This window comes from Gorilla gorilla, chromosome 21 (assembly GCF_029281585.2).
Source record: "Gorilla gorilla gorilla isolate KB3781 chromosome 21, NHGRI_mGorGor1-v2.1_pri, whole genome shotgun sequence".
Taxonomy (NCBI): Eukaryota; Metazoa; Chordata; class Mammalia; order Primates; family Hominidae; genus Gorilla; species Gorilla gorilla.
Genome location: NC_073245.2, coordinates 26,797,310 through 26,869,398, shown reverse-complemented (window position 1 = coordinate 26,869,398; position 72,089 = coordinate 26,797,310).

The window sequence follows — 72,089 nt, the reverse complement described above, 5'->3', positions numbered from 1 at the left end:
TGAGGCACAGATAGATAGTCTAGGTGGGGAAAGGCAAATTTGCTGTTTCTCCCTTAAAGCTATGACACTCGTTTTCTCCCGCCCTTAGGCATCAGGACTCCGGGTCCAGAACTTCAGACTCTAAGACTTGTGCCAGAAGCTCCTCCAGGACTGAGAATCATACTGTTGTCTCCCCTGGTTCTCAAGCCTTCAGACTCAGACTGAGCCACACTACGAGTTTCCCTGGTTCTCCAGCTTGCAGACAGCCTATCGTGAAACTTCTAAGCCTCCATAATCACATGAGCCAAGTTCCATATGAAATCCTCTCTCTCTCTCTTGCTGTCACTCTTTCTCTCTCTATCTCTATCTCCTATTGCTTGTGTCTCTCTGAAGAACCCTGACTAATAAAATTGTCCATTTCAATAATATTTACACATCTATCTGCATGGAGTTATATGAAGTTTTTAAAAAAGCATTTTCAAAATGTTCATATTTCTTATTTTGTGGTTATTTTATAGACTGAAATGTTTGTATTGAATTTATAATAAAAATAACATTTCAGATCAGTGGAGAAAGGAAAGTGGGCTCAGAAAGTAATAACATCTATTTATGAAGGAAAGCAAGTATTTTGAATATAAGGTGAGTATTTACATATTATAATAGAAAAGTATAACATTTTTAATCTGATAAATTTTATTTATTTTCCTTGAGGTCTTTTCTTAAATTTTTAGTTTTGGTAAGTACATAGTAGGTGTATGTATTTATGGGTAATATGAGATATTTTGATAGAGGCATGCAATGAGTAATAATTACATCAAGATAAATGGGTATCCATCACCTCAAGCATTTATCCTTTGTGTTACAAACAATCCAATTATACTCTTTTAGTTATTTTTAGATGTAAAATTAAATTATTTTTTACTATATTCACCTTGTTGTGCTAGCAAATAATAGGTCTTATTCATTCTTTATAACTAGTTTTTGTACCCATTAGCCATCCCCACTTCCTCCCAACCCCATACTACCCTGTCCAGCCTCTGATAACCATCCTTCTACTGTCTGTCTCCATGAGTGTAATTGTTTCCATTTTTAGCTCCAACAAATAAGTGAGAACATGTGAAGTTTGTCTTTCCATACCTGGCTTATTTCACTTAACATAACAACCTCCAGTTTCATCTGGGTTGTTGCAAATGAAGGGATCTCATTCTTATTATGGCTGACCGGTACTCCATTGTGATTATGTACCACATTTTCTTTATCCATTCAACTGTTGATGGACACTGGGGTTGCTTCCAAATCTTGGCTATAGTGAATAGTGCTGCAATAAACATGGAACTCCAGATATCTCTTTGATATGCTGATTTCCTTTCTTTTGGGTATATATACCTCGGAGTACATACCCAAAATTTGTAGGAGTGGGATTGCTGGATCATATGGTAGCTCTATTTTTAGTTCTGTGAGGAACCTCCAAACTGTTCTCCATAGTGGTTGTACCAACTTACATCCCCACTAACAGTATACAAGGGTTCCCTTTTCTCCACATCCCTGCCAGCATTTATTAGTCTCTGTCTTTTGGATAAAAGCCATATTAACTGGGGTAAGATGATATCTCATTGTAGCTTCAATTTGCATTTCTCTGATAATCAATTATGTTGAGCACTTTTTCATATACCTGTTTGCCATTTGTATGTCTTCTTTTGAGAAATGTCTATTCAAATCTTTTGCCAATTTTTAAATCAGATTATTAGATTTTTTCCTATAGAGTTGTTAGGGCTCCTTAAATATTCTGGTTATTAATCCCCAGTCAGATGGGTATTTTGCAAATATTTCTTTCCCATTCTATGGATTGCCTCTTAACTTCATTGTATCCTTTGCTGTGCAGAAGTTTTTTGACTTGATGTGATTCCATTTGTCTATTTTTGCTTAGATCGCCCGTGCTTGTGGGTATTACTCAAAAAATCTTTGCCTAGACCAATGTCTTGGAGAGTTTCCCCAGTGTTTTCTTTTAGTAGTTTTATAGTTTGAGATCTTAGATTTAAGTTTTTAATCCATTTAGATTTTATTTTTGTATACGGCAAGAGACATGGGTCTAGTTTCATTCTTCTGCATATGGATATCCAGTTTTTGCAGGACCACTTATTGAAGGGACTGTCCTTTCCCTAATGTATGTTCTTGGCACCACTGTCAAAAATGAGTTTACTATACATATGTGAATTTATTTCTGGGTTCTCAATCCTGCTCCACTGGTCTATGTATCTGTCTTTATGCTAGTACCAAGCCATTTTGGTTACTAGAACTCTGTGATTCCTACAGTTGTTTTTGCTTAGGATAACTGACTATTCTGGGTCTTTTGTGGTTTCGCATAAATTTTATGATTTTTTTCTATTTCTGTGAAGAATGTCATTGGCATTTTGATAGGAATTGCATTTTATCTGTAGATTGCTTTGGGTAATATGGACATTTTTATGAGATTGATTCTTCCAATCCATAAACATGAAATATTTTTACATTTTTTGGTATCCACTTCAATTTCTTGCATCAATGTTTTATAGTTTTCATTGTAAAGATCTTTCGCTTCTTTATTTAATTCTTAGATATTTTTTATTTGTGCCTATTGTAAATGAATTTCCTTCTTGATTTATTTTTCAGATTGTTCACTGTTGGTATATAAAAATGACGCTAATTTTTGTATGTTGATTTTTTACCTTGCAACTTTACTCAATTTGTTTATCAGTTTTCATAGGTTTTTTGTGGACTCTTTTTTTTTTAATATAAGATTATGTCATCTGGAAACAAGGGTAATTTGACTTCTTGTTTTCCAATTCAGATGCCCAAACAATTAAAAAAAAACCCAAAAAACAATTTTTTGTTTCATTGATCTTTTGTGTTGTTTCCTTCATTTCCATTTCATTTATTTATGCTCTGATCTCCATTATTTCTTTTCTTCTACTAATTTTGGGTTTGGTTTGCTCTTGCTTTTCTAGTTCTTTAAGATGCATTTTTAGGTTGTTTATTTGAAGTTTTTCTTCTTTTTTGATGTAGGCACTTCTAGCTATAAATTTCCCTCTTAGTACTGCTTTTGCTGTAGCCCATATGTTTTGGTTTGTCATGTTTCTATTATCATTTGTTTCAATAAATTTTTCAATTTTCTTCTTAATTTCTTCATTTGACCCCTGGTCTTTCAGGAACATGTTGTTTAATTTCAAGTGTTTGTATAGTCTTCAAAACTACTGTTGGTATTGATTTCTAGTTTTATTCCATTGTGATCAGAGAAGATGCCTGATCATATTAAATTTTTTTTAATGTTTTATGACTTGTTTTGTGACCTAACAGAGAGTCTATCCTCGAAAATGATCCATTTGCTAAGGAGAAGAATGTGTATTCTGAAGATGTTTGGCAAAATGTTATATAAATATCTATTACGTCCATTTGGTCTATATTGCAGATTAACTCTGATGTTTCTTTGTTGATATTCTGTCTGGAAGATCTGTCCAATGCTGAAAGTTGGGTGTTGAAGTCTCAGCAATTATTGTATAGGGGTCTATCTCTCTCTTTAGCTCTGATAATATTTGCTTTATATATCTGGATGTTCCTGCATTGGGTACATATATATTTATAATTGTTACATCCTCTGGCTGAATCAATCCCTTTATAATTATATAATATCTTCTTCATCTCTTCTTATAGTTTTTGTCTTGAAATCTATTTTGTTTCATATTAGTGTAGCCACTCCTGTTCTTTTTTGGTTTTTATTGGCATGGAATATTTTTTCCATCCCTTTATTTTCAGTGTATTTGTGTCTTTATAGGTGAAGGGTGTTTCTTGCAGGCAACAGATAACTGGGTCTTGTTCTTTGTCCATTTGGCCTCTCTACATCTTTTGATTGGGGAGTCTAGTCCTTTTACTCTAAATTTTATTATTGATAAACTCAATATTATTGTTAATAAGTAAGGACTTACTCCTGCCATTTGGAGCCTTTTATTCAGCCATGTTGCTCTGCCCCCCAACTCAATCTGTTAGATTAGATATCATAAGCTTTGTAAACTTACATACATCAAGTTATAAACAACATTTTAAAATAAGCAACAAGCTGGTGAAATATATACACATACATTTTTTGCAAAGGAATAGCATTCTTAATATATAAATAATTTGTTCAGATAAATATTAAAAAATACTGTAGCACAGTTGCTAGAAAAAAGAACAATGGATATGAATAGGTAATTCATAACAAGAGCAACTCTGATGACCAATAAATATATTTTAACTGTTCAGCATTACTATACCTCAGAAAAATGTGACAAAATGAGATCTTATTTTCTATCTGGCAGAGATTTTTTAAAATAGTAATATCCTGGCTTATGAAGAAACAAGCATTCTCATACACTGCTGGTGAATATGTAAATTGGTACAACTTTCTGTGGGAAAAATTGGCAATATGCATCAAAAGCTTTTGACTCAGCACTTCAGTGTCACAATTTATTCTTGGGAAATAGCTATGTTTGCAGAGATTAATGCACATGGATGTTTCAGATATTGTTTTCAAGAGTACATAATAAAAAATGGAACAAGCTAAGTACCAAACAATAGAAAAGTGGTTAAATGAATTGTGACACATCCCTGTGGCTGCAGCCATAAAAAATCACAGTGTGGAAGCATCTATACTGATGCTGGAAATGAGTACTCTTCTCAGGCCCTATTCCTGTTTTTCGGACTCATTCTCCTAGATAAACCATCTGTTCAAAAGCCCTTGACTCAGGATCTCCTTCAGGGAGGTCACCCAAGCTGAAACAATTGTGTGTCCTTTCCATTTCAGAATGTTGAGCTCAATAGTTCTCCAAAAATTCTGTTGTCATCTTCCAAAAGTCCCAAGTTAAAGAACTTCCATTAAGTGGTTCTGCATATAAAATCTTGGTATGTGCAAAGTCAAGATGCTGGAGCCCAGTGGTAAAAAACAGGTAAGGAGCCTTATTTCAGGACACTGCCCTTATTTTGGGTAAGAGACTTATTTCTGAGTGAGTATTCATACAGCACTGGGCCATGTTGTCTTCTTGGCTACAAATTTCCTCCTCATTATTCCACACGACATCTGATACTTTCTTAATTACATAGATATTCAATAACCACTCTGTCTAACTGGGCCCATTATCTAGAGCCAGCAGCTGAAATATCAGGGAAAGCCTTTTAGATCTTGTGTAAGTGGGAAATTGCCTTTCAGGAAAGTAATCTATTGTGGCCTATAAGATGAGGCAGCAGGAACTTGTCAGATTACAGCATCAATGTCCATTCTCTCATTCACAGAGGAAACACAGAGAAGCCCTGAAGGCATTAGAAGTCTCTCATAATGGATCCACTTTGTGAGCCAAGTACAGGGTGTCCGGGGCAGGGTACAGTCTTCCTCCCTTCTCAGGAGACTGCATTTGCTGATCTGATGTTAGCAGAGCACAAGCTTGAGTTTATTTTCACTCTCATGGTGATAGGTTATTCCCTCTCTTGACAGTCACCCTTATTATCAAGAGCACAAATCACATTTGAGAGAGAGAGTAAGGCCTTGAACTCAGAATGATGGCCATGGACTCAACATAAATTCGCTTAATGAGAAGTCTCCTTGAGTGCTGAATCACTCCTTTGTCTGCCCAACTGAACTACTTGGGATGTTCTTCCATTTCTCTCCAACCCTTGGCTGTCCCGACATTGACTGGTAAATTCTCTGGCCCTGGAGGTGCCACCGACTTAACACATACTTCTTTAACCACCACTTATATAGTGAGTCTACATTCCAGGCACTGTTCTAAGCCCTTTTATAGTTATTAGCTCATATGGCCCTAACAACTCCTCTATAAAGTAAGTACTGTTATTATCTCTATTTTATTAGTCCCACCTACCAGGGATTAGAGGTAGTCCATGATTTTTATTTCTTGTCCAAAGAACATAGCAAACTCCAGTTTTGTCTCCCTGTAGCTAGTCCCTCCATTTTATCCATTCTTCATTCTGCTTCTAGAATGCCGTTTCTGCCCTAAAACACTGGGCAGACTCCCACTTGCCTACAAGGCAAAGGTGAAGTTGTATCTCCTTAGCCTGGTTTAGAAAACCTTCTTTCTCCCTTCACACCACTTTATGGCCATATGTTTGTCTTTCTACACTCAACAATACAGCATCCCACAGAAAAAGCAAGCCCTTTACCTAATACATGCTTTTGCTTTCTCTCTTAGGTTGGATTTCCCAAGAAACAGACTCTGAGAGGAAGATTTTCAGGCAGGAAGTTCATTGGAGAGTTTTGTTGAGGACAACAGTTGTAAGGGAATATATTAGCTACCTATTGTGATGTGAAAAATTACCTCAAAACTCTGCAGCTTGCAGCAATAAGCATTCATTATCTCCACCGTTTCTGGGGGTCAGGAATCCAGGAGCAGCTTAGCTGTCTGGTTCTGGCTCCAGGTTCCTCATGAGGATGCAATCACACTGTCAGGCAAGGGACAATCCACTCCTGAACTCAGGGCATGGTGTTGGCAGCACTCAGTTCTTCACCACACTGGCCGCTTAACAGTGTTCACGTGACCTGGCAGCTGGCTCTCCCCAGAATGAGTGACAAGACAGAGCGAGGGAGGGAGTACACCAAGACCGAAGCCACTAGGAAGTGACATCTTGCAATGCCTGCCGTAATCTATTCACTAAAATGAGTCACTAAGTTCAGCCCACACACAAGAGGAGAGAAATGAAACTGCATCTCTACTGGGAAGGAGCACAAAAGAATGTACGGACAGATCTTAAAGCCACCAGAGAGTAAGGGAAGCAGGGATGGGCAGAGGGAGAAGTTAAATACCGATTCAGTCTTCACGGTGCTCGGCTGACCCCAGGGGAGTCCTGGAGCTTGGATGGTGCCTTTAGAAAGGTCCCAAAATGAGGTAAGGGGCCAGCCTTTTAATGCCTGCTTCTCCTAGTTATGGAAGTAAATTTTCTAGAGGAAAATATGCAGGATGCAGGTTAGTGCTAAGCAGGTGATATTGTCTCCCTCCTCTATTACCTATTCTACCTCCCAACTGTGTCCACTCTCTTCCCACCATCAGTTAGCATCACTGATGGTCTAGGTGGTTTACCTGGTGGCGTGCCCTAGACTCTCGTCCTTGAAGGGTATGAGTCCTTCTGAGGTCAGTGTCGTACTCAGCCATTCACAGTCACAAATAGGCAGAGTACACCAAGAGACACTCCATAGGATTGAGGCAGCATAAGGAAGAGACTAGGTCCTGGCACGCAGATGCCATGGTAACCTAGGTCCTGATGGGCTTTACATGTTCAGGCATATTTCCTCCCCTACCTTTTTACCTCCCTTAACAAGCTGACCCAAGTCACATAGCAGGAAGGGAGCCCCTCCTAATTTAGCTGACCAGGCCTAATTCCTAAGCAAAAAAGGAAGAACCTAACCATTTATATCTTTGAGTAATGGCTTCTAAGGTCACTGAAGCAAGACTCTGGCATTCCTGATAAAAACCTGACCAGATCCAGCTGCCTGAAGGCAAAGTAGACTCCAGCGAAGACCTTTCACTGACTTTTTCCTCATTATAATTTCATTATAATACTAAAATATCTGCCCAGGGTGGGGCTTACCCATCATTTTCTGGTCATGCGATATATGTTAGAGCATGACGTCCCACTACACAAGTGTGGGAAAGACCACCACCTTAACATTCCTTTTCCTGCCTCAACTTCCTTAAAATGATAAGAGCTGAGCCCCTCAGTGAGCTGGTACCAGGATCCCTTCCCTATGCACTGTTCCCCTGTGTGCTGGAGGCACAAGCCTATTAAACCTTGCCTAAGACAAATCTCCATTAGGCCTGGTGTTAATTTCTGCTTACACAAGAGCCAAAGAACTCAGGGTCTAGGGCGCAATAACAGGATCACCTGAATTCCAAATATATTTTTCCCATTGTGTCACAGCAGCCCTACCTCCTGTGATAATCAAACCCATTTATTCCTGCCAAGGTGGGGACTCATTTTTTTGCCTGCTGTTTGACACGAGGAGCCAGAAGTGACCATATGACAGCAGCAGCTGAAAATTTAATGATACTCTGACTATCTCCTGGTAGAAGTATTATCACAGAAACTGCAGAAATGAGGGTTGGGACAAAAAACATGAATCTACCAAATGGCTCATCCAGAGTAATGGCAAAGTGGGGCCACTCCTATATCCTCCTCTTATTTTCCAACCCATGTGTTCTGCCCATGAGGAACACAGCACCATCAAATGATTATTGATTGAGGCTATGTATCGCATCTTGGAAGATGATGCCCCATGCTTGGGGGCCATCATTTCTAAGCTCACTCTTCAGCTATATCTTCAGATGCCTGTAGGAGGCTGGTAGCCTCTGGGTGAAGTGATACGTGATAGGACACGTGGATCTCAAGGGCATGGACTCACTACTGCAGCTCTTTGCTGTACAATGGGCACCTTCCAATGAGCTGCCATGTGGGACTCCATGCTGTTGAGTCCATCCTTGGCTACTCTGTTCACATGTTCACCATGCTGACAGTGGAGTGGCCAAAGTCAGAGGCTGGCTGACTTACACTGATTGAGTCATTCTGTTCACTTGGTTGTTTTGTGCCTCTTCCATAGAGAACACTCTCTATCCAAAACAAAAAGTTTCATACTTTGTGCCTACTTTATCTGTCTATTAACATGCATTTACCCGGACCTTCTTGTCCTTGGTCTTCCAATCCTCCTCCTCGCAGATTCCACAGCAAGCAGAAAATCCATTCCCATAGTAGATGAATTATGTGTATCACACAATTGTATGTATGTAACAGAAGATTCATATTATGTTGGGGCACTTCTCTTTCCACAGAAAGTAGACAACAAGGTCACTGCCCAAATTTGTGGTCACTGGGAGGATTTCACTCTCATAGCTGTCATTCAGGGCCACCAGCCCTACCATTTTCCTCCTCTGTCCACTGGTCGGGTCATATGTGAGTCACATGCATACACACCCAGCCATGGGTGTGAGCTGCCGGAGAGGAACTGGTGCAATAGTGCTGAATGGCATGAGTCCCTTTCTCATCCAGCTTACTTAAGCTTCTGTCAATGCTTATACCCGATCTTGTTGTGTGGCTTCCATCTTAACGTGGATTGCTGCTGGGCTCACACAACCTGATAACTTGGTAGATTTGACAGAAAGGGACAGAGATGACCTAACGGTTAGGTACTATTCCCTACCAATTATACACATCTTCCATGTGTATAATTCTCCGCTGAAGATGGCATAGCCTTGCCCTAGAACCCTAGGTCTAAAGTGATTATTCTTATTAGGGCTTACCAAGGTCCAGATAGTGTCTTTTGCCCTCATAAGTTCCTCAAATGCCTTAGGGTCTGATGGAGCATGTGGGCTAAGCAGCAGGGTTATTTACACCACAATCTAGATCAATAGTCCTTTCCCACTGGAACACACTTGAAACTGACAGCATTCCATGTCACCTAGTAAATGGGTCAGAGAAGTATGCAAAGTGTTGGATAACTGCCTCTGGAATCTAAAGAGTCCTACCAGGAATGAAACTTCCTTCCTAGTGGTCAAAGGTGGGAGGCACAATACTTGGAGTGAAATATCTAGCATGCCCAAACTACTGGACCTCCCCCAAAATTTTACTTATGTAGGAATCTTTGTAGAGTTTACTCCCATTCTCTGGAACATATGTCTCTTACCAAGACCTCTAGTGCACCTGTTAATTCTTGTTAATTTAGCCCAACCAGCATGACATCATCAATATGGTAGACCAGTAGCTGAAGGATCTCAAGATGACTAATAATTTGACCACCTTCTCTGAAGCTCTGCTACCTTCTTAATTACATCGTAGGCCTGGTTCTCATATTTTTGTCATCTTCCAGCTGCAGGATATGAGAGTTACTTTACACAATGGTAAGGAGGTCCTCTGATTTTCATATTTTGCCTAAAATTGATGATTAATCATTCTTGACCTTTCACTGAATTTCTCCTATGCATCATTTGTACTTAGCAAGTGGCATTCAATTCCATAGTTATAATTACTACTTCCTCTGTGCTTTTCAGATGCCTGACATCTTGCACCTACTTGAGTATTTTGTTCAAGAATCACATTCCAGGTCACTAATAATAAAATGTTGACAATTGTACCACTGCAGCATGTCGTGCTGGGGACTTTCAGTGCTCTGCCCATCTCCAGCAATAGAGTCCTCATTGCCAAGCAGGGAGTGGATGACTCGCCCCACTAATAAATGGACTAATCAATGAATTGTACTCATAAAATATGGTGGGGTGCAATAAATAATAAAAGATAAAATAATATAAATAGCCAGATGGGGCCAATAGATGATTTATTTTATTTTTCTTTATAATTTTGAAATAAATTCAGACTTACAGCACAGTTGCAAAAATAATACAAATGTTTACATCTTATATAACCACAGTATAATAATCAAAACCATAAAATTAACACCGATAGAGTATTGTTAACTAATCCAAGTCTTATTCAGATTTCTCTATTTTTCCCACTGATGTCTTTTTTCTGTTTCAGGATCCAATCCAAGAGCTCACATTGCATTCAGTCATCATGTCACATTGGTCTACTTTACTATGGAATAGTCCCTCAGTCTTTCCTGACCTTGACGTTTAGAAAAGCTATTCTGTACATCAGGGCCATCCTGTAGAACTTTCTGCAATGACAGAAATGCTGTGTATCTGTGCTGACCAATATGACAGCCATTCATCACATGGAAGTGCATTTGAAATGTGGCTAGTGGGGCTTAGGAATTTAATTTAATTAATTAATTAATTTATTTATTTATTTATTTATTTATTTATTCATAGAGATTGAGTCTCGGTATGTTGCCCAGGCTGGACTTGAACTCTTGGGCTCCAGCAATCCTCCTGCCTCCGCCTCCTGAGTTGCTGGGATTAGAGGTGTGGACTGCTGTACCCAGTTTAAATTTTATTTAATATTTTTTTATTATAAATTGACAATCTTGACAATTTATAATTTTATAAATTTATGGAATGCAAAGTAATGTAATGATTTATAAATACAACGTAGAATAATTAAGTCAAGCTAATTAATACACCCATCATCTCAAATACTTAACACTTTTCACAGTGAAAACATTTAAAATTTATTAGCAATTTTGAAATGCGCAATACTCCATTATTAATTATATTTACTATGTTGTGCAATAGAACTGCAAAAAAATTCTTCCTGTCTACCTGAAATTTTTTTACCCTTGGAACTGAATTTTAAATTGTATTTAATTTTAATTAAAATAGCTACATGCAGCTAGTAGCTATGGTATTGGACAAGACAGCTGTCAAATGTCTCTCATTTGGGTTTTGTTTAATGTTTCTTAATGATTAGTTTAAGAGTATACGCTTTTAATAAGAATTCTACAGGCAAAATGTTGTATATTTCTTTGTCCAAATTTTTAAAGGCTGTTGACAAGTGACCATCTAGCCCAGGAAGTCGATTGTTTTAATGCCCTTCGAGGTCCAGCAAAGACAAGGATGACAACCATATTTGCAAGCCAGTCCCCACACTACCAATGTTCTTTCTGCAAGAAGTAGGTAGGAAGTCACTGGAGTCGAGGTAGGTAGCAGGTAGGATTAATTCTTGAATTCAATGTTCACTCCCTCTTGCCCCTCTGCCATATTAGAATACAGACATAAAAGGGGAGAGATTTTGTGACTTCTCCCCACTGCAGTCTAGCACTTAGAACAAGGCCTGACATTTAGTATGCCCTCAACAAACATGTGCTAATCTCTGAGTAACTTCACTCACTCCTAGCATTACACATTCCTGCTGCTATTCATCCAGTTTATGCTATTCTGCCTTTCTGGAATATTCGTTCTTAGCCACTAAGATGCAGCTAACAGCTAAATCAATCTCTCACACACACACGCACACTCACTCTCTCTCTCTCCCCTTTCCCATTTTTCTAGTACTTCTTGTCATTCTAAGTACTTTCTTCTTTCTTTTGCTAGCCAGTATTTACTTCCACCCCGCTATGACAAGCAAATCCTACATGAGATCACTCTCCAGTGTTTTCTCATAGGATACTTTATTCTTACCTTGATTTCTCTCAACATCAGACACCAACACGGGACTGGTTACAGAAAATCTATGTGAGGTGGGGATAACTTCAGAAGCACAAGTGAGGGCGAGGGGGAGAGTGAAACAGGAGAGGAAAGCCAAGAAAGAGTGTGTTAGTAAATGGGTTACTTTGTGAGAAACTGAGGCTTCACACTGCTGGGGACTTTCTGAGATACTGTGTGGAACCAACTGGATTGAGGATAGGGAGGCTGGAGTGTTATCCATCAACTTCTGTACCCTGTTGTCTGAAAGTTGCCCCTGAAGGCATTCACCCTCTCACTTTTCAGGAATCCCCTGTACAATAAGGATGAAGAAAACCCTCAAGCAGGAGAAAAAGAAAAGAAGACAATCAAAGAGAGAAGTTCTCAGCTTGATGGGAGATATGGGCTGCAGCTGCAGTTAACTCAGTGGGTGTAGAAGATATGGAGTGGGGAACAACAGTGTTTGCTGCTCTGGTCCTTCAAGTTTTTATTGAGTGTTTTGAAGTAGGGATTGTATAATGGGTGCCCATCTGTCTCCACAGTGCCCAGCAGAGTTCTAGAAGGTAGAGACGTCTGTTGTGTTTGCTTTTTCTTCACCTTTTGGTGGTTCTTCACTAATCTATGCATGAATTCAATTTGAAACCTATATCCCATTTTCCTTCTGGGAAGTCATTTTCTCTCCCCCTCTTAGCTCATGAATTCCCAGTGAAATTGAATCCACTGTGAATTCCGTGGAATTGCCTCCAGAGGTGGGCAGGGAAATCAGGTCCAGTCAGTTAGAGTATTTTATTCTCTGACTACAGTAATCAGTTCAGAAAGAGTAAGTGATAAAATCATAGCTAATGAAATGCAGGGAGACTTTATGAAGATTGCTGGAAAATTGTCTTCATTTTTCTCCTAGCATTAAACCTGGAAGTTATCTTGAAACACTATATTTGATAGTTGCCCATCAACAAAGCCAGCACTTAGCAAATTGACATAAGAAAAAATAGACAACTAAGTGAAGAGCATTACTTGACTTGGATCAAATGAGTCCTCTGGAACCACACATTCCTATTTGGTATTAGCATATTTGACAGGTTTTGTTGTCACATGCAGTAAAAAAGTTGTGATATGTATATGCCATTTTCTCTAGAAAGGACACTGGCTTCACAGAACAGGCACTAACTCAATTCAACTTGAGTTTTATTAAGTGGAAGAAAAGGAAATCTCATGAACTCCTAGGGACAAGGAATAAAGTTTGAAAAGACAGCATGGGTAAGACTCTGGAAAGTGACTCAGGAAACTGTGTAGTTTTACATGCTTCATGCTTCTCTAGTAGATGGTCATTGAAATAATTACTAAAGGATAAACTCCAGGAAAAAGAGAAGTGGATCAGAAGAAAGAAATGAAATGCAAGAATAAATAGGGAGAAAAAAAGTTGCTGAACATGAAGATAAATCTAAGAAAGTGTTACAGAACATGAGGGGATATCTGTGAAAGCATTAGTTTATAAAATGAGAAGAACAATGGCTAAATTTGAGGGTTAAAAGAGGTTGGAACTAAATTACAAAGCACAACATCATTATGTCATGAGGGTGGGATCACAAGGAAGCCTTTGCAAGTACTCGCTTGTTCAGGAGAGGGAAGGAGATATAGATCACTTAGGCATAAGTCTATTTTTTGGTTAAGAGTCATCACTAAAATATTAGAAACAAAATATATCAGTATTGTTTATAGTTGTAAAACATTGGAAACAACTTAATGTCCATCTACAGGGGAAAAAATACAAATAATTTCGTGTACATTTAAACAAGGCAATATTATAGCAGTTAGTAAAGAATATGAATGAAAAAATCTCCAGAGAAATTGATAGCATAAATAAAAAACAATCACGACCTCTGGAAATGAAAGACACACTTAGAGAAATATGAAATATACTGGAAAGTCTCAATAATAGAATTGAATAAGTAGAAGAAAGAGCTTCAGAGCTTGAAGACAAGGCTTTTGAATTAACCCAATCTGACAAAGACGAAGAAAAAAGAATCAAAGAAAATGAAGCCTCCAACAAGTTTGGGATTATGTTAAATACCAAACCTAAGAATAATTAGTGTTCCCTAGGAGGAAGAGAAATCTAAAAGTTTGGAAAACTTATTTGAGGGAATAAATGAAGAAAACTTCTCTGGCCTTGATAGAGATCTAGACATCCAAATAAAAGAAGCTCAAAGAACACCTGGGAAATTTATCACAAAAAGATCATCACACAGCCACATAGTCATTAGGTTATCTAAAGTCAAGACAAAGGAAAGAATCTTAAAATCTGTGAGGCAAAAGCATCAGGTAACCTATAAAGAAAAATCTGTCAGATTAACAGCAGTTTTCTCAGCAGAAACCTGCAAGCTAGAAGGGATGGGGGTTCTATCTTTGGCCTCCTTAAACAAAACAATTAGCTAAAAATTTTGTATCCAGTGAAACTGAGCTTCATAAATGAAGGAAAGATACAGTCTTTTTCAGACAAACAAATGCTGAGAGAATTCATCACTACCAAGCCAGCACTACAACAACTGCTAAAAGGAATTCTAAATCTTGAAACAAAACATTGAAATACACCAAAATAGAATCTCCTTAAAGCATGAATCTCACAGGGCCTGTAATAAAATAACATAATGAAAAAACAAAACAAAACCAAACAAGGTATTCAGGCAACAAATAGCATAATGGGTAGAATAGTACCACATATCTCAATACTAATGTTGAATGTAAATGGCCTAAATGCTCCCTCCAGTTAAAAGATACAGAATAGCAGAATGGATGAGAATTCACCAACCAAGTTCCTGCTGTCTTCAGGAGACTCGCCTAACACATGACAACTCACATAAACTTAAGGTAAAGGAGTGGAAAAAGATAGTCCATGCAAATGGACACCAAAAGCAAGCAGGAATAGCTATTTCTTATTTCAGACAAAACAATATTTAAAGCAACAGCAGTTAAAAGAGACAAGGGGGGACATTATATAATGATAAACAGACTAATCCAACAGGAAAATATCACAATTCTAAATATATATGCACCTAACACTGGAGCTCCCAAATTTATAAAACAAGTACTGCTAGACCTAAAAAAATGAGACAGATGACAACACAATAATAGTGGGGGACGTTAATACTCCACTGACAGTGCTAGACAGGTCATCCAGACAGAAAGTCAACAAAGAAACAATGGACTTAAACTATACCCTACAACAAATGGGCATAACAGGTATTTACAGAACATTCTACCCAACCACTGAAGAATATACATTCTATTCATCAGCACATGGAACATTCTCCAAGATAGACCATATGATAGGCCACAAAACAAGTCTCAGTAAATTTTTAAAAATCTAAATTATATCAAAGTACTCTCTCAGACCACAGTGGAATATAATTGGAAATCAACTACAAAAGGAGCCCTCAAAACTGTGCAAATACATGGAAATTAAATAATCTGCTCCTCAATGATTGTTGGGTCAACAATGAAATCAAGATGGAAATTTAAAAATTCTTCGAACTGAACTATAATAGTGACACAATCTATCAAAACCTCTGGGATACAGCAAAAGTGGTGCTAAGAGAAAAGCTCATAGTGTGAAATGCCTACATCAAAAAGTCTGGAAGAGCACAAATAGACAATCTAAGGTCACACCTCAAAAAACTAAAGGAACAAGAACAAGCCAAACCCAAACCCAGCAGAAGAAAAACAAACAAACAAACAAACAAAGATCAGGGCAGAACTAAATGAAATTGAAACAAAAAAATGCAAAAGATAAATGAAACAAAAAGCAGGTCCTTTGAAAAGATAAATAAAATTGATAGACCATTAGCAAGAGTAATCAAGAAGAAAGAAGACTCAAGTAAGCTCGATTAGAAACAAAATGGGAGATATTACAACCAATATCACAGAAATGCAAAAGAATATTCAAAGCTATTATGAACACCTTTACATGCACAAACTAGAAAACCTAAAGGAGATGGATAAGTTCCTGGAAATATACAGCCCTCCTAGATTAAACCAAGAGGATACAGAAACTCTAAACCGACCAATAACAAGCAGTGAGATTGAAATGGTAATTTAAAAATTGCTAAAAAAAAAAAAGTCCAGGACCTCATAGCTGAATTCTACCAGACATTCAAAGAAGAATTGGTGCCAATCCTATTGAAACTATTCCAAAAGAGAAAAAGAGAATCCTCCTTAAATCATTCTATGAAACCAGTATCATTCTAATACCAAACCAGAAAAGGATAAAATAAAAAAAGGAAACTACAGACCAATATCCCTTATAAGCATAGACACAAAAATCCTCAACAAAATACTAGCTAACCAAATCCAACAGCATATCAAAAAAAAATCCACTATAATCTAGTCTGTTTTATACCAGGGATGCAGAGATGATCTAACATACACAAGTCAATAAATGTAATACACCACATAAACAGAATTAAAAACAAAAGTTACATTATTATCTCAAGAGATGCAGAAAAAGCATTTGACAAAATCTAGCATCCCTTTATGATAAAAACCCCCAGCAAAATTAGCATAGAAGGGACATACCTTAAGGTAACAAAAGCCATCTATGACAAACCCATGGCCAACTTTATACTGAATGGGGAAATGTTGAAAGCATCCCCCCTGAGAAGTGGAAGGAGACAAGGATGCCCACTTTCACCACTTCTATTCAACACAGTACTGGAAGCCCTAGCCAGGGCAATCAGACAAGAGAAAGAAATAAAAGATATCCAGATTGGTAAAGAGGAAGTCAAACTGTTGCTGTTCACCCATGATATGATCATATACCTAGAAAACCCTAAAAACTCACCCAAAATGTTCCTAGATGTGATAAATGAATTTGATAAAGTTTCAGGATATAAAATCAATGTACACAAATTAGTAGCACTTTTATACACCAACAACCACCAAGCTGAGAATCAAATCAAGAACTCAACTCTTTTGACAATAGCTGCAAACAAATAAAATACTTAGGAATATACCTAATCAAGAAAGTGAAAGAAAGAAAACTACAAAACACTGCTGAAAGAAATCATAGATGACACAAACAAATGGAAACACATCTTATACCCACAGATGGGTAGAATCAACATTGTCTAAATGACCATACTGACATATTGCCAAAAGCAATCTATAAATTCAATGCAATTTCCATCAAAATACTGTCATCATTCTTCATTCTTCACAGAACTAGAAAAACACCCTAAAATATATACAGAATCAAAGAGGAGCCCACATACCCAAAGCAAGACTAAGAAAAAGATACCTGACTTCAAACTACAGTATAAGGCTAAAGTCACCAAAACAGCATGGTACTGGCATAAAAATAGGCACATAGACCAAGGGAACTGAATAGAGAACCCAGAAGTAAACCCAAATACTTACAGCCAACTGATCTTCAACAAAGCAAACAAAAACAGAGAGTGGGGAAAGGGCACCCTATTCAACAAATGATGCTAAGATAATTGGCAAGCCATATGTAGAAGAATGAAACTGGATCCTCCACTCCCACCATACACAAAAATCAACTAAAGATGGATTGAAGACTTAATCCTAAGACCTGAAACCATAACAATTCTAGAAGATAACATTGGAAAAACCCTTCTAGACATTGGCTTGGGCAAAGACTTCATGACCAAGAACCCAAAAGCAAATTCAACAAAAGCAAAGCTAAATAGATGGAACTTAATTAAACTACTAGCTCCTGGTCAGTAAAATAAATAAACAGCAGAGTAAATAGACAACCCACAGAGTGGTAAAAAGTCCTCACAATCTATGCATCCAACAGCGGACTAATATCCAAAATCTACAAGGAACTCAAACAAATCAGCAAGAAAAAAAACCAAATAATCCCATCAAAAAGTGGGCTAAGGACATGAATAGACAATTTTCAAAAGAAGATACGCAAATAACCAACAAACATATGAAAAAATGCTTAACATCAGTAATTGTCAGGGAAATGCAAATCAAAACCACAATGCAATACCACCTTACTCCTACAAGAATGGCCATAATTTAAAAATAATAGATGTTGGTGTATATGTGGCAAAAAGGGAACACTTCCACACTGCTGATGGGAATGTAAACTAGTACAACCACTATAGAAAACAGTATGGAGATTCTTTAAAGAACAAAAGTAGATCTACTATTTGATCCAGCACTCCCACTACTGGGTATCTATCCAGAGGAAAATAAGTCATTATATGAAAAAGACACTTGCACACACATGTTTATAGCAACACAATTCACAATTGACAAATATGGACCCAGCCCAAAATGTGGTGTATATATATATATGTGTGTGTGTGTGTATATATATATACACACACATATACCATGGAATACTACTCAGCCATAAAAGGGAATAAAATAATGGCATTCGCAGCAACCTGGATGGAGTTGGAGATCATTATTCTAAGTGAAGTAACTCAGAAATGGAAAACCCAATATCATATGTTCTCACTTACAAGTGAGAGCAAAGCTATGAGGATGCAAAGGGATAAGAATAATACAATGGACTCTGGGGACTCGGGGGGAGGATGGCAGGGGGGGTAAAGGATAAAAGACTACACACTGGGTACAATGTACACTGCTCAGGTGATGTATGCACCAAAATCTCAAAAATCACCACTAAAGAACTTTTCCGGGTAACCAAAAAACACCTGTTCCCCAAAAACCTATGGAAATAAATAAATAAATAAATAAAGTTGAGCATTATTTTAAAAAAGAAAAAACCTAGTACTAAGGAAATAAGAATGAAGGAATTGAATTAATAAAATTAAAATAAACAAATTAATTCAAAAATATAACACATAAATAAGTAAATTTTAAAAGCAAATTTTCTTTTGGAGGAGAACATAATAAAATAGATAAACTATTAGCTAACCCTATCCAGAATGAAAATGAGAACGTACAAATATTCAAAATAACAAGAGTAGGTAAATAGTACAAATTAAAGGAAATATAAAGAATCATAAGTGATTACTTTGTTCAGTCCCAAAACGTATATGAAACTGATGCATCTCTAAAAAATATGAATTGTCAAAAGTGACCCTAGAAGAGTAAAAAATGTAACCAGACTAAGCACTATAGAAACAATTGAGAAAGATGTCAAAGAATTATGTTCCCCCCAAAAAGTTCAAGGCTCTGGTCTATTCACAGAAGAATTCTACCAAACCATTCAAGAGTAGATAGCTCGACGTGTATGTAAACTATTTCAAGTCACTGAAAAAGCAGAGAACATTCTAAATTCTTACAAAGAACAGTGCCAAAACCCAATGCATAAATCCTAATATAATATTACCAAACTGAAACTGGCAGCACATTTAAATAGCAACACCACAAGGATAAGCAGTGTTTACTCTAGGAATTCAAGGTTGTTTCAATATTAGGAGATTTATGATTAAGTTCCAACATATTAATAGAAATGACTAGAAAATATGACTGTCTCTGACAGTGAAAAGCATTTAATAAAGTTCAATATTTATTCTTATTAACAAGCAAACAGCCTCCTAATTAAATAAGATTAGAAGACTACCTTCTTAATATGATTATCTATCTCATACAAACATAGAAACTTCCTGATTGATGGGAAAGTAAGAAATGTGTGACAAGGCAAGGATGTCCACAACCACTGCTGTTATTTAACCCTGTTTTGGGGGGCCTAGCTATTGCATTTAGGCAAGAGGAATAAATAAATATTTTTAAATTGGAGAGAAGGTGGTGAAATTATTATGGATTGTATATGATATGATCTGTATACTTGGAAAACCCAAGAGAATAAACTGGAAAACTATTAGAACCAGAATTAAGAAACTGCCTAGGGACAAAATATGCAAAAATGCTCTACTCCTACATAAATAACACCAAAACAGAAGTTATGAGGAAGAAATGATCCCAGTTAAAGCAGTAATATATGTTGAGTATAGAAGAAATAGTGGATAGAAATAAACAACAAACGTACAACATGTGTATGAAGAGAATATTAAAATGTTACTTAAGAATATGAAAAAAATGCACACCTTCTTTTGAGGTAGAAAGGATAAGTAACATTTTTTAATTCATTAAAATAGGAATACTAATACTAAGGAAATATGAAGGAATTGAATGAATAAAGTTAAAATAAATTAATTCAAAAATATAAGAAATAAATTTTCAAAGCAAATTTTATATATAATAGAATTTCTTTAACAGAATGATTCTTAATTATTTAAAACTTATTCTAAATTTTATGAAAAAATAAACAAGCAAAAATAACTAGCATATGAATGAAGAACTGTTTAAACCAGGTATTACAAGATATTTTGTAGGTATAATAAAAGCCCTCAAATACAGAAACCCAGTGAAACAGAAAAAAAGAGTTACAAAGTAAACCCAAATTTTACTGGCAGCTGGTATATGACAAAGACAATTCTGCATATCAGCGGGGGAGATGAATTATCCATTGAGTGATGCAGAAACAACTAAGTGGCTTCTGGAGAAAGATATATATCTGCGTCTCTGCCTGTGCTAAATAAATTTTGGAAAAATAAAAAATATAAATGTAGAAACAAAGCCCCAAAAGCACTAAACTGAGACATGATTTTTCATAATCTTGAAATGAAGGAAGTCTTTTTAAGCACAAAGACATAAAGAAAAGAAGGAATGGAGAGAGGAAGAGAGTGTTAGGATAAGAAGGGAAGGATAGAGGCAGGAAAAAGAGAGAAGGAAGATAAAAGATTACAAAACAATCATAATTTCAGCAACACAAAAATATTCTTTAAAAAGTCCCAATGAGGCTGGGCTGAGAGGTCATGCCTGTAATCCCAGCACTTAGGGAGGCCAAGGGAGATGGATAGCTTGAGTCCTGGAGTCTGAGACAAGCTTGGGCAACGTGGCAAAACCCCATCTCTACAAAAAACAAAACAAAAACAAAAATTAGCCAGGCATGGTGGTGTGCACCTGTAGTCCCAGCTACTTAGGAGGTCGAGGTGGTAGCATCACTTGAGCCCAGGAGTTGAGGCTGCTGTGAGCCAAGATGGTGCCATCACACTCCAGCCTGGGTAACAGAGTGAGACCCTATTTCAAAAAAGAAAAAAAAAAAAGAGAAAAAAAAAGTCAAAATGCAAATTATCATCTATGAATAAAATGGCAGCACATATTACAGATAGAACTCATTTTCTCAATTACTACATATCAAGTTGATAAAGGAGTAAGAACATATAAAAATGGAGAAAGAATGTGAGCAAAAAGGGTAGGAAATCTTAAGCATACGAATAATGTTCAATCTCATTCTCAATAACAAAAAAAATTAACCTACAATGAAATTCATTTTTTTTCATTTATCAGATTGGTAAAGTCAGTAAGTTTGATAACAAGTTTGCGGGAGGTATGTAGAAACAGGTCTGCTAATGGACATGCAAAGGAGTACAATACCTAGTGAGGGTGTGTCAGCTCTGTCTATTAAAACTAAAAAGGTACATGCCATTGACTCAGAAATAAATGATAAAATGCATCTTTAAATATTTTATAGATATGCAAAATGACATGTGTGCAAGGCTATGAATTGCAGCATTACTTGTAATTGTAAAACAACATAAATGTTTATCAGTAAAGATACATCCAATAAATGAGAATTTATCTGCATGATAAAAGATTGCACCAGCATTGCAAAGATAAACCAGGTCTGCATATAAAGATGTAATAGGCTCTCCAACTCTTCTTGTTAATTGACAAGAAGCAAGATGCATGATGGTGTGTGCCATCTGGGTAAAATATGTACTCTATGCATATGTGTGTATATTTAAAATTTAGCTGAAAGACTATATAAGAATTCACTAATAGTGGTTATCTCGGGGGAAAGAAACTAGATTGATAGAAGACAGGGTGGAAAATAGTTTTCCCATTCCCTGTGTAGTATCTTTCACTTTTTGTGTTTGTTCCATGCACATATGTTACCTACTAAGAACATTTTTTAATTAAAAAAGTCAACAGAAAAGCAAATTAAATTCAAACTGTTTGACTATGTGCTTTTCTTCTAGGTAAGAATGTGGCTGATGGTGTCAAGTAGAAGGTGGAGGGTGAGAATATGTTAATACTGCTGTTCTCCTCCAGGCTAGACAAATGTTTTAAAAAGACAACACATTTCAAGCTGAGAAGACCCTTTTGTTTACTTGCTTCTGAATTGAAAATGATGCCTTCAATTATCACTCTAACTGTAAACACCATCAGCTGCTCTAAAAATATTTTCTGAGTAAATGCCACTTGTACCTTCTGGCATTTACTCAAAGCATTTTTTAAAGCAGCTGGGAACCTTGTTAGCAAAGCTCTGGATTAGGAAGTGATAGAATAAAACAGCAAAATAAGTAGAGGTGCAAATTCTGGAAATAGCACAAAGGAGAGAAATCAGCTAACAAAAAAAAGGCAGTAATAAATTATTCTCCTATAACCAAAAAATTCTTATTGAGCATCAAACATGGGCAAGGCAGTTACCACATTTCAGCAGGTTCATGAGTATTCTTGCCTTCAAGGAAAATGGGGGGTAAAATAAGAACAGAAGTAACTAGAATATTAGATAGAGCAAGAGAAAATTACATCACAATTCTAAATATTACCAAAAAAAAACCTTTTGAAGGGAAAGGAAAAATAGATGAGACAAATGGTAGCCCTGAAGTCATACCAATCAAATTAAACATTATGCTGTGACAATTTTGTGCACCAGGAAAGTGATGATGCTGTTTTAAAAAAAAAAATGGGAAGTCAGGCCGGGCGCGGTGGCTCATGCCTGTAATCCCAGCACTTTGGGAGGCCAAGGCAGGTGGATCACCTGAGGTCAGGAGCTCGAGACCAGCCTGACCAACATGATGAAACCCTGCCTTTACTAAAAATACAAAATTAGCCAGGCATGGTGATGCATGCCTGTAATCCCAGCTACTTAGGAGGCTGAAGTGGAAGAATCGCTTGAACCCAGGAGGCGAAGGTTGCAGTGAGCTGAGATTGCGCCATTGCACTCCAGCCTGGGCAAGAAGAGTGAGATTCTGTCTCAAAAAAAAAAAAAAAAAAAGGAAGTCAGCCTAGTCAGCTTAGGATTAACCAGAATGTATACAGAAGACAAACAGGTGAACTGCTGACATTCTCAGGCTTCCTTTTCAACTTCTAAGTTATGAATCCCTTATACACACCTTAAATTATAAACACACACCTTATACACACACCACTAAATTATCAATTCCCCTCCACCTTAAAAATCAGTATCTCCAAATTCCCACAGTGTTAGATACAGGAGTCAGCTTAAGGATGAGCTTGTCACTAACACCTTTTCCACCATCCCAACCCAAGCTGATTCATTCTTCTTCTGTACTCTGCATGCATGAGCACCCAATCAGATTCTACTTTTTGTATTAATTATCACCCCTTTGGGGTTATAAGACATTCAATGGAAGAGATGGTCTTGTTCTTCATTTTAACAGAATACTTAAAAAATAATTAAATTCAACTCTAATTTATTAAGGACCTTATGAAAATCTAACATCTGAAGGTAGCTAAGATGTGTATGAGATTTAAGAATTCTTGATGAATTGCTCCTGATGAATTCAACCATCTACAGCTCCTATACATTTCAGTTGGGTTATTTTCATCTTAAAGATAAGATACCTATTTAGATTACCTTGAGCACTTTGAGTATGTGGCACTCAGCTAGCTGCTTTCTACGCTTTAGGTCATTTCATTTTCAACATACCCTTGAAATGTAGGTGCTATTAGTAGTTCCACTTTATGAGTAAACTGAAGCGTGCGGAGCTTACATCTCTGTTTACAAATGTGAACATTTGTTCTTTTGTTCTGGCTAGTCAGTGTCTCTGCCCTCTTCCTAAGTTTAGGAAAGTCCCTGTTGTATGAATTAAAATGAGTTGACCCGAATAATGGTCCTTAGTCACACCACCACCACTCCTTAGTCACAAAAGAGTAAGGAGTCTAAAGAAGCAAAATTACTTTTTAACAGAATGGGTATGTAAAATTAAATAATTCAAACTTAAAGCTGCTGAAACTTTAAATTATTCTAAGCCTTAAGAGTAATGCTGCTATGTGACCTGAGTCATGTGACATGCAGCTACTACTTCTGTCTTTTTTTTTTCTGTAAATAATTAAGACTAAATGGCACCAGAGATGAGACTCCTTCAGACCATTTTTCTCCCCTCACAGAGTAATAAAGTAATCTCCTTGTAATGTAGCAATCTGTAACCAATCAAATCACCATGGCATACACACTGGTCTTTTATGGAAGATGTAATAATCCTGCTAAAATTTCTGTCTCTGCCCATATAAATGAAGCTGTAACTTCTCCACTTAGGAACACTGGCTCCATTCATTTGGAGTCTGTGTTTCTGGCTGGCCATCCTCAAGCTTTGCACTAGAATAAACTCTATAATGAACCACATTTTCTGAGTCTTGTTATTTAAGGTTGACATTTTGGCAACCATGAAGGGATCTGAATCAGATCTCCAGCAACCCCCATCACTTCACTGACAACTGAAGCCTTGGTACCAGGATGACCAACCTTTGTTCATCTGACTTCACCAGAGTCAAAACAAATCTCTGGTAAGGCCTCTGTCAGGTGTGAATTCTCCTGGCCTTGGTTGAAGATACAGACTTTATTTGAGCTACACACATTTGTAACTTAGTGGGGTTGAAATTGAAGTTCTACTGCAAGGTAGAAGCTTCATTTTTTATTCTCTAAAAAGTCTGCTAATTGTGGATTTGTAACTTTCACTTTTCTCTGAAATTAAAATTTTGTTTGAAATTACTCCTTAGAGTTTTTCAACCATTTCTCTCATTCCAAATCTTAGTCAGGGAAAAAACAGTTTCTCTTTGAAAAGTAGAAATGAATCTTTGTGACTTAAGCAAAAAAAAAAAATTATAATCTTTAAAACTGGCCAGATTCTAAAGCTCGGTTCAATTGACAAATTTTTGAGTGATCAAAATAGTAAAAGGCTATGAGCCTAGAAGACAAAAGACACTTTCTCCTGACCAAAAGGCACCTTAGGTGACTAAAATCTCCTGGAACTATGGGAGTTTATTGCTTGCAATGTAAAATGTTCTCACGGAGAATCCCTTAGGAAGAATATGCAAGGAACCTTGCTTAATCCAGTGGGCACACAAAAAGGTTGAGCACCTGGTGCCTTAAGCACCCAAGTCTCTTGGAACCACCAAGACACGTAAAAGGAAATAACTGACTCAAGGATGGCCCCTTGAGGAGCTATTCTCACAAGCATCACACTCGATTCAAGACATACCCCCAAGGTCATTTTGGTAATTCAAAAGAAGAGTCTAAATTATGAGCAATTATGCTTCTAAAAGCATGTCTTCTTCCTCCAGAAAAGATCCACCTGTGGAAACACCAGCTAGATTTGTGTTTCATACATGCAAATATATTTTTAAATGGTCTCACATAATTCATGATGACCCCAAATTACAATGATTAAAAGGGGGTACCTTTGAATACCTAAATTAATTTACCTTTACACTCAAATAGAAAAGGCCAGCTTTAAAATGAAACAAAATAACTTGGAGAGCTATTTTATTTTTATTTATTTTTTTCTTGTCCTGTTTTGTAGGTGATTACTGGAAGAGAAAACTATTTAAATGGGACTTGGAAACTTCTAAAAGAGGTTCTGATAAAGTCATTTCTTGGCTGGGCATGGTGGCTCAAGCCTGTAATCCCAGCACTTTGGGAGGCCGAGGTGGATGATCACTTTAGCCTAGAAGTTTGAGACCAGCTGGGCAACACAGTGGGACCTCATCTCTACAAAAAATTTAAAAACTTAGCTGAGTGTGATGGTATGTGCCTGCAGTCCCAACTACTTGGGAGGCTGAAGTGGGAGAATTGCTTAATCCCAGGAGGTCAAGGCCGCAGTAAACTGGTTGTGCAATTGCACTTCAGCCTGGACAACAGAATGAGAACCTGTCTAAAAAAAAAAAAAAAAAAAAAAAAACAAACAAAAAACAGAACTCATTTCTTTGCAAGAAGAACATGAAAGATTGTCTAAAACTATTTCTGAATTTAAAAAGACTGCCTAAAATCTCTCCCCTTCTTCAGCTCCTCTTGTCTTTTCCTTGTCCAGACTTACCTTCCCTCCTCCTTTTCTTCCTTCTGCTGTTCTGGCTGTATTTCAGGAATACTCTGTGTAGAGTAGGGAGAATCTGTCTTGGTTTACCAACCACTGTCAAAAGTAGAACTTAAAGGCATATTTTGTGGTTGTTGTTTTAGACTTGGGGGCACATGTGCAGGTTTGTTGCATGGGTATGTTGCATGATGCTAAGGCTTGGGCTTCTATTGATCCCATCAGCAAAATAGTGAGCATAGTACCCAATAGGTAGCTTTTTAGCCCTTACCCCCTCCTTCACTGCCCACTTTTGGTGTCCCCAGTGTCTGTCGTTCCCATCTTTATGTCTGTGTGTATCCAGTGTTTAACTCCCACTTAAACGTGAGAACATGAGGTATTTGGTTTTCTGTTTCTGTGTTAATTCACTTGGGATAATGGCCTCCAGCTCCATCCATGTTGCTATAAAGGACATAATTTTATTCTTTTTGTGGCTGCATAGTATTCCATTGTGTATATGTACCACATTTTCTTTATCCAGTGCACTGATAATGAGCACTTAGGTTGATTCCATGTCTTCGCTGTTGTGAATAGTGCTGCAATAAGCGTAAGAGCACAGCTGTCTTTTTGGTTGAATGGTTTATTTTTCTTTGGATATATACTCCACAATGGGATTGTTTCATCAAATGGTACTTCTTTAAGAAGTCTCTAAACTGCTTTCCACAGTGGCTGAACTAATTTACATTCCCACCAACAGTATATATGTTCCCTTTTCTCCACAACCTTGCCAACATGTTGTTTTTTGACTTGTTAATAATAGCCATTCCGACTGATGTGAAATGGTATCTCATTGTGGTTTTGATTTGCATCTCTCTGATGATGAGTGATGTTGCGGGATTTTTTATATGTTTATTGGCCATTTGAATGTCTTCTTTTGAGAAATGTCTGTTGATGTTCTTTGCCTACTTTTTAATGGGTTGTTGTTGTTGTTGTTAAAGGAATAATTAAAGAATTCTCAGATTCTCTTCCAGACCCTAAGGAATTTTCTGGAGAATGTGAATTAAACACTTGAACTTATGGCCCCAGATTCTCTGATTTATATCAATTGGTTCACATGTTAGTGTCATAAAGTAAAGCCAAGGATTGGATAGCAAAGGAAAATTGGAGGAATCCTTTAGAGGACTTACGTGAATTTTCTGAAGCAGGCAGTAAATGGACCTGCAAGACTGCCAAAACTTCACTACACATTATCCCCTTGACCCCCTTATGCCTAGTGTTCCATTATTGGAACGTTAGGCATGTGGGAGTTTTTTATATCCTATTGCTCAAGGTCATCGCCAAGGTCTGATTTCTCACTCATGCAAACATTCGAAAAATTGCAATCTCCGGCATAATGGGTTAATTTTCCAAAGAGTAGTTGATTGGAACAAAACACAACAATGTTGACAAAATCTTGATAAGTCAGTAATATCATACTAGAAAATATTTGAAAACAACATTTAAACAATATTTGCGTCTATCAGAAGAAATTTATGCTAACCATCAAAATGATGCACTCATAAATGGATTACATGAAGAATTGGCCACTATAATAAAGAGACATCACTCATTGGGCTACTTCTCAAACTCATGATCTAGTTAATTTTGCTGATCAAATACCCTGTACCCTAAGTAAGGAATGAAAGAAAGGGGAAGTTAAACAGAAAGAAGAAGTAAATAAGATCATGAATTTATGACTAAAACAATAATCCAACAAATTTTTAACCCCTAAACAGCCTAATAAGTTCCAAAGCTGACCTAATCTCTCATTTTCTAAATACTGAAAAAAAAAAGCCTGAACATTTCAAAAGGATTGTAGAAATTTTAAATAGAACAGCAACAGGTCAAAGGAAGAGAAGAATAGGAATGATCCAAGGAAATCAAAGGGACTTTCTCTTTTATCCTCAGTAATACCATGGGAAAATTGAAAGTAATTTAAATGAAGAACTAACATCAGCTCTTTTTAATACTGAGGCTACATTATCAGTGATAAATCCCACCTTATACAAGGTCCCATTCCTTGGAGTGAAAAAGCCATACAAGTGGTAGGTTTAAGAAATACCCCTATATCTATACAAAAATCTCAAACTATAGTTTTTCAGTTAGATCTCCTAAACATATGTTTCCCTCTTGGTTTCCTCATTCCCCATCCACTTGATAGATGAAGACTTTTAAGAATTTTACAAATAAATACCCACATCTCTCTCTTTCAAAAGGGGGGAAATGTATCCAGAATTAAAAGATAAAATAGAATTATTAGGTTCAAAAAAATTTTGAAATCTGATTCTTCTAATTCACAAATTGCAATTCATATTGCCACGGAGGAAACTAAATTGTTAAATAATGAAGAATGACAAGGGCTGTTAAAAACAGTACCTGATAGACTAGGTGTGGTGGCTCATGCCTGTATTCCCAGCATTTTGGGAGGCCAAAGTGGGAGGATCGCTTGATGCCAAGAGCTTGAGACCAGCAAACAAAGCAAGCTCCTGTTTTTACAAAAAATAAAAATAGTACCAATTAAAATGTAAATAAGTCCATCGGAACCTCTTTCAAACTTAAACAATACCCTCTCAGAGGTCTTGGAAGGGAAAAAACATAATTCTGAATTACATAAAAGGACGCTTGATTATTCATTGTACAAACCCATGTAACACTTCCATTCTCACCATAAGAAAGCCAAATAGTGGAAGGTGGAGATTTGTACAGTACCTGAGAGCAAGTAATAATGTAGCCATTCCTCAAAATCCAGTGGTACCAAACCTTTATATGTTGTTGACTGCCATCCTAACTGAAGGTGAATTCTTTGCTGTGATAGACCTAGATAGGGCATTCTTTAGCACTCCTGTGGATAAAGATGGTCAATTTCTCTTTGCTTTCACTTGAAAAGATAGACACTGCACATGGAAGTTATGCCTCAGGGATATAGTGAGAGCCCAACTTATTTTTTACAAATATTAAAAGCAGACCTATCAGATGTCAACTTTCCTAAGAAATCCACCTTGATACAGTATGTAGATAATTTACTTCTCAGGGGATAGGAAAGCCTCCATAGAGGTTGGAATTACAACAATTAGCTTTAAAGTGATGCAAGTTTCAAAGGAAAAACTAAAGTTCTATCAAAAACAAGTAAAATATTTATGTCACCTAATATCAGAGGAAGCCCTTTTTATTAATACGGGTAGAATAAAAGGAATATTGGTCTTCTCTACCCCAAAAACTAAGAAGCAAGTGAGAAAGTTTTTGGTGTTGGCAGAATACGGCAGAAATTGGATTCTAAACTTCTCCTTAAAAACTTAACCTTTGTAAACTCTTTTAAAACAAGACAAGCCAGACGCCCTGGAATGGACAGAGAAAAATCAGTTGACATCAAAATAAATTTTTAAAAAGTCTTATAGATGCCTCAGCCTTAGGACATCCAAATTAGAATATTTCATTTTCATTGTTCATGAAAAATCAGGGAAATACCTTAGGCATTTTGACTCAAAAACACAGAGATCAAAATAGAACTGTAGCTATAGTCAACAACTGAACCTGTGGCTAAAGAATTGCCACTTTGCATGAAAGCAATAATTGTTACTTTATGAATAAAAGCAACTAAAGAAATAGTGATAAGATATCCCCTCACTGTCTATGTTCCACATTCTATGGAAGTGCTTCTAAATTTACACCACACTCAACACTATTCACTTAGTATACTGGCTTCTCATGATGTTCTTCTTTCTGCTCTCCGTAATACTGCCTCCAGATGTAATAATCTAAATATTGCCACACTTCTACTCCTGCTTTCAGATGAAATGTTACACGATTGCATAATCTTAACCAACCAGCTTCTCTCTTCTAGGACTGACCTATAAGAATCCCGCCTTACTGATATTATTTGGTTTACAGATGGCTCTCACTTAAAGGATGAATCTGGAATTTTTCACGCAGGCTATGCTATAGCATTTTTGACTGAAGAAATAGAAAGCACTTATCTTTCAGGAACAAACTTGACTCAACAAGCAGAATCAATATAATTAGAGCCTGTCGATTGGCAAAAGAAATAACTGCTAATATTTATACAGACAGCAGACGCGCTTTTGGAGTTGCTTGTGACTTTGGAATGCTATGAAAACAAGGAGTATTTTAGCCTTTTCCAATCAGTTCATTAAAAATGGACACCTTGTTTCAGAAATATTGGAAGCCATACTGTTGCCAAAATCATTAGTCATTGTCAAACTTCCAGGCCATTCAAAGTAAAGCATCCCAGAAAGCCAAAAAACAATGGAAATCAATTGGCAGATAGTATAACAGAAAGGGCTGCCCTAAATGTATCTGAATAAGAAAATCAACCCATTTTAGCTTTTAAGGAAGCACTTGATTTTTTAATAAATGATTAGCTCAATCCAAAGCTCCAAAAACAGAACAAGAAAATTGGGCAAATGTACTCCTCTGAGACTGGGCTATGGTAAAGACCAAATGGTTTACCCATACTCACAGCCAAATTACTGTCATCTTTCCTAGCTTATGTGCATGGGTTAATTCATAGGAGCCCCGATAAGATGATTACAATGTTGTTTATTGGAAATATTATTGTTGATTGAAACAATATTATTGGAAATATTCAACTGTTGCTCATAAGGTACATGAATCGCTGCCACATCTACCTAAAACATAATTTAGGGAAACCTTTACATAGTTCTTAAGGTCATCCTCCTTTGTAAGAAGGCCCTTTTGAGGTATGACAACTAGATATTATTCAGCTATCACCCTCACAAGAATACAAGCACAGTCTAGTGATTGCCTGCATGTTTTCTCTTTGAGTAGAAGCTATCCATGCAGAATAGCAAAAACTTTAGCAGTAAGGCAAATTCTCTAAGAAAAAAATGTTACAACTTGGGGACTTAACCTAGAACTTCAAACTAGCAGAGATACTCACTTTACTGGATAAACAATCAAAATCTGGCCCATTCTGTAACATTTCCATTGTGCATATCACCCCCAGTGATATGGGTTAGTGGAACACAAAAAATGGAACAATCAAAATTCAGTTGGCAAAATTAACTGAGGTCTTAACAATTTTTGGCCAAAGACCCTTTTATTGGTTTTGCTTAACCTAAGAGTGACCCCTTTTATAAACACCAGTTGTATCCATTTGAAATTATAACAGGCAGACCTATAAAATTGTCTCTAGGAAATTGCGAATCTATGATACTCAAAGGAGGTATGTTTTACTATTGTAGAGGCTTTATAAGGCAGCTAACTAAAAACTATAATTAAGTAAAAGACTCTTTCCACGGTGAGCTCCTGGGAGACCAAAAACTCAAGGGCCACGGACTTCAACCAGGAGATTTTGTCTTTTGGGAACAATGTCTTTCAAAGGACTTCATCCAATTAAGGTGAAAGGGACTTTATGAGTTGCTCCTAACCAAACCTTTTGTCATTAAGCTAAAAGGTATCAATTCCTGGATGCCCATCATCCATTTAAAGAGAGCTGCCTTTAAATTGTAGGAGCTTTTTGGAGGAGTCTTTAGGGTTTTCTAGGTATACAATAATATCATCAGCAAACAGCGACAGTTTGACTTCCTCTTTACCAATTTGGATGGCCTTTATTTTTTTCTCTTGTCTCATTGCTCTCAGCAACCTAGTTGTAACTGGAGACTACTATTCTAAGTGAAGTAACTCAGAAATGGAAAACCAAATGCCATATGTTCTTACTCATAAGTGGGAGCTAAGCTACGAGGATGTGAAGTCATAAGTCCAATTTGGACTTCATCTCAAACAGGTGATCTAAAATTAAAATTCTACAGAAGCAGCAAGGATAAGAAGACAACATCTGAGCTAGTCAGCGTTCCCAAGGTACCAGATCACACCAGCATCTAAACTATTGCTTAATATTAATACTTGTCAATAGATGGAGAAAGTCTTCCTGTGCAAGTTCCCACTAAATATTTTTCTTTTCATCCCTAATTCTCATGTTTTGTTGCTGCTATTACCAGCTGTTGCCCATTAAGCAAACCTCTACTGGCAACAGGCTCAGGACTGTGCTAATAAATTACCGAAAAAAAAAAAGCACTTTTTTGGCCGGGCATGGTAGCTCATTCCTGTAGTCCTGGAAATGTGGGAGGCTGAGGTGGGTGGATTGCTTGAGCCCAGGAGTTCACGACTAGTCTGGGCAACATGGTGGAAACCCTGTCTCTACAAAAAAATACAAAGGAAATTAGCCAGGTATGGTGATGTGTGTCTGCAGTCCCAGCTACTTGGGAGGCTGAAGTGAGAGGATCACTTGAGCCCAGGAGATTGAGGCTGCAGTGAGCTGAGATCATACCACTGCACTCTAGCATGGGCAACAGAGCAAGACCCTGTCTCAAAAAGATAATATTAATAAAAAAAAAATTTTTTTAAAGTCACATTTTGAATATTCAACCTCATGCCCCTTTTTAGTGGCTCTGGCCTGCTATGTGTGTATCTCTTTTCCAAAGACAAGATAGGATAAAATATCAGAAATATATCTGTGTTTCTTAAGAAGAGTCACCAATGCTTAGCACTAGTATGACTAAGGATGATGTGCATCACTGCCCTATTGATAACTCTTTACAAAGCAAATGGCATGAGAAGAGCCTTTTGGTAAAGGAGACCCAGTTTGTTAGCTTTAATGCTGGCATCGCTCCAACTTAGAGATAAGACACTTCAATTTGGGGATGATATAACACAAATTGATAATATAATACAAATGGCTGTATCTGGCTTACCCCCTCTTTTGGTCAGCTTAGTCAGCTCTCCTTTTTATGGTAGAGACCAAAGAACTACACCAAAAACACATGGCCCAACAGCACTAGGGACATGGAGTAGTTACCCAAGGAACAGTATGTTCACACACCATTATATTACACAATGCTAATTGGCATGTCCCTAAATGGGCACAATAACCACGTATTTATTGGCTTGCTCCAAATGAAATGTCTTGGGTATGTGGTACCAATCTATGGCCATGATTACTCCCAGGATGTAAGGAAGGTATTCTTTCGAGTTTTGCCTGGACACGAAGTCAAATAGTTCATACCCTCTTAAAGCCTGCAAATCTTCCATATTTACAATTTCAGTGGGGTTGTTATGTATTTCATTGAGATGATCATTTAGCTTCCATCTTTTAGCCACAACTAGCATAAGAGGCCCCAACCAATTACACAAAAAAGACCCTAAATAATAGCTACGTGGGTCTCTCATTATCTCATTATTAAATAATGAAGTTGCTCTTATGAGAAAGGTCGTCTTACAGAACTGTATCACTTTAGACATACTCAATGCAGCCGTAAGGAAGCCTGCACTGTCATAAAGACTGAGTCTGGCATCTATATTCTGGATGAATCAGATAGCATCACTAAATTAATAGCTGATATAGAAGCCCAAATAACTAACCTTTCAGATCCAACAACTACCCTAAATAATTGGCTAAGAAGCTCATTTGGATCTTGTGAAACTTGGTGGCACTAGCTGTTATTTACTATCAGAATTATAATTATGTGTGTGTTTTGTCCTGCTTTTGTCTTTATTGCTGCTGTGGCACTTGTTCACAATGAAGTCAACACACAACACACAAATGAACAAACTAAAATAATGGTCACTCAAATAATTGCATTAATGAAAGATGCAGATCACAAAGTCACTTCCTTCCTGTTACTTTAAATTTGATCTGTATCTTGTCAGCTTTGCAGCCTGAAAACTTCCTTCTCCCCCAGCCCCCTACTCTGAAACATGACACTGGGAATGAGCATTCCTGAAGACACGGACTAAGCTCCTGAACATAAAACGAGCCAAAACCATTTGAATTCATCTAAAATCCTTTCTTTGAAAGATCTCAATTTAAAGGGGAAAATGTTTTTTCTAGTTATGTGAAGAATGACGGTGGTATTTTCATGGGAATTGCGTTGAATTTGTAGATTGCTTTTGGCAGTATGGTCATTTTTACAATATTGATTCTACCCATCCATGAGCATGGGATATGTTTCCATTTGTTTGTGCCATCTATGACTTATTTCAGCAGTGTTTTGTAGTTTTCCGTGTAGAGGTCTTTCACATCCTTGGCTAGGTATATTCCCAAGTATTTTACTTTTTTGCAGCTATTGTAAAAGGGGTTGAGTTCTTGATTTGATCCTCAACTTGGTCACTGTTGGTGTATAGAAGAGCTGCTTATTTGTGAACATTAATTTTGTATCCTGAAACTTTGCTGAATTCCTTTATTCATTCTAGGAGCTTTTTGGAGGAGTCTTTAGGGTTTTCTAGGTATACAATAATATCATCAACAAACAGCAACAGTTTGACTTCCTCTTTACCAATTTGGATGGCCTTTATTTCTTTCTCTTGTCTCATTTCTCTCAGCAACCTGGCTGTAACTGGAGACTACTATTCTAAGTGAAGTAACTCAGGAATGGAAAACCAAATACCATATGTTCTTACTCATAAGTGGGAGCTAAGCTATGAGGATGTGAAGTCATAAGAATGATACAATGGACTTTGGAGACTCAAGGGAAAGGATGTGAAGGGGGTGAGGGATAAAAAGACTACACATTGGGTTCATTGTATATTGCTCAGATGCTGGGTGCACCAAAATCTCACAAATTGTCACTAAAAAACTTACTCATGTAACCAAATACCACCTGTTCCCCAAAAAGCCATAAAAATAAAACATTAAAAAGGGGGAAATGTGAAATTAAATATTCAGACTTAAAGCTGTTGGAACTTAAATCATTCCAAGCCTTGGGAGGAATATAGCTATGCAGCTTGAGTCACATGGCATACGGCTGCAACCTCTGCCTTTTTTATTTCCTGTAAACAATTAAGATTAAATGGCACCAGAGAAAAGAGACCTCCTCAGATCATTGCCCCTCCTCATGGAGTAATAAACTGATCTTCCTTGGAACATAGCAATCTATAATCAATCAGATCACCATAGCATACACACAGATCTTGTATAGAAAATGTAATCCTGGCCAGGCGTGGTGGCTCATGCCTGTAATCCCAGCACTTTGGGAGGCCAAGGCAAGCGGATCACCTGAGGTCAGGAGTTAGAGACCAGCCTGGGAAACATGGTAGAACTCCGCTTCTACTAGAAATACAAAAATTAGCCAGGTGTGGTGGTGTGTGCCGGTAGTCCCAGCTACTCAGGAGGCTGAGGCATAAGAATCACTTGAACCCAGGAGGCAGAGGTTGCAGTGAGCCAAGATTGTGTCACTGCACTCCAGCCTGGGTGACAGAGTGAGACTCCATCTCAAAAAAAAGAAAGAAAGAAAGAAAAAGAAGAAAGAAATTGTAATCCTGCTGGAACTTCTCTGTCTCTGCCTATGTAAGTAAAACTTTAACTTTTCCACTTTGGAATGCTGACCCCATTTATTCGGAATTGGTGTTTCTGTGGAGGCCATTCTCAAACTTTGTGCTCAAATAAACTCCATACTTAATCATATTTTCTGAATCTCATTATTTAAGGTTGACAGGTGTCCTGTTGGGCAATGTCACAACTTCTCGATTCTTACAATCAGATTGGACCTTGCCACTCTCATTTCCTAGTCTACTTTAATTTTCATGCAGTTCTTCCTTGTTAATTTATAAGATTGTAACTTTTTTTTGCAAAACTGTAATATCATCAAAAGTAATGTCACACAGTCTAATGCTAAAACTATTAACTACCTAACTAGTAGTTTATGATGTGTCCACCAGATGCCACTGTATTTTCTTTGAATTTTTAAAATTTCATTCCCAGAAGAAATGTTTCGAGCCAAGGTATTAATGATCTGATTTACTCTTTATTATTTACCAAGTTAAGATTTATTTTAGTTATTTTTAAAAGTCTTTATTAGATCAGTTTCAGATTCACAGAAAAATTGAGAGAAAGGTACATAAATACCCTATATACACTCTGCCTCCACTGTTGCATAGCATCCCCCATTATCAACATCCACCACTAGTACCTTTGTTACAACTGATGAACTTACTTTCCTTGCACATTTGTCTAAACCCATAGACTGTACAGCACCAAGAAGGAACTCTAATGGGTTTGACTATGGGTAAACTAAGGATTCTAGGAGACAATGACGTGTCATTGGGAGTTCATCAAATGTAACAAATGTACAACTCAGTTATTTTCTATTAAGGTATAATTTACATAGTATAAAGTTTATTCTTTTTTGTGTACAATTCTGTGAGTTTTGACAAACAAGCACAGTCATGCAACTACCACCACAATCAAGATATAGAACAGTTCTATCACTTCCAAAAATTCTCCTGTCTCTCTTTGTAGTCAACCCCTCTCCCCTGTTTCCAGTTCCTGGCAAGGGCCTGTTTCCCATCTTTATAGCTTTGCCTTTTCCAGAATACAAAATAAATGGAATTATATAGTATGCAGCCTTGTGAGTCTGACTTCTTTTACTTTGCATAATACATTTGAAATTCATTTCTTCCATTGTGTGTAGTGATACTTAGTTTTTTTTATATCCATTGTATGGATATACAACAATTTGTTTCTCCATTGTCTAGTTAAAGGACGTTGGGTTGTTTCTAGTTATGGAAATTATGAATAAAGCTGCTATAAAAATTTGCATAACTCAAAATGGATCACAGATGTAAATGTAAAATTGAAAACTATAAAACTTCTAGAAAAATTTGTATGACCTTAGTTGATCAAACATTCCTAGCTATAAGAGAAAAAAAATGATCCATAAAAGAGTAAATCGATACATTGAACTTCATCAAAATTAAAAACTTCTGCTTTGTGAAAGGCACTGTTAAGAAAATAAAAAGACAAGCCACAGACTAGAAGATATTTGTAAATAACATATCTAATAAAGGACTTATATCTAGAATGTACAAAGAACTCTCAAAACTCCATAATAATAAAGCAACCCAAATTTTACATGGGCAAAAGATTTCAGTAAATATGTGATCAAGGAAGATACAAAATGGCAAATAACCATAATGGAAAGATGCTCAAGATCATTTGTCATTAGAGAAGTGCGACTTACAACCACAATGAGTTATCACTATGCGCTTATTAGATGGAAAACAAAACAAAACAAAGCCTGGAAATACCAAGCACTGGGGAGGAATTGGAGCAACTGGAACTCTTACACATTGCTGATGGGAATGCAGAATGTATGGCCATTTTTGGATAACAATTTGGCAGTTTCTTATAATGTTATATATACACTTATCATACAATCCAGAAATCTCATTCCTAGCTATTTAGCCAAGTTCAATGAAAATCATCTTCAAACAAAAACCTGATTGGCATTTTAACATGATCACTCTGGCTGCTGTGCTAAAAACAGAGTATGACAGAGGTGGATGGAGTCAAAGATAGATGCAAGAAGCCTTTTACAAGGGGCTAGTGCGACAGCCTAGATGAGAGATGATGGTGGCTCCAATCAGTGCAGGAGCAGTAGAGGAGAGAAGAGGTCAGATTCTGGATGCATTCTAATAATGGAACCGGGAGAATTTTCTAATGGACTGCAGGTGAGATGTGAGAAAAAGAAAAGAGTGAAGAAGGGGAAGGGTGGAGTGACTCAACTGAAATGAGGATCACAGATGCAAGCTAAAGGAGGAGGGGAAGAAAAGAAGTTTTTTTGGACATGTTGTGTTGAGTTTTCTCTGGCGTAGCCCAGTGGAGACGTTGAAGTAAGCAACTGAATGGATGTGAGTCTGGGGTTCAGAGAAGAGGTCCAAACAGAGGTTTAAATTTGGGAGTTAGCATCAAAGAGATAAATATTTAAAACCAAGTGACATTACAAAGGAATTGCATAAATGATGATGAGAAGAGGACCAAGGACTGAATCCTGGGTCTCTCCAACACTACAGGCCTCCATCCTATTTGCCAAGGGTGGCCATGGTAGTGTCTAGTGCAGTAAAGGCAACCATGTCCGGGTATGATGACAGCGGCCCTTAAACACATGTGCCAGGCATAGGTTCCCAGCTGTGCTCTGCTATCTCGTTTCCCTGTACCTGTCTGTTTTCCCATCTCTCATCCTTTCAATTAATTCCTTCTATCCCTAAGTAAGCCAGAGTCTTAGCTGCTCACGACCAAAAACGCTAACCAAAGCTGGGTAATTCACCCAACTTTACATGGTTAGTAAATGGTGAGGCCAGAACTGGAATAAATTGTCTGTCAGCAAAAGAAAAACGTGCTTTTAACCACTAGATATGTACTTATTCTGTTATACATAGACCCCATTATTTGTAAATATCTAAATTTTGGAGTAAAATTATACAAATAAGTGTTCATTATTGCAATATTAGTCTTATAATAAGCTAATGTCATTTTTTAAACTTCAGCACAAATGTATTAATTTGGCTTTAGAAATATAACTCAATGAATTGAAATATGATATTATAAAAGTTTCAGGCATATCCGTATGTCTCACATTATTTTATAGATAGGGCTATTATCTCCAAAATAGCATGAGCTTAAAAGAAATACACATAAAATACTTGTTTTGCTGTTTTTTATACTTGCAGTAATATTGAAATTTGCAATTTAATGGATTTTATCTCAGACTTTCTTTTCTTTTTTTCATGACCTAATTATCTGCCCTATTTACAGGATGGCAGAATAACGCAAGGGAAAAAGAAAGAAACCCAAGTTGATTGTTAAAATAATTGAAATGTGGCTTGAAAAGTTAATTATGTTTCCTTCTTCATAGTTTTTCTGAAATTTCCTATTAGAAGATATCAAAGAGAAAAAGAAATCCCTGTACTTCTATTACTCCCTTTGGTTATTCAAAAATCAAAGCTATTTTAAAAATAAATGTCCATGTGTACTATGCAGAGGTGATATTTCCTTTGCTTACCTTCCCTCCAAAGCCAGGTGAAAGAATTAGGGAACATCTTAAACATCTCATTTTAGCATCAAGAACAGCAGAAATATGTAGACCACAACGCACAATGGTTCTAAATGATGCATGATTTTCTTGGGCTGGATATAAGATTCTATGAGGCAGGTGTGTTTTGTTGGTGCTGTGCACTTTCTATCGTGGATGTTTTGCCCTGCTTTCAAAAGAAATGCATTTAAGTTCAGTAATTGAAATGAAGTTAAAATGTTTGAGATCCTAAGAGACAACAAATGAACGTTTAGATTCGCTAAATAAACAAATAAGCAAACAAAAAACATCCAGTCTGGGAATGACTTTCCCCCCTTGTGGATAAGAGACTGTTCTAGGAAACTGTTTGTTATATGCAGTTATATATTGTTATGTGCAGTTATATATTGACATTGCCTGTCAATAAGAGCAGAGATCTTTAATCAATATGGGCTTTATGCTCTCTTGGGCTTTCCAATAATGAGAAAAAAATATGGTTTTAGTTGATATTATATATTTAAATTTAATTCTTTCTAATTGAATTTTCAAACTAGGATTCCAGTGTCCCTTCAGCTGGAAATGAAATAGGTCAGCATGGGGCCACCAAGCCACAACACAAAAAACACTCCTTAGGCAGAGTTTAAAAGTGGGCATTAGAATAAAATTAAAGGCCAAATTATAGCTTTGTGCAATTCAAATACACTTCAGAATGCTGATCTGTGTAAGGTTCTTTTTACAGCACATAAATTCTTTTTTAAATGGTTAAAACCCTTTAACATCAGTTAAGCCCTTTATTGAAACATGTGGCTTGCACACCCATCTGCAGGGCCTGCTCAGTATATATAGCCTCTCAGGCAAAGGAGAGGCCTGGCTCTCTGGATCATGCAGCTGGGAAGGGAGACTGACAAGTAAGCAAATATTTCCATAAGGCAGAATAAAATAAGCAGCACATTACAGGTAAGTATAAATTAGTCCAGAGAAAGGAGCAAGTCAATATCAATAGGGACATAGGGGAAGATTGCAGGAGAATGAGAGCCTTGATCCTGCGTCTTGACATAAGTAAAGGAATTAGGAGGCTGTGTATTCCTTTATGTATTCATCATTCACACATTCACTCATTCAACAAGTATTGATTCAATGCCTTCTATGGGCCAGGCACTATTATATTTACTGAGGTGCAGTGGCAAAGATAAAGCCCTGCCCTCATACAGCTCATAGTCTAGTATGGGGAGACCAAAAGCAAACAAATACGGTTTCAGCCACTGGAAAAATCTCTCTGAACAGCAAAGCAGGCCAAGGGGCTAGCTATAGAGTGAGTCGTGGAAGCTCAGAAAGCATCTTAGAGGCAGCATTTGAGAAGAGGACTGGAAATGAGAAGAAGCAGGCTTTGCAGCTTTCTAGGTGATAGTAAAGAAGCTAGATTTTACTCCAAGTGCAGTAGAAAGCACTTGAGGGTTTTAAGAACTGAGGAATGACATAAAAGGATTCACTTTTTTTTTCTTTTATTTAAGAAACAGAGTCTCACCCTGCCACTTTTGCTGGAGTGCGGTGGCACTATCTCTGCTCACTGCAGCCTTGAACTCCTGGGCTCAAGAGATGCTCCCCTCTTAGCCTACTGAGTAAATAGGACTAAAGGCATGAACCACTATGCCTGGCTAACTTATTTTATTTTTAATTTTTTGTAGAGACAGTGTCTCACTATGATGCCCAGGCTGGTCTCAAACTCCTGGCCTACAGTGATCCCCCCACCTCAGGTTCCCAAGGTACTGAGATTACAGGTGTGAATCAGTATGTCCGGCCAAGGGATTCAATTTTTAATGAATGCCATGGTGAATTCACAGGGAGGTAAGGACGGAAGCAGAAGGACCAGAGAGAAGGCGTGGATAGAGTCCAGGCTGGAGACATCAAGGATGGTACAAGATTGATAAGGGTAGAGGAGGTAAGAGTCAGATCTAGAGTATGTTTTACAGGCAGCAAACAGAACTTGCTCACAAATTGGATGTGGTGATTAGGAGGTTAAGAGGTCACAAAGGTGAAATGGAAGGTGTCTTTGACTGGAATAGGGAAGATGGAGGAAAAGCAGAGAGGGAATGAGTGGATCAAGATTTGGCAGTGCCTAAGACTTGACCAACAGAACTGATGTGGGACATCACTTGATGTCCCACTTGATGTGGGACATTTCAAGTGCAGTTTGAACTTGAGGAAGTGGTGTGGGAAGTATCAGTCAAGTAACAAATCATCACATCTCCACGAAACAATTATGAACATGTAAACTAATTAAGAAACATGGAATTAACTTTTTCCCTTTGTTAATTGGCCCAACCTTGTTTCTCACCACAAACAGCAGAAATCAGCAACCACACCACAGTCCAGGGAGTGCTTCCTGGGCCCGAATTCATCCACCCTTCTGCTGCCTAGTTCATTTCCAAGATTTCACTCAATCGCCAATGATTGTGTCGCAATTTCTTCAAAAGACTTCAGTGAAATCTAAGACCTTTTCATTGTATCAAATTACAGTGTTTTCTTCAAGTGTCAGGATTTGACAGAAACAGGCTCATCTGCTGCTTGCCTACTCAAGCTCTTAGCTCACAGATGAGAACACACACATATACTGAACTCACAGATTTAGTCTCCTCCTCTACCGACCACCACTACCCTCTCCACCTCTCTTCCCCTTCCCACTTCCCCACTGAAATTCAGACTGCAGCCTAAGCTCCTTTCCCTTCCCCTATGCAGAGACAAGTGGCCATCAGAGCTGCAAGCAATGGCAGGCCCAGGGTGGTAGGCAAGGCCTTCCCCATGTGCAGACAATGAGTGGTGCATTACCTAAGAGAATTTGAAAGCAATGCTAAAAGTAACCCAAAGTCCATCTGATTCCATTCCATTCATTGCCATGCGCCTCCTTGTGCAGGGGATGCTAAATAATGTCAGTGATACAATACTCTTCCCTGAAAAAAAAAAATCTTTTTTGTTCTAAGTTCTAAACAATTGTTGCAGTAATTGTTGGGCTTGGGAAATGTATATGTAAATTTCAAAATAAAAAAAATCACATGTATTTATTACTTATCCTTTAATAAACATTATATTCCACATGGAAGTTAATTAAAAGAACTTCGGCTGTACCTTCAGCTCTCACACAAGGACTCAGTTACATACAGTTGCTTTGAGAGCAAGTTCGTAACGTTAGATAAGATTCGCAGCTTCCTTTGGGTGCCTGCTTTGAGCACAGATCACAAATATGACTCCCACAATACTACATAAGTCTCAGTTAAACAAAAGAGTCAAAATAAACAAGGATAGCACGATCATGGTAAAGACAAAGAAGCAATTTGAGTTACTTCAATTCTATCATTTTATGTGACTCCTTGGAGTTTTTATTTGTGGTTGAAATTTAAAACAGCGGAACAGTGCACAAACTGCAAAGTTAGTCATTTTGTTTGATAAGGGCAAATTTTAGCTTGTGCATGAAACGTTTTACTGGCTGTAAGGACTATTTTTTAAATTAAACGGTATTTTTCTTATTTTGTTAGTTGTTTTAAAATTAAAGACTACATCTAGAAATAATAAACATTAAGTCAAGGGAATAATTATTTTAATGATTATTACATGGTTACTATTGAAAATAATTTTGTTATATAGATAAGGGGAGATGTTTTAAAAAAAAATGTTTTGCTCCAGCTTCAAATATTCTGGGTATGTCACTGGATGTAACATAAAAAGGTTCCCATGGTTCTTTTGAAAATAAAGCAAGTTGAAAAATGATCTAGTATTTTTCTTTGGTAATTTCAGCTTTTATTTTAGATTCATGTGAAGGTTTGTTACATGGGTATATTGCATGATGCTGAGATTTGAGGTACAAATGATCCTATAACCCAGATGGTGAGCATAGTACCCAATAGTTTTTCAACTCTTGCTTCCCTACCTCTCTTCCCCCTTTTGGAGTCCCGGTGTCTATTGTTGACATCTGTATGTCCACGTGTGATTAGGTCCCACTTATAAGTGAGAACATGTAATATTTGGTTTTCTGTTACTCCATCACTTTGCTTAGAATAATGGCCTCCAGCTGCATCCATGTTGCTGCAGAGGACATGGTTTCATTCTTTTTATGGCTGCACAATATTCCACGGTGTATGTGCACCACATTTTCTTTATCCAATCCATCATTGATGGGCATCTAGGTTGATTCCACGTCTTTGCTATTATGAAAAGTGCTGCAGCGAATATACAGGTGCGTGTGTCTTCTTGGTAGAATGATTTATTTTCCCTTGTATGTATACCCAGTAACGGGATTGCTAGGTCAAATGATAGTTCTGTTTTCATTAAAAAATTGCCGAACTGCTTCCCATAGTGGTTGAACTAATTTACATTCCCCTCAATAGTGTGTAAGCGTTCCCTTTTCTCCACAGCCTCAACAGCCATGTTGTTTTTTGACTTTTTAGTAATAGCCATTCTGACTGGTATCTCATTGTGGTTTTGATTTGCATTTCTCTGATGATTAGTGATGTGTTTTTTCATGTTTGTTGGCCACATATATGTGTGTGTTTTTTGTTTTTTTTGTTTTGTTTTGTTTGTTTATTTTTTACTTTAAGCTCTGGGATACATGTGCAGAACGTGTGCAGAGGTTTGTTAGATAAGTATACATGTGCCATGGTGGTTTGCCACACCTATCAACCCATCATCTAAGTTTTAAGCCCTGCATGCATTAGGAATTTGTCCTAAAGCTCACCCTCCCCTTGCCCCCAACCCCCAACAAGCCCCAGTGTGTAACGTTCCCCTCCCTGTATCCAATAATGGACAAGCAGAGAGACAAATCATGAGTAAACTCCCATTCACAATTGCTACAAAGAGAATAAAATACCTAGAAATACAACTTACAAGGGTTGTGAAGGACCTCTTCAAGGAAAACTACAAACTACCGCTCAAGGAAATAAGAGGGGACACAAACAAATGGAAAAACATTCCATGCTCATGGACAGGAAGAATCAATGTCATGAAAATGGCCATACTGCCCGAAGTAATTTATAGATTCAATGCTACGCCCATTAAGCTACCATTGACTTTCTTAACAGAATTAGAAAAAAAAAATACTTTAAATTTCATATGGAACCAAAAAAGAGCCCGTATAGCCAAGACAATCCTAAGCAGAAGGAACAGAACTGGAGGCATCATGCTATCTGATTTCAAACTATACTATGAGGCTAGAGTAACCAAAACAGCATGGTACTGGTACCAAAACAGATATATAGACCAATGGAACAGAACAGAGGCCTCAGAAATAACACCACACATCTACAACCATCTAATCTTAGACAAACCTGACAAAAACAAGCAATGGAGAAAGGATTCCCTATTTAATAAATGTGTTCTTTTGTGAAGTGCCTGTTCATGTCTTTTGCCTATTTTTATTTATTATTTGCTTTATTTTGCCTTCATATTGCCCACTTTTTAGTGAAATTTTTTGTTTTTTACTTGTTCAATTGTTTGAGTTTCTTATAGATTTTAGATATTAGTCCTTTGTTGAATGCATAGTTTGTAAATATTTTCTCCCTTTCTGTAGGTGGTCTGTTGACTTTGCCTGTGCAGAAGCTCTTTAATTTAACTGGGTCCCACTTGTAAATTTTTTGTTAGTGGCAATTGTTTTTGAAAATTTAGTCATAAATTCTTTCCCAAGACCAATGTTCAAAATGGCGTTTCCTAGTATTTCTTCTAGGATTCTTATAGTTTGAGGTCATTTAAATCTTTAATCCATCTTGAGTTAATTTTTATAATATCATGAAAGGTAGTGATCCAGTTTCATTCTTCTGCATATTGCTAGCTACTTATCCCAGCACCATTTAGTAAGGAGTCTTTCCCTCATTGCTTATTTTGGTCAACTTCGTTGAAGATTAGATAGTTGTAGGTATGTGGCTTTATTTCTGTGTTCTCTATTCTGTTACTTTGGTCTGTGTGTAGCATATACCATGCTGTTTTGGTTACTGTAGGCTTACAGTATAGTTTGAAGTCAGGTAATGTGATGCTTCTGGTTTTGTTCTTTTTGCCCAGATTTACTTTGGCTATTTGGGCTCCTTTTTGGTTTCATATGAATTTTAGAGTAGTTTTTCTAATTCTGTGAAAATGATGTTGGTAGTTTAATAGGAATAGTATTGAATCTGTAGATTGCTTTGGGAAGTATGACCATGTTAACAATATTGAGTCTTCTAATCTATGAGCATGGAATATTTGTCCATTTGTTTGTGTCATCTATGACTTCTGTCAGAGGTGTTTTGTAGATCACCTTGTAGAGATCTTTCGTCTCCTTGGTTAAACTCCTAGGTATTTTATCCTTTTTCTGGCTCTTGTAAATGGGATTGTATTCTTGATTTGGCTCTCAGCATGAACATTATTGGTGTATAGAAATGCTGCTGATTTTTGTACATAGATTTTGTATTCTGAAACTTTACTGAAGTTGTGTATCAGGTCTGGGAATCTTTTGGCAGAATCTTTAGGATTTTCAAGGTATAGAATCATCTCATCAGCGAAGAGAGATAGCTTGACTACTTCTTTTCCTATCTGGGGGCCTTTTATTTTTTTCTCTTGCCTGATTGCTCTGGCTAGGACTTCCAGTACTATGTTGAATAGGTATTGTAAGAGTGGGAAATCTTGTCTTGCTCCATTTCTCAAGGGGAATGCTTCCAGATTTTGCCTATTCAGCATGTTGTTGGCTGTAGTTTTGTCACAGATGGCTCTTATTATTTTGAGGTATGTTCCTTCAATGCCTAGTTTGTTGAGGGTTTTTATCATGAAGACATGTTGGATTTTATTAAAAGCTTTTTGCACATATATTGAGATGATCATATGGTTTTTGTTTTTCATCAGTTTATGTGGTGAATCACACTTATAGATTTACATATGTTGAACCAACCTTGCATCCCAGAAATGATCATGGTAAATTAACTTTGTGATGTGCTGCTGGATTTAGTTTGCTAGTATTTTGTTAAGAATTTTTGTGACTATGTTTATCAGGGATATTGGCTTGTAGTTTTCTTTTTCCATTGTGTGTTTTCCAGGTATTGGCATCAGGGTGATGCTGGCTTTGTAAAATGAGTTATGGAGGATCCGCTTCTCCTTGATTTTTGAAATAGTTTTAGTAGAATTGACACCAGCTCTTCTTTGTATGTCTGGCAGAATTCAGCTGTAAATCCGTCCAGTATGGAGCTTTTTTTGGCTAGTAGTTTTTTTTTTTTACTACTGATTCCATTTTGGAACTCAATATTGGTCTGTTCAAGGTTTCAATTTCTTCCTAATTCAATATTGGGACATTGTGTGATTCCAGGAATTGATTCATTTCCTCTAAATTTTCTATTTTGTGTGCATAAAGGTGTTCATAATAGTCTCTGATTTTTTTTATATTTCTGTAGGATTGGCTGCAATGTCACCTTTGTTATTTCTTCATTTCTGATTATGCTTATTTGGATCTTCTCTCTTTTTTGTTAATCCAGCTAGAGATCTATTGATCTTGTTTACCCTTTCAAAACCAACTTTGGATTTTGGTGATTCTTTGTATGGATGTTTGGGTCTCAATTTCACTCAATTCAGCTTTAGTTTTAGTTATTTATTTTTTTCTGCTAGGATTGGGATTAGTTTGTTCTTGTTTTTCTAGTTCATCTAGGTATAATGTAAGACCATTAATTTGAGATCTTTCTAAGTTTTTGAGGTAGACATTTAGCACTATAAACTTTCCTCTTAACAATGCTTTTGCTGCATCCCAGAGGTTTTGGCATGCTGTGTCTCTGTTTTCATTTATTTTAAAGATATTTTTTATTTTTGCATTAATTTTGTTATTTACCAAAAGTCATTCAGAAGCAAGTTGTTTAATTTCCATGTAATTGTGTGGTTTTGATTTTCCTGTTATTGACTTTTATTTTTATTCCACTGTGGTCTGAGAGTATGGTCAGTATAATTTCTATTTTTTTTTAATTTGCTGGGACTTGCTTTACGGTCAATCTTGGAATATGTTCCATGTGCATGTGAGAAGCATGTGTATTCTGTGGTTGAGGAGTGGAGTATTCTGTCAATATCTATTAGGTTCAATTATTCAGGTGTTGAATTTAAGTCCAGAATTTTATTATTAGTTTTCTACATCAAAGATCTAACACTGCCAGTGGGGTGTTGAAGTCTCCCATTATTATTGTGTGGCTTTCTAAGTCTTTTCACAAGTCCGGAAGTACTTGTTTTATGAATCTGGGTGCTCCAATGTTGGGTGTGTGTGTATTTAGGATAGTTAAGTTTGCTGAATTGAACCCTTTATCTTTGTGTAATAATACCTTTTGTCCTTTTTTACTGTTGTTAGTTTAATTGCTGTTTCATCTGAAATAAGAATAACAATGTCTGCTCTTGTTCGTTTTCCATTTGCATGATAGATCTTTCTCCAACCCTTTACTTTGAGCCTATTGGTGTCATTACATGTGAGATATGTCTGTTGAACACAGCAAACAGATGGATCTTGTTTTTTATCCAACTTGCCTCTCTGTGCCTTTTAAGTGGGGCATTTAAACCATTTACTTCAAGTTTAATACTGATATATGATTTTTTTATCCTAACATGAAATTATTAGATGGTTGCTTTATGGTTTCTATTGTATGGCTGCTTTGTAGGGTCTGTGAGTTATATACTTAAGTGTGTTTTTGTGATAGTACATATCATTCTTTTGTTTCCATGTTTAGAAATCACTTAAGGATCTCTTATAAGGCTGATCCAGTGGTAACAAATTCTCTTAGCACTTGATTGCCTGCAGAAGATTTTATTTCTCCTTCACATATGAAGCTTAGTTTAGTGGGATATGAAATTCTTGGTTGGAATTTTTTTCTTTAAGAATACTGAGAACAGGCCCTCAATCTCTCCTTGCTTGTAAGATTTCTGCTGAGAAGTCCATTGTTAGCCTAATGCAGTTCCCATTGTGTTTTATCTGCCCTTTTTCTCTAGCTACATTCAAGATTTTTTCTTTAGCATTGACCTCGGACAGTCTGGTAACTATATGCTTTGGTAATGTTCACTTTGTATGGTATCTCACAGGTGTTCTATGGATTTCTTGTATCTAGATTTTTATCTCTCTATAGCAAGATTAAGGAAATTTTCTTGTATTATTCTTTCAAATATGTTTTCTAGGTTGTTTACTTTTTCTCCTTCTCTCTCAGAGACAATTCATAGGTTTGGTCACTTTACATAATCCCATATTTCTCAAAGACTGTTCGTTTTTAAAAATTCTTTTTTTTCCATTTTTGTCTGACTCAGTTGAAAGACTGCTCTTCAAGCTCAGAAATTCTTTCTTCTGCTTGTCTATCGATAAATTCTTTCTTCTGCTAGTGTATTCATAAAGCTTCTAATTGTATCTTGAAATTCTTTAAGTGAGCTTTTTAATTTCAGAAGCTCAGGCTGATTTCTTTTTAAGGTGTTTATCTCTTCCTCCATTTCCTGGATTTTAGAGGTTTCTTTGTGTTGATTTTCAACATTGTCATAGATCTCATGGAGCTTCCTTGCAATTCATGCTTTGAATTCTTTACCTGTCATCTCTAAGTTTCCACTTTGGTTAGGGACCGTTGTTGGAGGGCTAGTGGCATCCTTTGGTGGTGCCATTTCATTCAGATTTTTCATGGTGCTAGAATTCTTGAGCTGGTTCCTTCTCATCTGGAGATGCTGGTATTCTAATTTTTGTAATTATTTTGTCACAGGTAGGACTTTCTCTTTTATTTCCTATATATTTTTTTAATTTCCCTTTACTTTAACCCTCCACCCCCGACCAGGGGCTGTGACTGTAGAGAATGTTGGATAGGGTCTTTTTTTCTGCTTCTATAGCCCCATGGATTTCTTTTGGCAGGTTTTATATCAGGCTGTGCAGTTCAGCTTACGAGCCAGTAGATGGCGTTCCTGGGTAAGAGCTGGATGCGGCCATTGCTGCTGGGCATATACCTGATCCTTATTTACTGGGAGAAGCTCTCCCTTGCCTTAGCCCTAGATGGGCGTGGGGCAAGATGGGAGGGGCTGGATCAGACTGTGCAGGCCTGCCTACACGTCCCACATGGCAGGCACAAACACCAGTGCCGAGCGAGAATCCAAGCACCCAGAGGTGTGCCTAGATAAGTCATCCAGTTTAAAAAGGAAACAAACAAACAAAAAAAAACATGAATCATGTGAGATGGACAATCTTTCATTTTGTGGCTTCTAGGATATTCTCTAGCCTTGATCAGTGAACTGACCAAGGCAGGTTACTTATTGGCGTCAAGTATGTATGAGTGTGTGGGTGTACATTAACGCATCTTGATTGTGTCATCCAGTCATACTGGTGTGCACACAGGCAAGAATAAAGGCTAAGGCAACCAGCTCAATACCCTACAGCACCTGCAGAGGCAAGAACAGTGACCCAGGAGTCAGAAGACCCAGAGTTCTAGTCTTGACCCATTGCTACACCTACTCGCCATGTGACCTTGAACAAATCCCTTGAAAAAAAAGCAAGGCTCACTTTATTCAACGTCAGGTCAATGACCCTTTAAATTATGAATGGTCCAATTGCATCCTAAAGAGATGTGGTATGATTTTAGAGCTGTCCTACCTTAGGAGCAAGGAAGTGGGGCATTTATTCCCCACCTCCTATCCATAATTAGCTGAGAGCCACTTCGGCAAGCATTGGTACCTAGCTTTTCCAGCCTGACCTTTGAGTGATCTGAGAAAAATATTGTGGCCAGAAAAAAACTCTCAGGTGTTCTTCAATTAAGTCAAGAGAATAATTCTTTTAATGATTATTATATGGTTACTATAAGATTAAGCCATAGGACATGAGAGTACACAGAAATGTGTTTATCCAGAGCTAAACAATAGTATATTACATGACACCTTAGTCTGAAGTGTCATTAGTATTTATAACCCAGGTGTAAGTCTGTAGAAGAGAATAAAGATAATCACAAGTTCTTTGTTACTCTTGCAATTAATAGGTCAAGTCTCATTTCCCTCTCTTTGAATCTGGGCTGCTGTTATGATTTGCTTGACCAATAGAGTGTGATGAAATTGATGTCCTAGGACTTATGAGCTAGGTCATAAGAAACCTGCATCTTTTATCCAGGTTTTATAAGAGTGTAAGATATGCTCTTATACTGCAATTTATCTCCTGTTAGAGTACTCACTCTGGGAGCCCTGGACCACCATGGGAGAAATATGACTAGCCTGAGGTCACTTTTTTGGAGATGTCACATGTAGGCTCTCCATTCTAGGGTCCCAGGTGATCTCAGCTTTCCAAGGTAAGAGATACATGAGTCATGAGTGAAGCCGTCTCAGACCCTCCACACTAGCCCTTCTGCTAGATGAATACTAGCAAAAGACTTCAGTCAATGCCACATGAAACAGAGACCCAGCCAAACTCTTCCTGAATGCCTGACGTTGGAAATCAGGAGACACAATAGTTCTTTGTTTTAAGCCATCAAGACTGGGGATTAATTCTTACCTAGTGATAAATAATCATAATCATCAAAATCATGAATCTGGTAGGATGCTGGTCTCTGGCATTTGAGTCTGCACAGCACCATCACATTTATTTAGTCAACTGACTTCCTTTTCAACCTCAATTTCATTCTTCATTATCTGAGAATAAGGAGAGGTTGTAGTTCAATTTTTCTTGCTTTCAAAGACAATGAACATTAGCCCCAACTATGTCATCGAGCTCCCATTTGGGAGAGTAATACAAGGGACTTTTTTCTCTGTTATTAAGCTTTGGGTTAGGTTTTTTATTTAACAGGCTGGTCTTTGAGGAGTCAGTTTCATATTTCCTTTATGTGACTCATTTAATAGAAAAATAGGAAGAGATACACAGAAACAGATTGCCAGCCTCACCATCATTCATTTCATCCATTGCTTCCTGAGGTGACTCATTTAACTTCACATATAAATATAATAAAACTTTCTATTAGTTGGCATTGGGTGTGCTTACATATAAGGAAGAAAACTCTTTACTCCTCAGTCCACTAGAGAGAGTTAAAAGCTCTTTTTCTTTTCACTTTCTCAGATGTTAGGTAATTTTCCATTTGTAGACAAAACTACATCCTTGGAAGTTAAGAAGGTCTGTAATTCATTTTCCACTCTTCTTGCTACACCGGAAGTGAAAAGAATAGCAATAACAACACAACAATGACAAAATTAAGAGATATGCTCTTATACTGCAATTTATCTCCATCTTAGACCAAAAGGAGAAAGTATTATTATCCCCATATGACAGCTGAGTTTTGAGAAGGTTTACTAACTCACACAGGTACACGTAAGTGACAAGACCAGGTATTAAACTCAGATCTCTCTGATTAGTGCTCAGCCTCTTTATCACTACACCATGCTGTCTTTCAGCACCTGAAGGAAGACTGAACATCAGGATTTGAGGTGTATTTTTTTCACTAGTCTGTTGGATAATAGTGTTTCCACACTAATTTTCAGAGAAAACCCAAACTGCTTATCTCTCTCTCCTCTAGGTAACTGGATGAGAGACAATCTGGCTCATTCTTGCCCCAGTGGTAGCATTTATTGCACTGTATTATAAATTTTGGACTATTTCCATGTCTGCCTTTTTCACACTCATGTAAGCATCTCATCAGTTCAATTTATATTAGGTATTTTATCACCAGTACATGTTTAAAAAAGAAGGGATCTTTGAATGTTTGTGAGTGAATTCATGAATGTATCAATAACCCATTTTTCCTTAGGACAGTGGTAGGTGGGAACAACATGGCTTATGAATTAGCACTCCAGAAAAGCGTACAATTGATACCTTGTCCCCAATATAGGAAAATCCAAACATTTGTAACATCAGTTTCAGGGAACACTGGCACCATTTTTAATTCAATTCACTGGTTACTTATTGATGCTTAATCTGTGCTGGATTTATATCATCATAAAAAGATGACAGTCAGATCCACATCTCTGGGCTTCTAAATGCTATTTGTTTCTCCTGGCCCACTTCTGTTGTCTAGCTATACTTTCTTCTAAATAATCTCATCCAATCCCATGACATAAACACCACCTATAGGCTAACAACTGTCAAAGATATTCCTAGTATAGGCTTCTTTTCTGGGTTCTTGGCTCTTGCAGCCAAGTAGTCATAGGAGAGAATGTTCAAGCAACTTAGAATGAGAATATGAAGTGGGGAGAGATTAATTACAAATCAGAGGGGAGATGCAGATCAAAGAGAGTCTTTTGGGGGAAAACAGAATATTGAAGATGGGATTTCAAAAGGCAAATAAAGGGAAAAGATGGTGACCCCAGTAGCAGAGAACTACAGGAAAAAATCAGGAAAACCTAGTAGAAGTTTAGGCAGCCTGTGAGCACGGTAGAGGAAGTATTGGGAAGTAGCAGGCTATGAGTTTAGAGAAGTAAATGGGAACAAAATGTTAGACAAAGGAGTTTAGAGTTTCTTCTTTAGGCAGTCAAGATTCACTACAGATTCCTTAGCAAGATATTATATCTGGATTTGAGTAAGTTACAGCAAATATTAGGAGGAAGGGTGGTGTGAAGAGAAGAGAAGCTGGGGGTAAGTAGAATGGGCCTGGTGAGAGGGCAGCAGGACCCTGGCAAAGGAACATAAGGAATCACTGAAGGAATGGTAACTGAAAGATGAGGTAAGAAAAATGGAGTATGCAAGATGGCTTCTAAGTTTTGAGCCTTGGTGATGAGATAAATGCATGCAGAAGCCACTGCTCAAGATCTGGGGAGCAAGGTGTCCTCTCAAAGAAAGGCCTTGCCAAAGATTACACTCTGCGATCTTCATGGCTATTTTTGGTTTCCTCATGAGGAAAGTTGCTAGTTATATCTTAATATGGGCTGTGGCAGAAACTCCTGAAACAGAACTTTTCTGTTACACACTCACACACACACATGGTTATAAAATTATAGCAGTACATAACCTTGGAATTTCAAATCTTGCTCCCCAGGGCGCTGCATGTGCCACTTTTAGAGCCCAGAATGACTCCCCGACCCCACATCACTTTTGGGTCAATGCTAGGTTCAACCCACCTGTCCTTCTTGCACTGGCCTTTATGAGTCTCTGTAACATGTCCTTGTCCATGGTTTTGGCCAGTCACTGTGGTTCACCTTGACAGGTGCTCCAACTTGGAATTTGAAGAAGCAGGAGTTCTTCTAATTCCAAGAGGCCCCCATACTCCTTCTGAGAGCTTTGAACTTCACCCTACTGGGCAGCTCTGCACAGTAAAGTGTGAGGCAGGTTTTTCTCAAATTTATAAAAGAAAAAATTATAAAAGTTCTCTAATGACTATGAAATTCTTTCTATGCTCCCTAAATTTAAAAAAGCTAAAAAATTACTTAACTGCTCTACCTACATTGAGAATAATCACAGAAAACTAAGAATACATCCCGCTTCTAGCTACTCTAGTGGATAAGAGCTGTGACGGAATCCTAATCATTTGGAAGGGGAGCAGGGAAGTACTGGGAAAGGAAGAGCGAGTCCCTGGCTAGGGCTCCACCCCTGGGCCTGTGCCCATGGACCTAGGTGGGGACAGACATTTGTTTTCCTGACCAAATGGTGCATTTCCCAAGACCACCCTGGCCCACCATGCCCCCATCCTATGCCTATAAAAACCCTGAGACCCTAGCAGGCAGAAACATAAGCAGCTGGACATTGAGAGGAACACATAGATGGAAGAAGACACAAGCAGCTGGACGTCAAAAGGACATTGAGAGCACACCAACAGGCACCGGCATGTGGCAGGCCATCGACAGGCAGAAGGATGCAGAGTTTGGCAGGGGTGGTCAGAAGAGAACTCCAGCTGCTGAGCAACCAGACTCCAGGGGAAAACCACCGTCCCACTCCCTTCTTGCTCGCCCATCTTCTGGGAGCTACTTCCACTCAATAAAGCCTTGCACTCATTCTGCAAGCCCACATATGATCCGATTCTTCTGGTACACTAAGGCAAGAAACCCCGGCATACAGAAAGCCTCTGTCCTTGAGATAAGGCAGGGAGTCTAATTGAGCTAACACAAGTCACCTACAGATGGCTAAACTGAAAGAACACACTATAACACACTCTCACTGGGACCTCAGGAGCTGTAAGCATTCAACCCTAGACACTGCCTTGGGATCAGAGCCCCACAACCTGCCTGTCTGCCTGCTCCCTCTAGGGCTTTGAGCAGCGGGGCACCAAAGAGGTGAGCCACACCCCCCATCGCACGCCCTGTGAAGGGGGCAAGGGAAATTTTCCTGTTTCACTATCAACAGCCCAGCGTCCTTTAAGAGGCAATGTCTCTGGGTTAGATTCAAGTGAGACAACAATTAAGTCCAACAGGCTTGTAGAGCTCTTGGTAGATAGGAAATGACCTGCAGGAATGGCCTCATTGGCACCGTAAGTAATTCTCCTCTTTGCGGCCAATGCTACACAGGAGAGGGACTCAATGCTGCACAGGAGAGGGACTCAATGCTACACAGGAGAGGGGACAATGCTACACAGGAGAGGGACTCAATGCTGCACAGGAGAGGGACTCGATGCTACACAGGAGAGGGGCCAATGCTACACAGGAGAGGGTGGGATGGTCCACAACCATCCCACACCCTATTCTTATTATCAAAGACATCCAAGCATTACCATGTTCTTAAAGTGAGATGGGGCAGACTTGAATCTACCTCCTCTAGAGACCCATGGACTCAGATATTTCTCAATACATAAGATGAGGAGTATAGAGCACTGGAGAAGAATAAAAGGGACTTCTGGCCTTTCTTCTTTTACTTGACATAGGTAGAGAGGGTGAGTAATTTTTCCAAGTTTATGGCTAATACATGGCAGAGCTAGGATTCAAGCCCTGAGGTCTGACTACCATGCCAGACTGCCTCACTATTGCTTCTTTTGTCTCTGTGTTCTGAGCATCTAGCACATATCCAATACCTAATAAAATGTAGGTATACAATGAAAGGTCAGCAAATGAATGAAAGAATGTCACTAAACCAAATGTCCTTGCTTTATTATGTAATGCAGTCTTGCTAAGTGAGTTGACAGCAAAACCAAGAGTCAGGTCTGTGGGTGTTTTGAGTGATACTCCATCAACTGCTCCTGGTGTTTCAAAGAAAGACCCAAAAGTATGTACAACAAAACTTTAAATATAACCCTGAGGTAGGAAAAAGAGAGCTGGATAATAAAACATAACTCTAGGGTTTTGAGTCAAGTCCCAATCCTTGAAGGAAACTCACAACGCTTCTGGACTTTGAGTTTATCACCTACAAGATCATCACAGTCTCTACAAATTCTGGAGTTCTGTGGATCTTAAGTGCTGAAGTCCTCAGTTGACTGGAATTTTTGTGGCAATCTACTGTAATGCGAAAGAGCAAACAGGCAGATCCAAATACTCAGATCTAGAATTTTGTTAAAATAGTTATACCTGCAAAGGGGTGCCTTAGGTTCTGTAGATAATTCTTAAATTTCACCATACTGCAGCCCCTCTACTCCAATTACATGGACAATGTTATACCATCACGGTGTTCAGAATGACACCAGGTAAGTCCACGAGGCACTTTTCCAAAGAGATGGAATTTCAGTGGGCTGAAATCTTTCTGAGAGAGAATTTATGGCACTTCCATGGCACAAAGAGACAAATATTTCACATATGTTGTTGGGAACCAGGATAAAGAAGAAACGGGTTGTTATTTTTTTAACTAATCTGAAGGTACATGACATAAAACATTATATCATGAAAATTGTTTTTCAACCTGTAATTTCAATCTAAAAATAACCTAATAATAACAGCAGTAACAAATATCAGGAAATTCAGTTACATTGAATATTCTCCACTCAAATGTTCTCGTTAATCAAGGTCTTTTTGAACTTTCTTAAACTGCTTTTTTTAATGAACTTCATTTTCAGATCTGAGAGGCACTACTGGTACAGTGTTTCAATTCTGCTTTCCCTGAAAGCCACTCCATAGAAAGCATATGCCTTTAATGCAACAGGCTAATGGTATTATAATCATGTAGAAAGGACACTAGCAAACAACCACACAGCTAGTGGTATCTTTAGTAACCTATTAAGGAGCCAAATGATAGTTTGGGTCTTTATTAAAATGTAAAGAGAGTCTGTTGTTACATCATTATCTATAATAGTGTGAAGACAAAATGACCCAAAAATTCAATAATAAAAGAAGATTTAGGAAATTATGGTACAGCATATCCTATTATATTATGTAACAGACCAATTACAAATAACCATTATAAATGGGAGAAGGTGTTTATGACACAAAGTTAACCCAAAATAGCAGGCTATAAAACCCTGGACAATCAATCAGATTATCCTACATTCTACAAATACATCTCTAAAATAACTAGGATCCATATGTAATATACATAAGGACCAGAGAGAGCATAACAATATAAAAATAATTGACACTTACTGTGATGTCATATTTTTTGCTTAAAAAACATTTCTTCCTTTATATTTTATGCTGTCTTTGTAATACATTGTACACAAAGGAAAAAAATGGAAAACTAACCATGCATAAAGATTTAGACACACTAAAAGACCGCATGTTGAGTTCAGAGCTATGATTTGAGGCAATCAATGAACATAGTTAAAATTGTTGTGTTAAAATCATGCTTTGTAGCTGAAAATCCCAGTGTAAAATCAACACTTTTACAGACTCCGTCTGTGTTTCCATTGATTCAACAGGAATGTCCTAATGCGAATAATTGGATTATTTGTAAATAATTATTTAACAAAAATTGTGCCATATTCCCCTCACCTAAAGATAACAAGAAAGGCAAAGGTAACTGTGATGCAAAAAAAAAAAAAAAGAAAAATCTCATTGGTTGAACTTCATCTCTTTTTTTCTTATGGAATTTTTCCAGAACCCATGTGGGGTTACCCAAGGACAGATCCCCTTTCTGCAGACCATGTCCTGCACAGCAGCTACTGCCAGCCTCCTCATTATCTTTTGATAGCTTACTCAGAATAAGCAGAGAACTGCTCAAGATCCAAAGGACCTGCAGGTATGGCCAGCCAGCCCTTCAGGTCTTAGCCACCTAACAAATCATCTAAGAGAAAAAACTAGGAGGAATGTGAGGAAAATGTGCTCAGTATTTTGTGTCTTTTCTGTCTTTGATGGGGCTTTATGAGCTGGTGTTTCTATTCAGAAGGCTTCTTTCATTTCATAATGTGAGGCTTGGGTGACCCAGGACCCGGTTAAAATCCCTCGGAGAGATCCCTCAGCTCATGTTTGCCCTGATGAGGATGCATTGCTTTGATCTGCTTTGATCCTCTACAAATAGCTTCTCTCTTTTCTATAGAAGAGCAAGGTGTTTGCTCCAGCCAGAGTGGCTGAAGTCAATGCTTCGCCTTAATGGCTTCCCCATGGACAGGCAGTGGTGTGGAGTCTTCCTTTTCCTTTTTAAACCTAGCTGGATAGGAAGATGATTACCACTTAAAATGTTTTCAGGGGGAAAAAGGATCTTTTGAGGAAAATATAGGTTACCCTTTATTTGCCAAATATGTTATTTACTCTAAAGAAAGAGGGGTTAGCAATCTGCCACTATGAAATTGCTAACTCAGCTTGCCCTCAGATGTAATGAAACCCAGCTGCAGAAGGAGGTAGGTCTACTTGGGGGGCTGACAGTGACTATGCAATCAGCCAGCTCCTACACAAAGCTTGGAACCTTTCTCATTTTGCTCACATGGGAAAAAAAGTACCTATTCCAGTTATTTTATATTTTACTCTGGTTAAAAATATCTTAACACTTTCAGTGACCAGGAGCCATGATTGTCTCAGTTTTTATAATTAGGTTTGGAAAACATGGCCAATATGAGAAAAATTCCAAGTTACAGAATGTTAGGACTGAGCTGGGAGTTAGAGGCCATCTTCTCCCACTGACAATTAAATGGGAGTCTCTCCATCTATGGAGTCCTTGTCTATTAACCTTCTAACTTCTACTTATTACCTCTGATGATAGGTGGTGTATTGGCTTGTAACCCACCACACCTTTGAACAGCTCCAATTATTAACAAGTTCATTTCACTTTTCCACATTATTTTTTTCATAACGTGAGATACAGATTCCTTGATAAATATTACACAACACAGGTATGTACAATGAAAGAAAAACACACTATTGTCATTTTAAACTCAGTCTTACCAAACATTTTCACTGTGCATGTATGCATTATTTTTTTGTTTGGGTAGAAATTGTCTCATGTCATAAAGACTGCTGGGGAGACTGGGAGTTTATTAAATGTGAATGTGTAGTTATGCCATCTTTTTAGGGAAGATGTTTCATATATCACATTTAGGTCTGTCTTCTGGAGTAATTTCTACTCATTCATCTATGGTGTCTTCTAGATTGATACAGAATGATCTACCTTCTTTATCTACATAACAAATTCCAAGACTTGGTGCAGATTCTCAAGAGTTTTATTCAGAAATCCTGTTTAAGACTCAAAGCAAATCATTTCACTATTTGGATGACTAGGGGTTTTTTTGAACATGTGTGTCATATTATGTGTATCATATATATGATACATACCCATTGTATTAGTCTGTTCTCATGCTGCTGATAAAAGACATACCCAAGACTGGGTAATTTATAAAGAAAGAAAGGTTTAATGGACTTACAGCTCTACATGACTGGGGAGGCCTCACGAGCATGGCAGAAGGTGAAAGCCGTGTCTTACATGGCAGCAGGCAAGAGAGAGAATGAAAACCAAGTGAAAGGGGAAACCTCTTAGAAAACCATCGGATCCCATGGGACCTAGTACCATGAGACAGTATGGGGGAAGCTGCCCCCATGATTCAATTATCTCCATTTGGGTCCCTCTCACAATACATGGGAATTATGGGAGCTACAATTCAAAATGAGATTTGGATGGGGTCACAGCCAAACCATTTCACCCATATAGATACAGACACACACACACACACACACACACATTTTTCTTTTTAAGAATTATCACAGCATTTCTATGGGACAAAGCTACATCTTACCACGTGGCAGTTGAGAGGTACAGGGATTATCAAACTCTTCTTTTCTTTCAGTAAACAAAGTTTCCTGTTTATAGATTTCTGCCCAAAAGTGGCTTTCTTATTTTGCAGAGATGATAATACTAACCTCATAGAGCATGACAAAGCTTAAATTAGCTCTTGAAATTATAGTCCTTTATACATTGAAAGCCATGGGTTTATGATGGCAAAGACAGCCTCTCAAACATTTACAAACTCTCTTTGTGTTTCAATCAATTCAACAGGAATGTCCTAAGCATGTCAGACATTACACAGATGATGAAAAAGTGTAAAACACACTTCTTCACTTACAGATATTGGATGCTAGTTTAAAGATATGGAAGACATACAAAAGGGAAATTATCAGAAGAAAGTAATTTTCAGTAGGCATAGGGCAAACTGAAATTTGATTCTTGCAACCTCTGATGTTCTTGGAGACAGCAAGTGGAAGATATTCCTGATACAAAATAAAGGAAATATGGCCAGTGCCCACAGCCTGAAGGTGGGCTAGAGTCACATTCATCCTGTGGGCCCTGGCCACATTTCCTTGTGTGAAGGTGGGCTGGAGTGTTTTGAATGTTGTGTCCTAGGACTTAGCCATTCAGATTTCATTAGATAACATGTGGTTCACTTACCTGCACTAGGCAATAGCTAGAAACACGCTTCAGATTCATGCTTGGGTTGATCCCCATCTCCAGTGGTTTCTAGTCCTATCTGGCTTACTTTGAACTTCCCCAGTATGGGACCTACACCAGCTGTGAAGGATGCCCAATTTTAATCTTCTGGATGGTATAACTGGCTCAAAATGATCACGGGTGAGCCTCATAAAGAACTTATCCTGAAGGCACATACACCTTTAACAAGGGCCAAAAAAATAAACCACAACCTATCTTACATTTTCCAGGCCACTGACAATACTAACAGTGGTGAATTTCCACTCCAGCATCAGCAAGTCCCTGACATCGAGAGTTTCACAGCAACGTAAATCTAATTAAATTAGCTCTAGAAGACACCTCTGAATAACCAGCGGCATAAAAGTACAGAGCCCTACATCTTAATCACTGAAACAGGTATTTGTGGTTCACAATATTTGGTAGATGAAACACTCAGTTTTTTTTTTTTTCCTTAAAACAAATTAAGCTGAGCACCCAGCTTCTGCTCACCAAAGACAATGAGATATCCAATATCAGACCTTAACTGAGGCTCCCCCGCCCCCTCTATTAGATCATAAAAAACCCAGAGCTGATTTATATGACATCAAGAAAATAAGAAAGGAGTCTGGCTCAGGAAAACCACAAGGCCATTCCTCACAAGTGTCTTCCCCACTGACCACAGGCTGGACTGCTGAGGACCCACTGCTTCCAGAAACCACAGTAATTAATGTCCAGCCATCAAAGACATCCACGCTGACACCCTCTTCTCTTCTTGGGTCCTGCCATCCCAGGAGAGCCTGAGGGCCCAGAGTTCAGGTTTTCTGTGTGTTCTAAAGTACTTTTATTTCATCCTGAAGATGAGGAGGCCATCTTCTCTCTCTGAGATGATTCAGCTGAACTTCCAAGTGAAATCAAATTCCATATTAAACAGAATATACTCAATATTAAAAGGCTGCCTTCTTTATGAAATAATTTTGTAATCCTCAAACCAATTGCGTATAAGGAAAAAGTTCTATTGGATGTGAGAATGCTCAGGTTAGACAGTTGGAAGAATATTAGGAAAGCAGTGGCTGGAAGACACAGCCATCAGAAAAGGCAGCAGAATTTCCTCTGGAAATTCTATCGAACATTAGGAATAACTGGGTGGGGTCGTCTTTTAATGAGGTCCTGACTCAGAGATGAATACAGATACGTTGCATTTCTGAGATTTCTGTGGCTCCTTCTTTCGTTCCCTTCCGCATGGAATTGCCACATCATGAACATCCCACTTCTTAAATGTCTCTCACATACATTACTTCATGTCTGTTATTATTGCTGGTATTGCTGGGTTATTTCTTCTTATCTCTTATCCAGCCGATTTTCAAGAACTTCCAAACTATTCTTTCTGTTACTAATCACCAACCTCCAGCATAACCAGTTCTTAGACAATTGATCCTTACTTCACCAGTATAAATTTCTTCAAGGGAAATGTTGACTTTATCAGTCTGCTGTTCACAAACTTTCAGTGACTCCTTTAACCAACTGAATTAAATGCAAATTTCTGAGCTCTGTGTTTAGGATTTCTCTCTCTCCCCACCCCAATACTGTGTGTGTGTATACATGCACACATGCATGCATTTGATATATGACACCTTACTTACACACATGCACATGCATGCACGTGTGTGCACATACACAATGCAAGACCAAAGAGTCACGCAATAAAATCTGAATGTTAAAACTACTATCAAAAAAAAAAGAAAAAAGCTTTTTCAAAGCCCCAGTGGTACTATGCAAAAAATAACAATGTGTCAAATATGATTCTGGACACAAGTAGCCTGTAGTCTACTGTGGTTAAGGAAACAGCTTGCCATGACCAATCAAAGGGAGAATTGATTCACCTCAGCTCTTGAGCTTTTAGTGGTCTGCATCTCAAATTCTATTTGTCTGTTTTAAATGGGCCCTGATCTCCCTGATCCATTGTCATCCTCCACTGCTCTGCCAGGAGCTGGAAAGATGAGCAGCCCGGCTTTGTGCCAGCTCTTTTGGCTGAGAGAGAGTGGTGGGATAGAATGCTGGAGAAGACCAGCTTCAGAGGCCACAGTTCCCAGCTTCAAATTACATGTAAAATTGTTTCCAAAGGATGCTTTATTTCGAATATGAATTTCTAAAAGCTGACTTTTAAAATCATTTCTAAGTACCAAAAGAATTAATTTGCCACTCTAAATTTGTATTTGCTTTGCTTTCTCTTGCATTTCATCTTTTCTTCGTATATCTACTACCTCCGTCTTGCTCTATTTCTGCCCCTTAGATGTATCTGCCTGCAGCAAATGTACTTAGAAATGTATTTCCACAGACAGAGCCTGCAGGAAACTCAACAAAGTGAGTCGAGAAATGAGAGAAAACCTATATTGATCTCCCCTCCCCATCAGTGTCTCTCATTTGGATTCTGTTGCAACGTTGTGTTATTGCCTGGGAATGACAAGGTTTGCTGAGCAAAGAATTCTGAAATTAGTTCAAAGGCATTTCTACTTCTCTTCCTATTTTACAGAATTAAACCATAAATAAATTGAGCTCCATATTCAAACTAATCAATGAACACCAACCATCTCTTTAAGGTTTCTGCTGTAAACTTTTAAAAGTAATAAAAAGACAAAACCACTTCCTGAAACGAGATGGAGGGAAAAGGGCAAGAGGAATATTGTCATATAGCTAATGAGGTAGTCCCCTCAATCCAAAACCCAACTGCCGAAATCAAATAGATTCTGTGGAGGAAGGTGTTGCAGGTGGAGATTGGTAAATACAAGAACAGAAGCAGGATGGCTCACAGCATCCATGGCCACCAGGAACATCTTTACTTAGAGTCAGTAGAACTCTCCAAGAGTAAGAGCTGCACTCTTGGGGATGAAGACTTGATCTGCCCACTCATCCGTCTCACTGTGCCTAAGGCAAACCCCTTGCCTGCATGTTTCATGGATCTAGCAAATTAATTTTTTCCTCTGCCTTCTTCCCTCTTCCTCTCAGAAAGCAACCAACCTCAGGGGTGGAGGGAACTAATATCTCCTGAGCACCTACACTGCAGGGCCAGGAACTAGCCCAGGATTCTTCTTGAATATTATTTCAGTCTGTCTCCATAACAACTCTGGGAGATGGAAGTGCTGTCCTATGGCACTGCAAGGAAATGGGGCTCAAGAGATTTATTTCATTGCCCAGGGTCACCCAGAAGGGAAGTGGCAGGCTAGGATGTGAACACACATCTTCGACTGGGTTTCCTGAAAAGCAGTTCCTGAGGCAAGCACTTGGGAACAAGTAGGTTTATTTGGAAGGTGATTCCAGGAAGCAGGAGGGAAGAGAAAGAGGAGAGAATGAGGCAGGGAGGGTGGAAATGGCCACTGAAGCAAGATTAATGAGTGATGACTGCTATGGGCAACACGGTCTCAAGCCAGCTCTGTGGAAGGATGTGGACTGCACCCAAAACTGGAAGGCTGGGGAATATCACCACAAACCCTATGGGTTGGCAGCTGCTGCCCCAAGGGGTGTCATTTCACCCTCTGGGGGTGCAGGGGAAAATCCCCACATGCTGAAAAATGTCAGCATGCTGAGGACTGACTGCCACAGGCACTGGCAAACTCAGGTGGTGTTATAGGATCGGCAGGCACGGATGCTTGCTGTGCCGTAACAGACCAATACAGCAGGGATGGCAGCAGAGAAAGAGTTTAGTGATTGCAGGGAGGCCAGGCCAGGGGACGGGAGGGGGCCCTCAAACCCATCTCCCCACGGAGGTCTTGGCTGGGGTTTTTAAGGGGATTATGGGGGCAAGGGCCTAGAAAATTGGGGTTGCTGTTTGGTTGTGATAACGGGAGTGAAATAATCAGGATGTGGAAACTGCATTCTTTGGTGAGTCAGCTCCTCATGGAGTCCTTCAGATTCATTGGCATCAGTAGTTTCACGAGTTTGCAGGACCTGAAAGAATATCTCAAATAGAAAACTTAACCTTTTGTTGTTATCTATAGAGCAGTTAAGAGGAGCTAAAATCTTTTTTTTTTTTTTTTCCCAGGCTGGAGTGCAATGGCATGATGTCAGTTCGCTGCAAGCTCCACCTCCGGGGTTCACGCCATTCTCCTGCCTCAGCTTCCCGAGTGCTGGGACTACAGATGTCCGCCACTACGTCCGGCTAATTTTTGTATTTTTAATAGAGACAGGTTTCACCATGTTAGTCAGGATGGTCTCTATCTCCTGACCTCGTGATCCGCCCGCCTCGGCCTCCCAAAGTGCTGGGATTACAGGCGTGAGCCACCGCCCCCGGCAAGAGGAGCTAAAATCTTATGATACGGTTTACATGATTCTAGGACAACAGGCAAACAACTACGACGAAGCCGGGCAGAAGGCAAGCTGACCTACTGATCAGCGCTGAGTGTGCTGCAAGCTTGGTTTATCGTTGTTCCCTTCTTCCTTGATTGATTTTATAAAGCTTATAGGGATGCTTTCAGCAGGACCAGGGGTGCGGGTTGAAACACCCTGGTCATCTGCCACATCAGCTGTGCCTCCAGTGCCCACGGAGTCTGCCCCAAGCTTGTCTCCCACAGTCTTGTCACCTCCTGATCACACACCAGTGGTGCTTCTTGCTCCACCTGACTACAGCAAATGCTCCTTCCAAGATGGTCACTTGCCCAACTCAAACCACCAGAACATCGGAATGTCAGGCTCTGTGTGACAGAGTCTGAAGGTTTAAAGGGAGTGCTTCTCAAAGAGGCATCCCACACCAGTAACATCAGCATTACCGGAAGGTGTCAGACATGCAGATTCTCAGGCCCCTGCTGCATCAAAGCGCTGGGAGTGGAGAACTGTTATGTGAAGTTTAACAAGCCCTGAAGGTGATTCTGATGCACACTTAAGTTTGAGAACTACTGAGAGCAGTCTCTGGTGTTTCCCATAGAAATTTGCACTTAAAGATAGCAGCTTAGAAACTTTTCTGAAAATTTAAATGGTTTTAATAGAAAGAGGAAGGGAGGAAGGAAAGAAGGAAGGAAGGAAGGAAGGGAGGGAGGGAGGGAGGGAACAAAGAAAGAAAAGGAACTCATTTGACCATTAAATATAAATCTTGTGTTTGTCATATTTTTGTAGAAAAGAGGTTCTTAACCTGCGGAATCACAAACCTCTCCTGCCACCATGGGTTTCTGAACAGAATTAAGAGAATTCATGAGGGAGAAGCACATTTTTATTTTCACTAAACTCTACTGAAATGTAACATTTTGTTCAATTTGAGTGTAGGTTGATAAACCACAGCAGTACTGGCCATTCCCATGATTTTGTCACCAATAAAACCACAGATATATGCAGATACATTAGCGTTGTTGCAAATATCTAAAATATTACTTAACTCCTCACTACCTCAATCTTATTTAATGTATTAATTTAAAAAACAAAAAAACACATGTATAAGAAGGACAAAGGAAAGATGGGGAGGATAAGAGGGGAGAAGCAGGGAGGGAAGGCAATCCACAGCAGAAAGGGAGCAAATACTATGTATTCAGAGTAGTTCCCTTAAGAGAGCGGAACACAGAAGCAAATGAGAAGTGGGAGGGCCAGGAGGAGGAGAGGGAGGGGGAGCAAGATTCAGCCTAAAGGAATAGGCTCAAGGAAAATCACATTCCTGTGCAAGTAGGTACTGAACATGGACACATACATCTCAGTCGACAATGGTGTGTTAAGGGCTTTCTCTGTTCCAGGCAGGATGCTAAGACCTAGGGAGAAAATGGTAAAACTGGACCCTTTTCTCAAACTCACTTTAAGCTCATCAAACCAGAAAAATATTTTCATCAAGCAAATATGGATCAACCATCTACATGCAAGTACTACTCATGATTATTAAAGATGAGGTCCTGGGACTCACAAAGTATACACTCTAGTTGATCAGTCAAGGCATAAAACAATTCAAAATTACAGGGGGTATCCATGAGCCAGGAAGATGTTAACAAGTTCCTAATTAGCATCCAGACCAGGGCTGTGACAGGGCTGGGGAATGTCGAAGTCAGCCTAGGGAGGTGCCACTTAACCTAGGGGGGCAGTAGGACCTCAAGTTTGGAAAAAGGTGATTAGACCAGCATGGCTGAAACAAAAGGGACATGTAGGACCGTGGAAGTGCTTGCTTAGAAGATTAAACCAGAGCCAAGATTGATGAGGTTCCAACGGCCAGGCTAAATCTAAAGTCCCATTAGCCACAAAGATTATTTTAGAATTAGTGTTTCTTTTCATACCAGGATGCCATTGATACAGAATCAAAAGCAGTTAAACTGTTTTCAATTCCCCTACATGACAAATACTTAATGTAACTAAAAAAATAATACTGCCAGTGGTAGTGTTCATCAGTCATACATATATATAATATATATATAAATAGTAAATAATATTAAATAAAATATTAAAATAATAGTAATATATTTTATACAAATATTTTATATATATATATATATTTAGAGACAGAGTCTCACTCTGTGGCCCAGGCTGGAATGCAGTGTCAGAATCATAGCTAACTGCAGCCTCGACCTCCTGGGCTCAAGCAATCCTCCCACCTCAGCCTTCCTAGCAGTTAAGACTAGAGGCTCATGCCACCATGCACAGATATTTTTTTTTTTTTGTAGAAGCAGGGTCTTGCTATGTTGCCCAAACTGGTCTTGAATTCCTGACCTCGAGCGATCCTCTCACCTCAGTCTCCCAAACTGCTGGACTACAGGCATAAGCCACCGCGCTCGGCTGTTTCTATTCTTTATTCTTCCTTCTTTCCCCACATTATCTGATTGTCTGATAAAGTCAGCTTCAGAAGGTCTGGTGACCATCTATTTAGTTGCAAGCGCCATTCCTCGGTCAGTTACGAGCTTGGGGCGCCCTCTAGAGGACTAATGAAATACGCCGGCTTGGGGCAGCTTTAAATTTGGGCTGCACAGAGGAATAATCCGGGGAGCTTTAAAAACTCCTGCTGCCGGGCCCCACACTTACAGATGGAAATTTAATGGTTCTGCAGTGTGGCTTGGGCATCAGAGTTTTCTAAAGATCACCCAGATTTATAATAATTCTTGGAATCAGAGAGTGTTGGCCCTCCAAATTTGTTGTTCTTTTTTCAGAGTTCTGGCTGTTCCAGGTCTTTGGCATCGCCATATAATATTAGAATTAGCATATCAATTTCTAAAAGAAAATGCCTGCTGAGGGCTGGATCAGTAAGTCTTTTGCCCTCCCTTCTGCAGCCTTCTGCCTGCTGGTGCCAAGCTGCAGAAGGGAGGACTTACCGATCCAGGAAGATGAGGAGAGATGAGAAAAGAGATGAGAGCCAAGGGAGGATGGATAAAAACAGCCAGCAAAGCAAAAGGCGGCTGGGACTAGGTGAGGGGAGGGACGACAAAGGAAAATAGTATTGCTTGCCATTCCATTGCAAAATTGGTTCTATTGCTGTCTTCTGAACTCCCCTGAAATGACCCCACAAAGTGCACAATGCTCATCAATGCTTTCAGCCAGTGGACTTCAGGCAAAATTCAAAGGGGGTGTTGTTTCACGCATCCTAGGGCAAAGCAGAGACTGGAAGTATAAGAAGCCTGGAGACTGAGAAGGCCCTGTGAACGTAAGCCTCCCAAAATTCTTAGCCAATCTTTTAGATTGGGTCTTGGACATTGATGAGCCATGGCATTGATGGCCAAGCCAGTTTACCTAGATCTCTGGAAGGCAGGATAGAAGACAATTTGATGAATGACCCATACCAGGGCGTTGAACTTTCCTCTCCCATACACACATGAGATTCCTCTTCTGCAGATGAAGAAAGAGCCACCACCCTTTCTCGGCTGGCAGTGGGTAGGAGGGGAGTGAGTGTGAGTCAGCCAGAGTAAGGATGGAGATATGAAATCAGCAGAAGGCACAGGGATTCCCTTGAAGAAGGCAGAGAAGTGAAAATCCAGAGGAAAAATTAGTGAGCCCAAATCAGCACAGCGAAAGGGATTCACATGCAGAACAGGAAACAAAGAAAGAAAAATCAGAAAAGAATATGACTGTGCTCCCGAACTGATATCAGTTGGTAGTGATATCATTACATTTCATATTTCACAGCAACTGTAAATTAGAAGGGATTGATTATCTTCAAGTGCAGGGACATCAATATGGGAGGGAAATATACACATTCTAAGGCATTGCTAATGGTTCTGGACAATTAGGAACAGAGACTTCATAATATTTAGCCCCTAATAATCATAATTATATTCCAGGTGGTTGGGCACTACGTTTTGGAGATGATGCAATTTCTCAGAACAGATTTCCCAGAGAACAAGCTACATAAATAATATTATATAATATTTCATGATACTAGGGAAATGACATCATGTTTAAGACAGCTCCATGGCTGTGAAGTATTGCTCAGAGAACCACTTCTGTAAATTTGGTGAAATAGATTCAGTCTGTGGGCACTGGAGGGTGTACGACTGGGGTCAGGGCCAAGTCTCACAGTAACTTGAAGTTCGTGGTTAGGAATTTTGCTCTTTATGTAAAGAGCAACGAGAGCAGTGGAAAAGTTTCCTTCCGGAAAAAGCCTGACCTCATTTATAGCTGGAAATCCAGGGGTGCTCTCCAGCCTGGAGGTCCGATGCGGAGAGGGCAGCGCTCGCTGCTGCAGGCGGTGCCAATAAACAGTGCTTGTTTCCCCTCTGCAGTTTTGAGATCATCCTTTCTTTTGTTTTTCTTGTTTCCCTGCCTAGGTCTGATCAGAAGTTCACTTTGAATTGTATTAAGACTTAGAGATGGTCTTCCTCTCTCTATTGTCTTCTTCTCACCATTAGCTCAAGTGAAAAATTAAACTGATGTAAGTCACCTGTGGGTGTTGTAGAACCTGAAGCCTCAAATTTAAGCCGTCAGTGTGCAACATGTGTTAGTGGCGGCATCTCCTGGTGGAAGGTGGTATTGACTTGCTTGTTCTCTAAAACAGCAGTTATCAAGCTTTTTGTTCATAGGATCCCTGTATACTGTTAAATATTACCGAGTGCCGTAAAGAATTTCTGTGCAAATGGGCCATATCTATCGATATTTATAGAATTACAAATTGAAGCAGAAATTGTTCGTATTTTCTTATGTATTAAAATAACAATAAACCTGTTACATATTAGGGTGAATAACATATATTATTAAAAGTAGCATTGCTTTCCAAACAATAAGATGCATTGTCTTAAAATCCTGCATATCTATAGCATAGGGCTTAATAAAAGACATCTGGGTTCTCATATATGCTTCTACATTAAATCTATTTAAATATGTTGTTTCTGTTGATTACATGAAGAAAATTTCAACCTCCACAAATATATAGCCTTTTCAAATAATTGTAGATATCCTTTCTGGATACTACAACAAAACTTGACGAGTGATAGTTTCTTGAAGTTGAGTTGCACCGTGAAATCTGCAAATGTGTCAGTGAACTTTTTCTTCACAGTTACATTAAAATCTATTGGTTTCTCTTCCACTTTGCATAGATATTTACCAGTGCATGATTTTGTAACATTACTTCTCAGGAAAATATGGGCTACTGAGTTACGTAAAACTCCCAAGTGTTAACGTACTACATTACATTGTGCAATCAAAAATGTGTTTAGTGGCCGGGCGCGGTGGCTCACGCCTGTAATCCCAACACTTTGGGAGGCCAAGGCGGGTGGATCACAAGGTCAGGAGATTGAGACCATCCTGGCTAACATGGTGAAACCCCGTCTCTACTAAAAATACAAAAAAAAAAAAAAAAGCCGGGCATGGTGGCGGGCGCCTGTAGTCCCAGCTACTCTGGAGGCTGAGGCAGGAGAATAGCGTGAACCCGGGAGGCGGAGCTTGCAGTGAGCTGAGATCGCACCACTGCACTCCAGCCTGGGCGACAGAGCGAGACTCTGTCTCAAAAAAAAAAAAAAAAAAAAAAAAGTGTTTAGTAATTTCACCACTAATGATATCAGAAAAGTCTTTAAGTGAAGAAAATGTCAAGCTCACTGTGGTGAATACACATTTCCTACAATTCTAGTTTTTGCTTGAAAGTTCGTATTTTTTCACCAAGTACCAACTGGTTTTCCTCGAAATGACAGATTCATTCTGATTATTTTTTAGAAAACACCCAACACCCAAATCTGAATAACCTTACTTTATCTGTCAGTTATTTCAAGTAAAAATAGCATTCCACCAAAAAAAAAGTGATTACAACCCTCACAACCCTAACAACCAGACAAGAGTTTTTCCTCTGAATGAATGTTGTAGTTTGGTGTACAGCAGAAGTGCTCTCTGCACACTTCCCATTTCATCATGCAGATAATTTAAAAGATACATATTTATGGACCAATATTTAATAAAATTAATAGCTTTTACCACTTCTTCAAGAAAATTTAAATTTAAAACCCAGTCAAGACACCTCAACGATGAACTCTCCAAACCCTTGATTATTGTTGTATCCATCAGAGTTTGGGGTAAGAACAGAACCCACCCTGCTCATTTTAAGCAGGGAAGGATTTAATACAGACATTTACAAAGTCACTGCTGAACCTAAAGGAGCACATTCTGGGCTGGGCTTCAGGAATCATCAGCTGTTGGAACATTGCAGAAGCGACCCACCAGGGAAACTACTGGCCCAGAGACCACCCCTGGAGTTCTCCCAAATTCGAGAAGCCACTGGTGTCTATGGGGCCAGAAAACTCAGTAGTCTTTTGGCAAGATGCTTCAGAATCTCCTTGTTTCCCAACAGATTCAGCCAACATGTATGCAGGAAGATGCTTTCACCTCATTCCTATGATCCAAACATCATGTGAGTCAATCTAATCACAAAGCTTAAGTTGCTTCCAGAACTCCAACGGCAAAGAAATCTGAAAAATACAGTGTTGGGCTTTCAAACCTCTCAAACTTAGAAGGAAGGTTAAACGAAGATTGAGCAAGTCAATTCATTGTTCTAGATGTACTCAACAGTAATTTTCTCACAAAAGTCAGTGGTAACAAATGGCCGATTACCACTTTTTATCCAAATGATGGAGGCTGTTTCTAGAAAATATATACAGAGATTTCTATTTTACGCTCTAACCATTGGTTTTCAGCAAACCATGCCAATTGCAGGTTGTAAACCCGGAAAGAATGGCAGGGGAGACAGGGACTGGGCAGGTTTATCATACCCAGAGAGAATCCGAATTGTCCTGATGAGAAACCAGGACCTTTCTCCGGGCATCCCTAGGAGGGCACAATAGAGATACCACCACTATGTTCTAGTATCTCTGTTAAAGCCTCTCCTTCTAGTCCACTTAACAATGCTTCTGTTAAGCCAATAATTCTCAAAACTTGCTATTGTGTTAAGAATGTGGTTAAAATGCGTAGTGTCCTGAGCTTATTTTGATTTTGTATGTCCAAGAGATATTGATTCAACATACCTAAGATAGAATCTAGAATTCCTTAAAAATTCTTCTTTTTAAAACATTTCTGTCTTTTTATTTATTTATGTAACAGTTTACCTCAGGACATTCAGATGTAGCTGGTTTACTGATCACAGTACGATAAACATTGTTTTAAGACATCAGGTCCTAATCTGTCCATTCAGACTTGCCAGGAGACAATTTATTAAGATGAAATAAAGTCCCTGACACCTTGTGATCAGTTAGTTCTGCCCGGAGTGGACCAACACAGCCGGAGCAACGCAGCAAGGCTGAGTGGTGGTAAATTCTTCCATCACTTTAAAGCTAAAGAAGCCATTTTCCACTGAAATCCAGCTAAAAGTCATATACTGTTCTAGTTTATCATAAAATTATTGTTTTTGTTTTGTTTCCATTAATTCTTTTTGGTTAGATTTTATTTGGGCATATAATGTGAAACAACAATCTGCTTTCTCACCCTATGCTACTTCATTCTTGATTTGTGATGTTTCCTTTATCCTATTTTGAGCATTTTTTTAAATTAGGGTGTCTTTTGGGACTCATTATTTTTTATTGAGCTGTTCGTCAGGGTTCCAGCCAGGGAAATGCTATTCTAATCTTTATAGCTATCCAGTTTATTTTTATATTAGAAGGAGGAGCACATTATTCTCATTGTTTTGTCTCTTTAAAACTGTACTGGCTCTTTTCACTAATTACTTCTTTTTTATTCCAGATGAGCTTGTGCAGTAAATCCATATTGATTTTTCATTCTGTTGATTTATTATTTTATATCAGGTCTAACAGACTTCTCAGGCTTTTTATTTATTCCTTCTGTCCCCTTACTTAGAATTGCTACTCATGTTATCAGATCATTGTAGGTGTGTGGTGTTATCTCTGGGTTCTCTATTCTCTTCCATTGGTCTATGTGTCTGTTTTTGTACCAGTACCATGCTGTTTTGGTTACTGTAGCCCTGTAGTATAGTTTGAAGTTGGGTAGCATGATGCCTCCAGCTTTGTTCTATTTGCTTAGGATTGTCTTGGCTATTCAGGCTCTTATT